Raw genomic sequence first — 72089 nt, 5'->3', positions numbered from 1 at the left:
AGGTAGATCATGAAGGTCTGACTTAAGATACATCTAATAGGTAATAATCAGAGTAACAGATTCATCATTATAATTGTGGATCCAAGTGCCATGGAAATGTTGAATACACAATTAGATACTGAGCTCCTTGAAGGCAAGGGCTATCTTTTGTCCTTCTTTGTATTATCAGCACTTAGTATTATTCCTGAAACATGATAGATACTTAAAAAATATTTATTGACTGACTAAAACAAGAAATGTAGAATTGCTCATGCAAAAACAATGTCTTCTTTTCTAGTTTTGGTAAATTGTGGTTAGACCATGGAAGAAGTTTACCCTGGACTTCAGATACTATCCCTGTAAAGGTGAAAATTAATGGTTGGCTAAAATATACAAAGATTATAAATAATAGTGGTGGTTGCTGATTCAAAGTATTGCTCAAAGTGTATATGACTTTAATAGCTTTTATTTACAAAAGAGGTGGAAAGAGTAAAAGCAGAGAAATACAAAAGGGTAGAGAAGACATTAGCCTGTCTAACTAAATAATGCTCTGGTGCTAAATTCAGACAGGACTTGTTGCCCTTGAGCAGGAATTAACCTTTATCCAGAAGACAGGAAGGGAAAGCCAGCTATCCACTCACCCAAGTTCCCTCCAAGAGCAAGTCAAGACAATGACTTGAGCTGAAGGTGATTCTTGAGGTCAACTTTCTTCCTTGAGCCGATCTTCTTCTTGAAGCAGACTTCTTTCTTGAAGTCCAGTCCCTTCTTGAAGCCCACTTCCCTCTTGAAGTTGACTTCCTTCCCTAGCCCCAGAAATTCAAGGCCTTTTAATAGTGGGTTCTTGTCTCTTCCCCTTTTCACAGGGGCTAATCACAGCTTCCAAATTGTCTAGCATTGTTCAGGGGCAGTGTTTGTGGGAACCAGTTGTCACCTTCTGGAGGGATGAATGCTCATCAAAGGGTTCACAGATTCCTGGCTGATTGAGTTTTTGAGGGTATAAATTCTCTAAGTGGTTTTTGAGCTCCTCCACCTAGTTCAAGCTTTTGTTGATTCAATCAAAAGGTAGACAAAGGAGAGTTAATCCTGTCTTCACAATCTAGTAAGATACTAAGTAAGGTTACTTAAGTTATTGTTAACCAAAGTAAGGAGTGTTAGCTCCAACTAGGCAAAGAGAATCAGGGATTCTCTTTCACAAATGTAAACTCAAAAAGACAACAAATTCCCTTTTACATACCCTGACTTCATCCCCAGTTTTTATGTGTCTGTTCTACTTGGACTCATAGGACATTATGCACAGGTAATGGTGTAGAACCCCAAAGTTATGACACAGAAACTAAACAACCACAAGCAAACACAAGCTAGGAACTCCCCTATCAGGATGGCTCTGAGAAACCTAAAGTTGCTAACAGGTCAGGATGTCTTAGAGAAATCCATGATCACTAACAATAGGGTGTTATTAGGCTCTCAAATGTAGCATAAAAACCCTACATGCTTGGGGAGACAGCCCAAAACCACTAACTACAAAGGCTACTTTAAGAACTACAGGGCACCCCTGAGTCTGCTGATACCTGCCACCTTTCCTGCCACCCCCTAAGTTTCCCACCACCCCAAACATATATAATCTTTACTCTGACTATGCTCCCCTGGAACCTTTGCTGAGCTACCCTAGCGCACACTAGAAATAAAGGCTTCCCTTTGTTTGTATTGCATTTTCTTTGTGTGCTCCTTGGGTGGTAATCCATCTGGACTGTGTGTTTGGAATTCAGGGAGGTGCCATTTAAAAGTATCTTACAAACTTCCTGTGCACATGATGCGGACTTTGAGACTACATTTCCTGTGATCCAATGGGTTTCCAGTTTCTGAGGTGATTACGTCAGAGAACGGGAACCAATGTTGAGCTCAACTTAAATTCGGAGGTCGGGCTTGAGGCGAGCATGCATGCGCATGCACTCACTCTCTCTCTCTCTCTTCCTCTCTCTCTCTCTCTTCCTCTCTCTCTCTCTCTCTCTCTCTCTCTCTCTCTCTCTCTCTCTCTCTCTCTCTGGCAAGCGAGACTAGGAAGATGGGTGAAGATACAGATGGGCGGCATTTTTAAAAATAGTCAGGCGTGGTCATATATATTTTACCAACATGGTCATGGCTCTAATTAAACTAGTAATTTCCCTCATATCTTCAGCCTTTATCATTTTTAATCGTTACAGGACCCTAACAATGGTAAAGATTGAAATGTAGATTGCAATGCTGGATACTGTGGATACTGGATATAGCTGGATAGCTGAATTGGATCTCAAATAACATCTACTTGCAAACATTTTCACAACTTGAGAAAATGCTTATTAAACTAATGGCAGGATTTGGATTGGATGGAGTGAGTGATAACAATTATCTGTACCTGGGGCACATCAAAGTGAATTTGAGATTCCCTAAGGAAAGGTGGTATCAAAAGGACAAAGGTGGATACTGTGGCTCTGGTATGTCCAGACTTTCTAATACTCAGTGGAGTGTCAGCACAGATTGATGGAACTAGTTCTAGACTTTGAAATCCTAACAGAATTTCAACAACCAATTGTGGTACCTATGCACTTTGACCATTCTTGCAGATTGTGCCAAGTCTTAAAGAGGATAATTACAAGGGTTAGTGAAAGTCTTAGGAGCAGTAACTTTTCAACTTTTTCACTGGATCCTGACATATTTGACTTTGTGGACTCCTTATCATTGGAAGAGTAAAAGGAGTGGTAGAAACAGAAGCTCAGTAAGAGGAGAAGCATTTTGTTATTGCATTAATGGAGTATGGGATGTGCTCAGGGCTCTACTCATAGAATCCAGCTCACTCACTGTTAACCATTCAGAGAAAGATCTAGGGAGATTTATTTATCTATAATGAAAGATGTCAAGCTAATTAACAGCATCATCATAGGACCTAGCATTAATAATAATAATAGTGGCACCTAAGAAGAATACAGAGATGTAGATGTGAGGTATGCCTATCTAATTTAATTATTTTTTAAGTTGTAGACAAAGGAGATGATGTTAATATTCATAATCAGCATATTTCTTTATTTAGGAAAAAGTCCAGAGAAGCTTCCTTTGTAAAGGGAACCCCTTCCTCCTAGGGTTGTGAACTTTCTGCTCATCTGAGTCAGCCCATTAGTGTGGCTGGAACATTCCAAACAGAAGTCACAGATTAAAAGCCCTAGGAACATGACCTGGAACTAAGGGTTATGGGTTTGAGTCAGAGAGACTTTGATTGGTCCTGAGATGTGATAGACCAGCACACAGGGAAAGGAAGTGATGTGGAGAAAGAGGACTATAAAAATGAGACCATAAAGGAGATCAGGTTCTTCTCTGGAGGTCTTTGGCTGGGAGTCTTTCTGAGATTCAGCTTTGGTGTCTCGGGTGGAAGACCCTCTTGTGGACTGTTAAGATTAGGGTGGTAGGTTAGGAAACATTTTCTATTTCCTTACCTCCTTATTTCTTTCTTAGACTATATTTATATTAAAATTAAATTGTTAAAAGCTATTATCATCCTTGTGATCTAAGGATTAATTATTTTATAAATGGTGACCACAACAATGTTTTTTTTAAAACTAATATGATAGTCCCCAACCAATTTTTAAATATTACATTTAGCACATTACATTTGGCATAATATTAATTTTCAGTATTACACTACTAAATACCCATAGCTTAAACTCAGAAGAGAAGGGACAAACAAAATGTGATATACAATGATGGGCAAACTACTGCCTGAGGACCCAATGCACCCCCCTGAAATGTTCTATCCAGCCCACTCGACATTATTCCTAATCTGATGATTACAATGAGTAGGATACAATACAATGAAACTTAGAAATACACTGACAGAAGAGCATTTCCTTTCCTTTGGCCCCCTCTTGAAAAAGTTTGTCTATCACTGTGATATAACGTTAGTCTATGTCAGGGATCGGCAACCTTTTTGGCCGTGAGAGCCATAACGCCACATTTTTTAAAATGTAATTTCGTGAGAGCCATACAGTGCTCACAGTGCACGCTCCTGTAACAGCGCCTGAAAAAAAATTCACGTTATGGCTCCTGCAGAAAGATCCATACATTGCTGACCCCTGGTCTATGTCATCAAGAATTTCAACAAAGACAAAATTGGGACATTAATGCATTGCTGGTGGAGTTGTGAACTGATCCAACCATTCTGGATGGCAATTTGGAACTATGCTCAAAGGGATATAAAAGAATGTCTGCCCTTTGATCCAGCCAAACCATTGTTGGGTTTGTACCCCAAAGAGATCATAGATAAGCAGACTTGTAGGAAAATATTTATAGCTGCGCTTTTTGTGGTGGCAAAAAACTGGAAAAGGAGGGTATGTCCTTCAATTGGGGAATAGCTGAATAAATTGTGGTATATGCTGGTGATGGAATACTATTGTGCTCAAGGGAATAATAAACTAGAGGAATTCCATGTGTACTGGAAAGGCCTCCAGGAATTGATGCAGAGCGAAAGGAGCAGAGCCAGAAGAACATTGTACACAGAGACCAATACACTGTGGTAAAATAGAATGTAATGGACTTCTGTACTAGCAGCAATGCAATGACCCAGGACAATTCTGAGGGACTTATGAAAAAGAATGCTACCCACATTCAGAGGAAGAAGAATTACAGGAGTGGAAACACAGAAGAAAAGCAGCTGCTTGAACACATGGGTTGAGGCAGACATGATTAGGGATGACCACACCAATGCAACTATCAACAATTTGGAAATAGGTCTTGATCAATGACATATGTTAAAACCAGTGGAAACACATCAGCCATGGGGTGGGGGGAGCTCGGTGGGTGAAGGGGAAAGTAGGAGCATGAATCATGTAACCATGTTAACTTTTCTAAAAAACAAATATTAATAAATGTTTAAAAAATAAAGGTACAATAAAAGAATTTCAACAAAGAAACAAGGCTCTATTAAAAACGTTGACATTTAAGGGATCACAAATTATTTGACTGATGGAAAGCTAACAAAGTTGTTAAGAGACTAGGCAACCTCCTTGCTTACAAAATAGTATCAGAATTGGATGACACCTTAACAAGACTATTCATCACAACACCCATTACCTGTAGGAGAGTTAGATAAATATTACAATGAATAGGTGATGAGAAATTATGGAAAATCACCTTATCAAATAATTCTTTAAAAAAAAAAACAACTATCTACCAGTTGTACCAAGACTGTCTGATTCAAATATAGATGATGAAAGAAATGTTTCCAGTGAAGGACACTATGCAAATTATTACAGGATAAGAGGACTAAACTCCTTGGGAACTTCTTTCTTGTATAGAAATGCTACAGAGACTCAGGGTACATACACAAGTCACACAGCACAATCATACTGATAGCCAATTGATTGTTAGCCTTAATGTAGAGAAACCAGCCAGTGATGATCCTGGTTGCAATATCTAAATACATCATCAGGTTGCACTCAACACAAGCTATTAGGCCAGATCTTGCAAAGTACTCTTTCTGGTCCAAGATCAGCATTGGTGAAGATTTTCAAGTTCAAGTGCCCAAACTACAACTTCAACCTGCCTGTGAGCCCTCAGCATCAACCCAGAGAGTGCAGGGAGGAAGTGCTCACTTTGAGTGACTGGACAGAGGGGTGGGGCATGCTAAAAAATGTCCTCAGGTGCTGGACAAGGAATAACAGAACATTTCCCTGAGTGCTGGCTTGGCATGTATGCCAATACTTTGCCAGCACTGCCCTAGTTTGTCATTTCCTAAGAGGCTGCATTATCTCATCTGGTTCTCAGAGATACTCAGCCTACAAACACCTAAGTTCCAGTCTTCTCAGTGGCTGTGGTGGGAAAAAAATAGCTTTATTAATCCTTCGTGAGCCATATTTTAATTCAGACTAGGGAAGAGTTTTGGCTCCTGATATTAAAATAGCAGATGAAATCTTATAAAAATTCAATATGTATATTCTGTAGTATTTTCATTCAGAAGACACCACACGTCTTTAAGCTCTATCTTCTCCAACAATTTGTTCAATTCTATATTTTCACTCTTGTTGATCTTTCTCTTAGATTTGTCCAATTCTGAGAGAATCATGAAAGTCTCCTATTATTATTACTATCTCTGTCTTTTTGCAAATTAGGTAATGCTTTTCTTTTAATTTAGATGCTATACAATTTATAATGTGTAAGTTTAATATTGATATTAGTTTATTGTCCATGATTCCCTTCAGCATAAAGTAATTTCCTTGTTTATCTCATTCTATATTGTGAATTTTTTTTAATTTTATCCAGTGACATGACTTCAAATCCTGCTTCCTAGTATTCAACTGATACATAGTTAATGTTGTAGCTTCTCATTTTTATTCCATGTACATTTATTTGCTTTATAGATGTATCTTATAAGCAAAAGATTGTAGGGTTTTGTTTTCTTACATAATGACTCTTTAATAAAATTTCTTTTTATTAGATAGTATAATTTATCCCTTCTAAAGTTGTAAAAGTTAGGTTTATCTTTTCCTCCTTTTGTGTCTCCAGTATTTTTTTATTTAGAACATTTTTTCTCCTACTTTTTAAAGACAACATTTCCCCGCCTCCAATTAGTTTGTCAGTCTTATTATTACAGGTTCTCTTCCCCTCACCCTTAATCCCCCACCCCCACCTCATTACCCTGTTTGTCAAAATCCATCAAGAGATCTGGCCCAGGATTCTCAAAACCTAATAACCCATGCTCCAGACCCCACATGATATCCAGCCCTGCATCAGGGATATACCCCCCCAGGCTCCAACACCTGTGCTCTGTCATTAAGTCACCTACCACCAGAACCCAGTGCCTTATGCCCCCTTCTGGATCTCGGTGGCTGTGTACATCCATGCCTAGCCACTAGTATCACCCGAGGGGAGATGTGTCTCATTGTTTCAGTCTTACCCCGAGTTATTTTCTACCCTAAGGACACCCTCTATCACTTTTCGGATCCCTGAACCTTGCCTAGCTCTAAGTTGGAAAAGAGAGAATCTATTGTCCATCACCCTAGCCACCCTTTTTGGCCTCACTGGGGTAGGCACTGGTACCGCCTCCCTTCCTTTACACCACCAAGGGCTCTTGGCTTGGAGAGCAACAGTGGATGAGGACCTGGAATGATCACACACCTAGAAGAGTCTCTCTCCTCCCTTTCGGAAGTAGCGCTACAGAACCAACAAGGCTTAGACCTTTTGTTTTTACAGCAGGGTGGGTTATGTGCCACCCTGGGGGAGGAGTGTTGCTTATCGCTGATCATACAGGGGTTGTCTGGGAATCCATGGCCAAGCTCTGGGACAGTTTGTCAGTCAGAAATAAAGAGCAGGAAGCACAAGAAAACTGGTTTGAAAACCTCTTCAATCACTCCCCATGGCTAATGTAACATGGAGATGGCAGGGTGGAATTCCTGCAAGATACAGGGTCAAGCCTCAACCCAGAATTCCAGGGGACCCTTCCCTAGAGAACTCGGGGTGAGAGGGCAGTTTGGAGCAGTTAGAGGCAGTTGATTCCTAGGGGTTGAAGTGAGCAGGTCACTCTGTTTGCTGATCCCAGATCTTGGGGCTCTTGAGGGCTGTCAACCTTGCNAGGTCACTCTGTTTGCTGATCCCAGATCTTGGGGCTCTTGAGGGCTGTCAACCTTGCTTTAGCCTAAATAGGCCTACAATCAACCTCACTAATATTTCAAATTAGTTATTTAGACCTTAGGAGAAGATTATCTGTTAGGTTAGAGAGCTAAATAGCTAACCAAGTTACCTTTCCCCTCTGGGAAAGGGGCTGCTTGGACCTAATAGTTTAGGGCTTCCCAGACCTGATTTTACCTTCGACAAAACCTCTCCCTCTTCCCTTCCTCATTTATCAGTAAACCTTCATCTTTTGGGAGCAGTGCCTGGCTATTATTTGGGGAATACTCACAACCTCCTTCAAGCTTAGTTCCTTCAGCTGTGTGGCCCATACAAGTCAGATGCACCTTCTGTCCCTGATAATTTCATGACATCAAGCTTCTACTATTATCCCTTAGTCAAACCTATGGGGAAATAAATTAAGAAAGTCAGCTTCTTTAGGGGATTAGACTGGCCTAGCCTTGCCAGAAGACATCAGTTCAACCACCATTTCCAACTGATTTCTAACTGCTTGTTGGGAGGGGGGAGAAAGGAGCACTGAGCTAGACTGTGCCCCTCCCTTTTCACTCAAGCCTGTCAGTGAGGGAGGAGTGAGTCTAGCAGGTTACTGATCACTGGCATAACTACACCTTCCCACAAATATCACTGTTAAAGCCAATGTAACACTAACTACCCTCATTTCCACTTTTTTAGGCCCCCTTTGCATCATAGTTCTCCTCCTTACTTATGATAGGTCCTTGCATAATTAACCGGCTGGTCACTTTTGTGAAAGACCACATTAATACTGTCTAGCTCATGGTCCTGTGACAACAATATCAATTTCCCCCTTAGAATAAGTTGAAACCGGTCCTTGAGAAGGCTCCAAGGATCCATCAGAAAAGGTTGGGAATATAGGACCCCAAAGTTATAAAGTAGGAACCAAGCAACCACAAAAAACACAAGCTAGGGACTCTCCAGTTAGGACTTCTTAGAGAAACCCATGGTTACTAACAATAGGAGGTTCATTATGACATAACTAGGATCCTATAATGCCGTGTATACTCTATAACCTGTATAAAAATCTGTGCTTCCCTCCCAATGGGGTTAGTTTTAGTGTCCTGGACCCTAACTCTGAGTTAGCAATAAAGTTCCTTTTGTCCTTACATTGTGGGTGTGAACTTATCCTTGCAATCTGACTGAAACTGGGCATAACAGGGAAAGGAAGGAAGGCTACAAGGGATTCCATCCCTAATTGAATGGTTGATCATCTGTCCATATACACTTATGATGCTTTTGCCTGTGTGTATCAAGCCATTCTAATTCATTCCAGTGTTCCTACCTGTCCCTCAACAATATTCTATCCTAAATTCACATGATATAATTAAATGTAACTTACCAAAACAAAAACATTGGCTAATCTTGACATTTTTATCTCATTGAGCACCTCTAACCTTTTGTCTCTCTGCCAAGATACAAGAAAATGCTTCATCAGACTTCTTATTCATCTCTTAATGTGTGTCATGTACTCTTCCAGGTTACAGGGTGTGGTAGGACAATAGTTTCCTAATGCAGCTTTCCTAACCTTTATATACCTTTATTCCTCTATCCAACTTGATTAGCCCCTACTCCCCTTATGCAGTTTCCTAATCTGTGGTCATCAAAGGTCCCAATGTCGTGTAGTTGCTACCACTCAGATTTGGTAGTGCCTGAGACCACTATGTCAAGTTGCTAATAACTAGATGACTGACTGATATTTCCAAATTGAGACAATGGTGGCTACATCCAGAGAAACCAGGTGTCATCTCTGTATCTTTGTTGCATATCTTTGTGTATTAGGGTAAATTAAATCTTTGCCTTTGTTAAATGTTCAGTAACTTGCAAGTGCCTCACTTCATCTCATCTTAGAATATGAACTAATAGAGTTCTGGCTTTAGAGCTATACCTACAACACGTAGCTACAAAAACAAAAATTAAATAGTTCTTGTGCTCAAGAAATTTACTGTCATATTGAATGGGTCTTTTAAAACCACAGAGAGATGACTTCTTTGGGCACATCAGGCTACACTACATAGGAGTCACACCATGGAGAGAAGGGACCCATGGAAAATGATCTTGTGGTGTGCTGTGCAGAGATCAATTTGCTTGTTGGATAGGAGTTCATCTCTCAATCTTTTGGATGTCTGGGAGTCAGAAATGTCAGCTACTGGGACACTGGAGTCATCAGGGAGATGCTCTCTAGGCAAAATAGAAAAGAAATGTTGAAAGACCTCTTCAGGATGCTGGAAAAGAGGTGATGGGTGTAAGGGAGAAATAGGCGTTTTATGGGTTCATTATATTGAAAGGTGGTCACCAGGGGAAATTTCTCCAGTTAAGGAATAATCTCAAGTCAAAATTGACTTTTATGGTGATTATTTATTTACAGTTAGGAAGGTTGAAGGTAGGGAAATTGAGAGAGAGAAACTGGCCCAGACCAGAGGCTCAGACCTGGTAAAAATTTAGAGGCCCAGCAGTTGGGGCACAAAGGTTAATTAAACAAGGCTTCTAGCCACAAGGCCTTTTACAATTAGAGAGGCAAGAGAGGCCTCCCTGAGGGTAGACCCTCCAGAAACACCAAGGGAAGAGAAAGAGAGTCAGTCTAACTTACCCACATGGAACAGTCTCCGTCACAAACCAGCAAAGCTCCCTCAGGTCCCCTTCACCAAACCAGCTTCAGCCTCACTCACTCCCCCTCCTCTTTCGAAGGGGTCATATATATATATATCACTTCCAGTGCCTTCCCTTAGCCTGTCCAATCACAATAGATGCTTTCTCATAGAAAACATAGAGGGTGGTGCATTGATTCTGATTTGTTACTCACTCTAGCACACGTGGATTAGGACCTCCCAGAATTGGAAGGTGCTCTCACCTTTGGTGATTAAATCTAAAGATGGGCAGTGTAGACTTAATCCAATTATCACATGGGGAATATGGCAAACAGCCATCCCTTTGAGAAGAGTTCTCAATCTTTAATACTCTGATAAGCCATTTAGCAAGGCACTCAGGTTACGGAGAAAAATTGTCATCTTCTATCTCATTATGACAATCATGTCTTTTAGTGTGTGTGTGTGTGTGTGTGTGTGTGTGTGTGTGTGTGTTTGGGGGAACCAAGAAGCAAGATAACAGAAGAAAGGCAGTAAACCTCCTGAGGTCTCACAGATTCTTCTCCAAACAACTTTAAAATAATGCTTCAAAAAGAATTTTGGAGTAGCAACTCCCACAAAAGATGGAGTGAAAAAAAATTCCACCCAATACAAGCTAGATGGTTGACAAGAAAGATTTTTCACACATGGGTAGGAGTAGAGCACAGTGCAGCAGAGGCAGTACCCCAGAAAGACCTCAACTGGCTACACCTCAGCAAGTCCATAGGCTTTGAGGGTAGCTGAATGGGTAACAACAGTTTTCAGAGTTTTCAGACAGTAAGGGATTCAAACAACTGGTCAGAAACAGATTACAGGGGTCCTATTACTAGCCATAGGTGAAGGAGTCTATTTGCATTGCCCACAGGCAGATCAAACTCCTGGATATAGTCACAAGGCAAGGAGGATCAATAGCACTCCAGAGCTAGTAGCCCCTGGGGAAAGGGGACCTAGGTCATAGTTCTAGATAGAAAAGAGTACTTGTGGTCACTCACATGAAAGGATAGGAGGACTTGGAATATGATATTCTGAAGAGCAAAGGAGCTAGGATTACGACCAAGAATCACCTACCCAGCAAAACTGAGTATTAATTTTAATGAATTTCAATTAATTTCAAATTAATTTCAGGGGAAAAATATATATTCACTGAAACAGAGGACTTTCAAGCAGTCCTGATTAAAAGAACTGATCTAAATAGAAAATTTGACTATTACATACAAGACTCAATAAAAATGTAAAAAAGTAAACAAGAAAGAAAAGTCATAAGGGATTCAATAAGATTAAATTATTTACATTCCTACATAGGAAGTTCTATTTGTAACTCCTAAGAACTTTATCATTATTAGGGAAGCTAGAAAGCATATATGTAGAAAGAAGAAAAAGAGTGTTATTTGAGGGATGAAATTTTAAAATAAATAAAGAAATGAGAAAGATGAATGCAATGGGAGAAGGGTGAAGAGAGAGGAAGAATGGGATACAAAGGGGGATTATAAAATGGAGAGGACTGACACAAGGGATAGAGGGAAGATTGAGGGAAGCAGTAGTTAGCAAAACACTTTTGAGAATGCACAAGGTAAAAGGAGAGAATAATATAAACAGGAATTAGGGAAAGGAGGGAGAGAAATACCCAATTAGTAATCATAAATGTGGGGAAAAATTTACATAAAGCTTCTCTGATAAAGGCCTCATTTCTTAAATATTTAGAGAATTGAGTCAAATTTATAAGAATATGTCATTCCCCAATTGACAAATAGTCATAGGATATGAAGAGGCAGTATTCAGACAAAGTAATCAAAGCTATCTATAGTCACATGAAGAATCTAAATCACTTTTGGTTAGAGAAATGTAAATAAAAACAACTCTGAAGTATTACACTATACCTATCAGATAGACTATTTTGATACAAAAGGAAAATGACAAATTTTGGAAAACTGAGGCATTAATGCACTGTTGGTGGAATTGTAAACCCCAATTCAACCCTTCTAGAGAGAAATTTAGAACTCTGCCCAAAAGGCTATAAAACTATGTATATCCTTTGATCCAACAATACCAGTACCAGGTATCTATCCAAAAGAGTTAAAAAGAAAAAAAAGGAAAAGGATCTATATGTACAAAATTATTTATATTGGCTTTTTTGTGGTGGCAAAGAAATGGAAATGGAGGGAAAGCCCATCATTTGCAGAATGACTAAATAAATTGTAGTATATGATTATATAGGAATACTGTTGTGCTACAATAAAAGTTGAGCAGGATTCCACTTTCAGAAAAGCCTTGAAAAGACTTATAAAAACAGATGCAAAGTGAAGTAAGCAGAACTAGAAGATCATTGCACACAGTAACTGCAATATTGTAAGGATGATCAACTGCAAATGACAACTATTCTTAAAAATACAATGATCCAAGACAATCCCAAAAGATTTATAATGAAAAATGCTATCCACCTCCAGAGAAGGAATAGATGCAGTCTGAATGCAGATCAAGGTGGACCACTCCTCACTTTATTTTCTTCATGTGTGTATATGTTTGTTTTCTTCTACAACGCATCAAATATGGAAATGTTCTATGACAGTGCATGTATAAGCAGTATCTAATTGCTTACTATCTCAGGGAGAGGAGTGGGGCAGAAGGGAGGAAGAGAATGTGGAACTCAAAATGTTAGAAAATGAATTCCAAAAATGTAAGTAGGAAAAATAAAATATTCCTGAAGTCCAGAAGAAAGAAAGGAAGGAAGAAAGAAAGGAAGATCCCAACTACTTCCAGAAAAAGAACTGATGGAGTCCAAATGCAAATTAAAGCTTTTTTTTTAACTTTATTTTTCTTGAGGTATTTTTTTAGTTTGTGTTTTCTTTCACAGCATGACTAATGTGGAAATATATTTTGCATAACCACACCTGTATACCCATATCAAATTGCTTGCCTCCTCAAGGATGGGGAGGGGAGAGAGGGAGAGAAGTTGGAACTCAAAATTAAAAAAAAAACTGTTAACAATCATTTTAACATGTAATTGAGAAAAAATATCATAAAGGTAAGTGTGGGAGGAAGTGAAGCTCTCTTTATTAAGTGAAAGGTGAAATTATGATCCAAAGTAGATCTTGATGAGACCTTGCTAGAAACCAGAGGAAGCTCAGTGTATGGGAGTTTCAATATCATTTTAATTCTTCTATCATAATCACTAAGAAGGCACCATTCAGCTAAAGCAAAGGGCTAGCAACTTGCACCAACTCTTGTCTGTACTTAACATTGAGGTTTCCTTCCCTGAGGTTCATTTCTGGGGAAGTCTGACTTCTCAATGGAGGAAATTGATTTCTCTATTCTCATATTCAAGTATAGAGCAGGCAATTTTATTCCCCCACAAAAAGTAACAACAAGCATGACAGTCACCGCATAGACAAATAGAATGATTTAAACAGAATTCAGAACTTAACCTATAGCCAGGCTTTGATCTGCTGAAAGTCTGGTAGTAAGCCTCAAGCCAAAAGCTGGGTGACTTGGCTAAATAGACATTTCATATTTCATCTGAGTCCAGCTAATCAAACATACATAGAATTCTTTTCTGACAGTCTTCTCTCTCCAATGCCAACTCTTTCCTAAATGCCAGTCTAATCATTCACTGACTAGAAGTTGCAGAGTGGGGAGACTCCTTTGTCCCCTATTAGTATTATCATCTGTGTATTTCAGGTAATAAAGGTATATTAAAATAGAAAACAATAGGAAAAATATTAAAGGGAAATGAGTCAGGAGCTCCATTTAGGGGAAAAAGAGATCCCCAAGGAGAATAGACTCAATGGAGATGGGCAGGGACTTCTGCATTCAGAAACTTCTTGAGCTGCATCAGTCCTTTGATTATGGCTCCTTCCACATGTACCACAAGGTACCTAACCAATTCCCCTTGTTTTGTATTTGGGGACAAGGTCACCTGGCCCTTGAGGCATCCCTCCAATTTTACAGTTGAGATCTATTCTACACTTTATAGGCAGGGATCCAATTAACTTTACAGAAAAAAAGTTAAAAAAAAAAGGTTAGAGGGGATCTTGGCTGATTCTGGCAGCTCAGCTTTGGCTATGTGTCTATCTGTGCATGCCTCTGCATGTTTATAGGAAGAAGAAAGATTGTGAGTAAGGAGGCAGGTAGTATGCTTCTGTGGCTCTCATCTGGAAGCAGTTGCATCTAAGAGGGCATGAATACTCCTGAACCCTGAGGGAGGATGGGGGAAAGACTGTGAGTGGTCAAAGCTATAAGGGACAGGGATGGGTGTCCTGGATTTTTGTTTGAGGTGATTGTTTGAAATGGGATGGCAGTGTTTGATGAGGTCTTTGTTAAGATTGTCATGTTACTAGTGGGTAGGGGAATGGATGTCTAGAGGGAAAGGGGTGGATTTACATCTGGGTGGGGCTGGTGCCTGTGTATACTGTGTTGGGGATGTGAAAGGAGTGAAGATTGGGAAAATAGAGTTGGGGTGGAGTTCTGGGAATGTCTCAAAAGTTACTAAAAGGGTGGGTGGGAGGAGTCTTGACTGACTAAAGAGAGTGGGTGAGGTGTTTGTGGGTGCTATTGCAATCACCTGGGTCTCACCCTGTTATGTGATAGGGGCAGGGCAAATGATCAAGTTGACAGGAAGGTGTAAAAGGGACTTGGAGTTTCGGACTAATTCTAAGTTCCTCGGAGCCTCTGCAGAATCTGACCAAACTTCATCCAACCTTACCAGCACATCTGTTCCTGAAGCCTCTTCTCTCTTCTTCTCTGACCTCTACATAACACACCTGTGCAGATGGTCCCTAAGAAGCCCTCTGTTCCCCCACCTTTTGTGTTATCCCATAATATTTCTTTAGTTGGTCTCCTCTGCCCTCCAAGTTCAGGTTTCACCATACCCAGAGCCATCAACCATTAGACTCCCTCATCACCACCAGCAGCCCCAAAGAATATTGAGATCCTTCCCTGAGATCCATCCCTGAGATTGTCCTATGCCTCACTCCTCCTCAATCTGCCAGGGCCCACGCACTTCCAAAACACTCACCTAGTTATTCCTTGTTACCACTCCCTTTGCCTCAATCCTCCTACCCCTCCCATCTAGGTTCTTTCATCACTTTTATCCCGCAGCCCCAACTTTACAGTCCTCCTGGAGCATCCTCTGACTGGAGGACAAGGAGAGGTGCCTATTTTACTACGCCTTTTTTCCAGGGGGAATCATCTTTCTGCTTCATAAATTTAAGCTACTGGAGGTTGACTTGGCCTAGGCAAACTCTGGTGTTGCAGCATCAGGTAAGTGAGAACTAAAACTCCTACTTCTGTGTGTATTTGTGTGTGTGTGATTGTGTATATAGGGGATCCTATTGAAGGAAAGACCCTTCACAGACCCAACTTTACCCCTGCCCCAAGCAGGAACAGAAAGAGAAGCAGGCTAGACATGTATAGCCCGAGGGGCTGGTGAGGGAAATGCCAATTGTACAGGTATGGATGCTAGTTGGGGAATGCCCTTTAAGGAAGAGAAATGATTACCCTGCAGTCCAAGGGGATAGGGGAAGGATAGTGGACACTTATCTGATCTCCTATTCTTTTAAGAATAAAACTAGGTCTTTGAGATTTTGTGGTGTACTCTAATGACTAGTAAAAGTTAGCAAAGTGGAATCATCTAGAAGTAAATAGTAAAGGCTGGCTTTTAAAAAAGCTCAATTAAGAAAAGTTATCACTTTGAAGGATCGAGTTAGAGATGCATCCTATGATTTTTATTGGTCTATAGAACTCTGGGATAAGGAAATGCCTTTTACCAAAGTAGTTTACCCCCTCTGAAACTTACAACCAAGAAGTTGGGTGAATTTCTTATTCAGGATCACTCAGCTAGTAAGTTCCAGAGGTGGGCTTTGAACCAGGTCTTTTGAACTCAGAGACTAGATCTCTTATTTCACTATACCACCATCCCCTTCATTTCCACTTTGAAGAGAGTGAATGTTTACTCTTTAGAAGTACAGTAATGGGGGGCAGCTGGGTAGCTCAGTGGATTGAGAGCCAGGCCTAGAGACAGGAGGTCCTAGGTTCAAATCTGACCTCAGACACTTCCCAGCTGTGTGACCCTGGGCAAGTCACTTGACCCCCATTGCCTACCCTTACCACTCTTCTGCCTTGGAGCCAATACACAGTATTGACTTCAAGACAGAAGGTAAGGGTTTAAAAAAAAAAAGAAGTACAGTAATTGGGTCAGCTAGGTAGTGCAAGTGATAAGAGTACCAGACCTGAGAGACATTTCTTAGTTGTGTGACCCAGGGCAAGTCACTTAACCTGAATTGTCTAGCCCTTTTATTCCTCTTCTGGCTTAGAATGAATACTTAGTATGCTTAGTATCAATTCTAAAACAGAAGTCAAGGGTTTAAAAAAAAAGTCTGGTAATAGATATCCTACAGACTGAAAAGCGCTGATCATTTAATTATTATTTGTATTTATCATAATCTGCCTCTTAACTTCAGAGGGAGCCTGGAATCTCCTGCTGGAGCTGTTGTGAGAATTAGGTTTTTTTTAATTAATTAATTTGTTTGTTATATTCAAGTTCCCAGGTATCTCCCTCTTCATACAACCCCCCCAAACTAGAAATGGCATCATTTGACAAAAAAAAGGGTATACAAAGTATCTTGCTTATTTCTATTTATCAGTTCTTTCTCAGGAGGTAGGCACACACATTTTGTTCTTCAAACAATATTTCTGTTGCTGTGCATCATGTTCTCTTCACTCTGCTTGTTCCACTTTTTTTTATTTCACATAGGTCTTTCCATGTCTTTTTTTAAAGAATTAACCTGTTTGTCATTTCTCACAGTGCAATAGTTTTCAAGAATTCGTTTTCTCAACGTTTTATATACCACCCACTTTTCTTTAGCTTCAAATGTCACCAAAGCCCTAAACTAATCTGAGGGGGAAAATGGCAGAACAAGAGAGAAGACAGAGGTAGTCAATAGTAGTGATCAGAAAAGTAAGGCTATGAAAAAGATCTAGAAGCTATGGGCTTCTGAAATGGACCTTGCATTTATCTGCTTCAAACCCCTCATTTCACAGATGAAGAAAAGCAGAATTAGAAATCAGATTCTTTGAGCTGATCAAATGAGAGAATATTCCTAAATCACTTAACACAGTTCCTGACACTTATCACAGTTCCTGGAAGAGATTAAAAAAAAAAAACATTCATTTCCTTCCCCCTTCGAGACTAAATTCAGAACATTTTCCATTGCAGAATCAAGTTGGAAGTTGGCTCAAAGGTGGTTCATCCCAACACAGTTCCTCCATGATCATACAATATCCCTTGTGCAGCTTTTGCTTAACAACCTCCAATGAGTGGGGAAAGGGAAACACTACCTCCCCAAGCAGCCCATTCCCCTTTGGACCAGTCCTAATTGTTTGAAGTTCCTCCTAACATCAACCCAAAATTTGCCACATTGCAACTTCTACCTATCCCTCCTAGTTCTGTCCTCTAGGACCAAGCAGAAATGATTGTTTGATAATTTCCTTAAGGAGACATTATGCAAAGAACTACATACAAACAAGATGTAGACAGGATAAATTAGAGATAATTAATAAAGGGAAAGCACTAGAATTAAGGAGAAAAGGGGAATGAAGGTATCTATCTCCCCTACCCCATGCCCACTACCTATGTCATTCCTCTCCACTTCCCCTAAAGGAATGTAAAAGTCCTGAGGTCAGAGGTTGGGTCATATTTTTTCTCTCTTCAGCCACAGCAAGAACTCTGAGTAAATGAAGATTGGATAGGAAAGATCGAAAATAATAATGATAGTTCCTTTTTTTAAAAATATTTTTATCAATTACTCTCATGAAGTAGGGAGTTCAAGTAGAATTGTAAAAAAGGTAACCAGAGAATGGATGTTATTTACTTATGGTCCCATAGCTAAGCAAGAAGGTAGTCAGGTTTGGAACCCAGGATACACTGCACTATACCATGTGCTCTTATATTCTAGGCTGGTAGGATGTCCCAAAGTCAGCTGCAGGTGTAGGTCTTCCCCCAAGCACCCTTCAGATCACAATCTTACCCCTGCCATCTTCTACTTTCTCAACCACTAAACTAAGGAAGGTCCACTAGGCTGGCCCACAAGACTGTGAGTGAGTCAAGAAAGGCTGAGAACTCATGAACGGGTCAAGAAATAGTATAAGACTATAGCCTGTGACATGAAAATAAATTGACAAAAGATTAGGGAGATTCTATTGAATAGTGCCTGGTGCACAATATGCCCTTAAAAAATGCTGGGTTGTTTGCAATATTAGAAATGTTCCTAAAGAGACTTCTTGCCTCTATGTAGGAAAGATCCTTGCTCTATGTACATCAATGACAATCCAGTATGAAAGAGCCTTGACTGGTGCAACTAGGTGGTTCAGTGGATAGAGTCAGGTCTAGAGATGGATGGTCCTAGGTTCAAATCAAGCCTCAGACACTTGCTAGCAGTGTGACCTTGGGCAAGTCACAATCTCAGTTGTCTAGCCTTTATCCCTCTTTTGCCTTAGAAACAATATTTAATATTGATTTTAAGATGGAGAATAAGGGTTTTTTTTAGTTTAAAATTGAAAGAAAGACCTTGACCATTTGTGAATCTAGCTGCTAGGTTGTCCCAGGCTTCCCAGAAAGGAACTTTCTTGACAAAAATTATAATGCTAGAGATGAAACTAATATGATGGGGATTTTCTTAGGTTGCAGAGTTGTTTGGCTCATAGGTACCATGTGGTAAGTGATTATTACTTTTCATTTTGTAAATGAAGAAAGATTGATTGAAAGAGATTGAATTACTTGCCCATTCACAAGCTAGTGTCTGAGGTAGGATCTGAAGCTAGGTATTCCTGACTCTAATCTCAGTCCTCTTGCTTACATGTTGAACACGCTCAGGAGAGAAAAGTTCAGATAAAGTTGGGCTTCTGGGAGAATGGAAAGGGACAGAGATCAGCAGCAGAAGAAATGGTGATAACAGGACATGGAATTTAAAGCTGGGAAGATCCATAAAGTGATACAGCCTAGACTTCAATCCAAGTTCTTTCATTCCAAATCTGGTTCTCCTCCCATTCTGGAAAATTAGACCTGAAGGGACGAGGGCTCTTTGCAAAGCGAAGGTAGTATTAGGATTAGAATAGTCAAGGCAGTGGGAGCACAGGTGGGACCATGCAGGGAGTAGGTCCATGTGGTTTCCAGGTGACTTGGAGAAGCAGAATGGAAAGGGTTCAGAAGTCCTGGGCTTACTTCCTGCAAGAACATCTGCTGACTGTGATCTTCATCTGTATAAGCACCCTGGGGAAGGGAACAAGCATTTATTAAGTACTTATTATGTGTCAGGCACTGTGCTAGACATTTTTCAAGTATTATCTTCTTTAATAAACAATGATCTTTGGAGATAGTTGCTACTGTCAGACCTGGCTGACAGGGGATCTGACCCAAGAAGAATGAGATAAAGTGAAATAACAGTAGAGCTTCATTAGAGGAAAAGAGAGGGTAAAGGGAAATGGGAGGCTGATGGAAGTAGAAGTGGCAGTGGAGGGGCAAGGCAGAGAAGAAAGGGAGAGTGAGGGGAGAGTCCAAAACCTGTGGATGGCTAGGGGTCTCCACCTGGGTGGAAAAAGGGGCAATCTCTTATAGGGTGGTTGTCTGGGATGAGGTAATCTGTGTTGCCTCTATTGGTCAAAGTTGGGGCACTTGGGTTCAGTTTATTGGATGGTCCTAAAGAGGTTGTGATTCTCAGTCTCTGGAGATAGAAAGTTCTCAGGGAGATGGTCAGTTAGGGGAAGGTGAGGGTCATTTGTCTAAGCCTGACAGAGAAATCCTACCAGATGCTGCTGGGGCTATGTCTCATGGTTTGGACCAGTGCTGGGGTGGAAGTGGGGGGCCATTGGTCTCAGCAGGGACTGAGGAAAGGGGTGTGTGCTTTGGTCCCAAGATCTTTCAGCTAGTAGGATGACTTTCCCTTGTTCTCAGTTGTAAGAGGTTTTTTGAATTTTATATTTTTTCAAACACCAAAAATTGATGTTCTTTCCGCCCTATTTTTCCTGGTTATGTTCATTTTACAACACATTAGTTCACAGAACTCTCCCCAGGTTTCTCTGAAACTATCTCCATCATTTCTTACAACACCACTGAATTCCATCACATTAATATGTCATACTGTTCAGCCATTCCATAATTGATTTGCATCCCCTTAGTTCCAGTTTTTTGCCACTTCAAAAAGAGTTGTGTGTATGTGTTTATAGTAGCCTTATATATGTATATATGTAATCCTTATACATAAGTATATCAATTATCATTCAATTAATAAGCCTCAATACTGCAGTGTATATATAGCCATAAAATAAGAGGTTTATATCCAAAATAGATACATAGGTATAGATTCCTTAATTGAGTTTGTTTTGCTTAGGAACAATCCCTCCCTTAATCTAATCTCCCACTAATTTAACCTTCTCCCTTTTCCTTTTTTTCTTCTTACTTCCTTGTTGAATGAAGTATACATCTATATGCAATTCTTTGTGTAAGTATGTGTACTGTGTGTATATATGTATTCTTTCCTCCTTTGAACAGTTCAGATGAGAGTGAGTTTCAAGTGTAAGCCTTTCTATCACTCCATTCCTCCTTATTAGTATAGGTTTCTACTTATACACCCCAATTTTATGAAATAATTTCTCCTAACCTTCCTCCTTTCCCTTCCACAATGAATTCCTCTTTTCCTCTTTTTCTTTTTTTTAATTTTTAAAATATAACAAAACTACTCCCAGCCTTTCTCTCTACTTAAACTCTCTTTATGACCTCTGATGAAGACAGGGTTCAGAGGAGACATACATATCATATCTCCAAATTAGAATGTAAGCAGTTTATCCTTGGAACAGCCAGGTGGCACAGTGGGCCTAGAGTCAGGAAGACCTGAGCTCAAATCCATCCTTACACACTTACTAGCTATGTGATTTGGAGTAAGTCACTTAATCATGTTTGCCTCAGTTCTTCATCTATAAAATGGGAACACACTGGAGAAGAAAATGGGGAAACTACTCTAGTACCTATGCCAACAAAACCCCATGGACACTGAATCTCTGAACAACAACAACAAAAGTTTATCTTTGTTTAGTCCTTTATACATTTATGTTAACCCTTTTATGTTTTTCTTGATGTCTATGCTTACACTTCAAAGTTTCTTTGTAGCTCTGATATTTTCATCAAGAATACATGGAAGTTCTTTATCTAACTGTAAAGTTCCATTCCCCCTCCACCTCCATTGCCCAATATGATCATACTAAGTTTTGCTAAACAACTCATTTTTAATTGTGAGTCCATATTTCTGGCTTTCTAAAATATAATAATATTCTAAGTTCTCTACTTCTTTATAGTGATGACTACAAAGTCCTCAGTGATCTGTATTGTAGCTCCTCTGCACTTGAATTCTTTTAGATTGCTTGTGTTATATTTTACTTTGATCTGGAAGCTCTAGATTTTACCAATAATGTGCCTGAGAGTGTTTATTTGGGGATTTTTTTCCTAGGAGGTGACCAGTGGATTCTTTCTATTTTTGCTTTGCCATCTAGTCCAAGAGACCTGTGAAATTTGCTTTTCTGATTCTCAAAGTGCAACACTTAGACTCTATTCCTGAACATGTTTTCAAGTAATCCATTCTTAAAATTTATTTTCTTGATCTTTTTTCCAGTTCAATTAATTTTGTTATGATACCTTACTTTTGCTTCTATTTTATTTGTCTTGATTTAAAATTTTTTGTTGTTGTCTGATGGTGAGGCTTTGATTTTATATGGTTTGTAGTAATTTTCCTCTGCTCTTTCTTTTTCTTGTATATCCCTGTCACCATAGTAATTTTTATTTGTTCATTCTTCTACTCTACTTCCTGATTTCAGATTTTAAGTTAGAGCTGAACTCTGTGCTCTTTTGGAAGGAATAACTGAGATATTTATTCTAGATTTGAGGAACAACTCAGACCAAGTATCTAAAAGTTTTCAGTGCTCCCAAAGGGGTCTGATACAGTGATCTGATCCAAGCAAAGTCTGACTGCTGTCTGTTCTGATCTCAGCTGTACAAGTTCCTTATGTGGTTGGGGGTCTGAGCAAAATGCTTGAGGGCTTGCTCTTTTTGGAGTTCCAATAGCTAGACTCAGCCTCTATCAGGCATCAGGGTCTAGTGATTCAAAGTGGCAAAGACAAACACTTCCTTTTGATATGCTTTCTGATATTCCTGCCCTATTTATTTTCCTGCATATTTCAAGAACTAGAAACTGAAACACACAGAGACACATACACACAAATGCAAGCACAAGTATGGTCACACCTTTGATCTTCCTATCATTCATAAGTGCCATATTTCCTTGATAAATATTTTTGAAATTCCTTTATTGCTTCACAACATCCTATCATTTCATCTCTTCTAGTGTTTCACCTTTTTTAAAACCTTCTTTGCACACATATATGATTTCTCCATTCCTCAGTTCTTTTCCAAGCCATCACCCAGGCTTTGGCCACACTTTCTTCTCTTCACCATCTTGACTCCATTGTTGGGGTCTATCCTTTCTTTCCAAGTCTCTGCTCATGCTTTGCTAAGTTTCAACATGAATCACCTTCTGTCTACTCTGTTCCTTTTCCTCTATGAGAATTGATAGCCATTGGATTTGTCATATGGATCAATAGTAACTTTGGGAGAGAGAGATTTTAATGGAATGATAATGATAGAAGCCAGATTATAAGGGGTTAAGGAGAAAGTAAGAGAAGAGAAAGTGGAAACATCATTACATTACCAATTGCCCACTGGATATTTCATTTTATTTTTTCCTGAAAGTATGGTAAACTCACCATGTGCAAAACATAACTTATAATCTTTCTCCTCCCCACCAATCTTTTGAACTCTGTAATTTCTGTTCATCTCTTCCAAGGGCATGATGGTCTTTCCAGTCACCCCATTCTGAAATCTCTAAGTCATCCTCAATTTTTAATACTCCATCAGTCATATATGTAATCAATTGCCAAATCTTGATGATTTTACCTCTACAATAGTTCACATTTGTCTCCTTTATTCACACTACTGCCACCCTAGTTCAATCCTCCATTATCTCTTGGCTTGACTAAAACAATAACCTTCTATTGCCCCCTAGAATCTAATCTCTTCTTTCTCCAATCCACCTTTCACACAGTTGCCAAATTGTTTTCTTAAAACACAAATTTGACCATGTCACTTACATACTCAATAAATTCCAGTGGCTCTCTGTTACCACAAAGTTCAAAAAGAGGTTTCTCTGCCTGGCATTGAAAGCCCTTCACAACCTGCTTCTAATCTCCCTTTCTATCATTATTATATGCATTGCTCCCCTTCACATACTCTACAATGCAGCCAAACTGCATTTCTTGATATTTTTCACTCATGCTACACTATCTTCCACTTCCTTGACTTTGCATAGTATGTCTCCAATGCCTGGAATTCACTCTTTCATCACCTCACTTTAGAATCCTTAGTTTGTTTCCATCAGAGCTGAATTCGAGTGCCACCTTTTACATGGGGACTTTCCTTATGGCTCATAGCTTCCCCACTTCAAGTTATTCTGCATTGATTTGATATAGATCTTGAATTATCTTACATTTGAATATGTTGTCTAGACCACTGTTATAATGTAAGTTCCTTCAGGGAAGGGATAGTACCATTCTCTTACTTGCTTAGTACAATGCCTAGTCACATATTTGGTACTTCAGAAAAGCTTTTTGAAATCTGTTGATTATCTAAAGGACTTGCTCAAGATGATACAAGCAGTAAATGGCAAAGCCAGATACTTTGAGTTACTATCTATTGTTGTTCAATCTTATCTAACTCTTCATAACCTTATTTATGGTTTTCTTAGCAGAGATACTGGAATATTTTGCTATTTCCTTCTCCAGCTCATTTTACAGAAATAGAGTTCAGTGACTTACCCAGAGTCACATAGCCAATAAGTATCTCAAACTTGAATTGAACTCAGGTCTTCTTGATTCCAAAACTGGTACTCTATCCACTTCACCACCTAGTTGCTCCTTAATCCACTACAGCTAGAATACTGCTGCTTCTCAGGTTAGAAGACCTTCTGAAACCATGCGTTCCAAGGGACAGGGACAATATGTTTTCCTTTTTCTCTCCTATACTTTATATACTGTAGGAATCAGTGAATATAGGCATTTAGCAAAGAATGTTGTTAGGGAGCCATCTACCCCAACATGTGAGGATTTCCCAGAAGAATAGGTAGATGTGAGCAAGTTGTTTTAATGTGCCATGAAGGCTGCAACAGCAGGAGCTGTGGAGAGCTTAGAGCTTGGTCAGATATCAGAGACACCAAAGTCATCCGTTGTATCCTGAGGCAGTGCCATTTCATCCTTTAAAAGATAGAGAAAATAACAAAAGGAAAACTTATTCTGCAATGAGGTAGAAATAAAGGGAATATTTTTGGGGGATGGGAGTGCTCAATTCATCTTAGAATTTTTCATTGAGGAGGGGAAAAGTAGGAAAAGTTTGACATGTACCCTTGATTTGGGGAGAATAGACTGCAACAGGTTAAAGGAAAACTAGGTAAGAGAGAAGAGGTGCAACAGTTGAAAGATGACTAGACACAAGGTCTAAGGAAATGGGTTTGAATCCTACCTTGTGTTCCTAAGCGACTTTAAGTGACTTAACCTATGCTTCTTTATCTCAAAAATGAAAGAGTTGCACTAGATAGCTTCTAAGATTCCTTTCAACTATAAATCTTAGTCCAGCAGTAATGGGAAACTTTCAAGAATAAAATTCTCAAACTACAAAACATTCTACAAAGAGAAATCTTTTCAGTGAGGAAGAAAAAGGAAATGAATGTGGATACACAGGGAACTCACTACCTACATTAAGTTTTAAGTAGATATATGCCAAAAAATGAAAGCATGAAGAGATAATGGAAGATAAATACAAATGTGTGACATGTTATATACAATAACTTTTTGCCTTTTTAAAAAAACATTCTTTTGAAAGAAAAGGATAAGAGAATCAAAGAATCAGAGAAGATAAAATCATAATTATTTTGCTTTTCTTTCCTGTGCCAGTTAGAATGTCCTTTGAATTAGAAAGTACTGAATAAAAATGGCTGGTAAGAAGTTGAATGATACCCAAGACAAATGAGGAAATAGTAGTAAAACATCAGTGCTTTTTTTTTCATAAAAGGACAAATTTATTCCAGAAATTAAAGTATAGATATGATCATATCATAATCCCAAATAACTGAGTGGTAGCATGAAAGAGTGGCTAAAGATTTGACCTTGGAGTCAGAGAGATCTGAGTTTAAGTCCTGCCTCTGACACACAATGATTTTGTGTGACCCTGGACAGGTCAGTAAGTATCTTAGTATCCCAAGCTACTATCTAAGACTTTGAATTGCAAAGCAGGTACCAATTTGCATGGGTAGAAAAAGTTTCCTTGACAGAAGTTGCCTATACAATTGAAATTATAAGTCTAGACCCCCCCAAACAAATAAACAAATATTTGACTACTAAAAAGAAACTAGCCTACCCAATATCTTCAGACCATGCTTTGAGGATTGAGATGTTGGTAAATGAGTAGGAAAAATTAACTAGTTACCTCTATGGCCAGAATAAAGGATTTCCATTAAAATACCAAGAAGCCTGATAAAATGGCAAGGAACATCATTAAGGAAAGCAGAGTTCAGTTGCTCAAGAGAATCTAGGTTCAAATTCTGTTCCTCTACTGACCTGGAGCATGGCTTTTCCTTTGATAATATCCATTATGATTTCACTGAGTTTCCATCTTGATGACCATAATCACAAACAAACAAAGGAACAATACTAAAGCAAGTTGTTATTTATTTATATGTTCAGATGCACAATTTCATTGTGGATTAGCAAGTTGTCTGTAAATTACTCCCTAGAGACAGGAGGTCCTAGTTTCAAATCTGGCCTCAGACAATTCCTACCTGTGTAACCCTGGGCAAGTCACTTAACCCCCATTGCCTGGCCCTTACCACTCTTCTGCCTTGGAATCAACACATTATATATATATAATGCTTTCTTGACAGAGAGAAATGGGGGAGGGGAGGGTCAGGACTGTCTCACATCACAACTGCTCCCACCCAGGTGCTTTTGAAGGGTCTGAGTCACAAGATTAAAATGAACTACTTTCTCGGGCACCAAAAAAAATTGAGAGATGTGATTTATGACTTACTGTCAATGACAATATTCTCCCCTTTCCTCCCAACAGAGATCCATCCCTTAGAATGAAAAATTTTAAAAAAGGGGGTGGGGCAAAAATGGGAGCAATTCAGCAAAACTAACCAGAATATCTATCTTCTCTAACACTCTAAATAATGTCCCACATCCAGATATCCCACTTCTAAAAAGAAGGGAGTCACATCCTCATCTCTTGCTGAAGCCAGACTCAATAATTATGATTTCACTGTATTTGATCGTGATTTTTTGTTATGGTTATAAATGCTTTCCATTTACATTGTTGCAATGACTGTATACATTGCTTTCCTGATTCTGCTTATCTCACTGTGTATCAGTTCATAAAATTAATCGTTAATCGCCATCTGCATTCTTTCCAACTTTATGCTACTGTAAAATGTGCTTTTATTAATGTTTTTGTGCATATTAGACTTTCCCTTCTATCTTCCACCTCTGTAGGTAACATATAGGAATTATGATACCTTCTTAGCATAATTCAAAAATGCCTTTCAAAATGGTTACACCAATAGATCTACTAGCTATGCATTAAAGTGCCTATTTTCCACACACATCCTTACATAATTGACTAATCCCATCTTTCCCAATTTTCTGGGTGGGGGTGAAACTTCAGACTGGTTTTGGCTTGCATATGTAATCCTAATTAAATGATTTGGAGCACTTAATAATTTGAAATTTTTGACAACTTTTCCTTTTGATATCCTTGGATAATGTGACTTACTCCTGAAGGCATGTTGGTCCTTTGTGATTACTGCTTCAGTTTCTGGATGTTTACTAACAGTGTTTTAGTTTTTCTAATTTTTTGGACATATTTAGTTTTTAACATCATTTACATTTTCTACTGTAGCTCTCCCCACAATTCTTCCTTGGGAACCTTCTATAGTACTAATTTTTCAAGGGAAAAAGGGAAAATCAACAAAACTAACAAAGAAAAAAGTTAAATGTTTATTTAATATCCCTTACCACTAGTTCTCTATCTCTGCAAAAAAAAAGAAGAAGGAAAAGTATCTTCTCATATCTCTTGTCTTGGAGTCAAGCTTTGTCATTATGATTTTACAGCATTGCCATTACTTGTTTTGTTATTTTTCATGAAAATTTAAGGCAAAAGATATAAGCATGAAGTAGTGCTAGATGGGTTAGAATGGTTTATGGATACTCACAGTTTAGTGTGGCATAGAAGGGTATGAACAGATGAATAGCAATTCAGCCAGGGATAGAATTGAATGTGCCTTCCCTCACCGTCACCATCCCATATGAGGGCATGCTGAGTAGGGCCCTGAGGACCAGTGGAATATGCCTTCTAGTTGAAGGTACAGAGCATGTGGGGTTGAGGGTTTATATAAGATTTTCAAACAAAAGGTCTGCTCTGGCAGCAGTTATATCACCTGGGAGTGATGCAGTCAGGGAACATGGACCTGTAGCAAAAGAGAGGATTTCTAAAAATTAACCAGTTTGACCTGCTAGGGATGAGGAAGGTGGAATTATAATTGTGCTGTATCAGCAAGCTTGCTGGAGAGTTTCATCAGTCAATTTTTACCAGAACTAAGTAAAGTTAATACCTTAAGCAAGCAAGAGTTGTGTAACAAGGGATAGACATCAGAGAATTGGGCCATAGCCTTCTCAGGCTATTCAGGCCATCCTCTGATTCTACTCAGTACATTTCACCATCAACTTTACCTTCCAGGAGATTCAACCTGACCAACTGGACATTTAAATCATTGAGGCAGTGCTTCTTGGATCCATGTCAAGACACATTGGACCAATATTAATACTTTGACAATTAAGATGGGATTAGAAATACCTAATGGTAGACGGTCTCTGATTCTCCCTCCCTAGAACCTTACCCTGAAAAAAGGAAAACAAATACCATGACTCCATCTGCTCAGCCTTAGAGAGGAAGGTAGCCCTATTGCAGACCTGTACCAGGTATCTACTAATATTCTTCATGGATTATTCTACTTTTCCACTGGTCTTCTCCCAAATGTAATGGAAGTATTGGCAAAGGCACAGATGCATCCATTTCTAGCTAGAAAATATTAGTGGCTAAAACCTTCAATGCCAGAGAGTTAAAACTTCTTTCCTGAGTACCTATGGGCATATATGTTTCATTGGCCATAAGGGTTATGGTAGCTCACAAATCGAGGATCATTCACTCTATCCCCTATATCCCTATATGAGGTAAGAAGACCCTGACAAATTTGTTGAACCTACTGTCTTGAGCACCCCCAGAAAGGCTGTCCCTACAGAATCTGTGTAAGTCAATGTATTCAGGATTCAGGGTAGCCTGGTATATGGTAAATAGTCTGATTATCACACTAGAGATAAAGATTAAGGTGTAGGAGGATATACTGTCATTCCAGGAGATGTTTGCCAAGATAAAGAGTTTACATTAACACTAGTTTCAGGTCTGGGGCCAGAGACTGAATATTTATAGAGTTGGAAGAACTTGGTTGCATAATCACAAGAATAAAGGTTAAATTCTGACCCTGATCCTATTTTTCCCTGAGACTGAAGAGGAGGCATGAGTAGGTTAAAAAGTCCACATTTTTCTGTGACATTGCTTAATATTTCAAAGAAGCTTTTTGTACAGCACAATTTATAAAAGTTTCATTCACTGACATTAAAATATCTACTAATCATATAAAATTACTTTCTCTACCCTAGATGAATTGGTTCATCTGACAACAATTAGGTATTGGGGCTGCCATCCCACTGTGTTAGTGGAAATTTGGGGTCTGTCTACATCCATTTTAATCATCACACCACTGGCTTGATTCTTCACTCTGGAGACATAATTTTAAAAAAAGGTGAATTTTCTTTTTGGGAGAGGGGGTTGTAGTATAGTAGAGTACCCTGGGTAGAGTTAAATGGAAAACTTTGGACCTGTACATCAGATATTCCTGGGGTCAGACAGTATCCACAAGGTCACTTGGCATCTATGAGGTTCCTGGCTGGAGCAACAACTTGGGCAGGACTCATTAATATTTATTTTTGTTATTTTGGTAGAGCCTCCAGGAAGCCAGAGTTACCCCCTACCCAAGTGTATTATATTCCTCAATATAGTCCTCATGGTAAAATAAGGATGTGGTCACCATTGTTGAACTACAGATACAATAAATGTGACTAGCAAGAGTAAAAATAGGAGGCAGATGATGGTATCTCAGTCTGTTTCTAGCAGTAATCAGGCACTGTCTGTGCTACCTGTTGGCTAGCAGAAGCAGAGAGAGACACAGACAGGGCTCATTGCTTTCATTCTCAATATTCTTTATATGTCTCTGATATTCAGGGTTGGGTTTTTTCCTTTTCCACTAATCTGGTTATTTCTTTTTTCATTTTCCAAAAGTTGTTGCTTATTTTCTTTACAATAGTAATTCATCTGTCACCTCCTACCTCTTTTCACTGAATCTGCCTCTGAAGTAGAGAAATAAGTATAGAATCTAATGGCCTAATTAGGTGCATGCTTTCTATGGGTTCCCCTCATTGCAGACTGGATGGTTAAGGAAAACTAACTAGATCAGTGGTGGTGAACCTATGGCACAGATGCCAAAGATAGCATTTAGAGCGCTCTCTGTGGTATATTAATTTGAAATTTTGCACCTTTACACTCCATCTCCCAGAATTCTTTCCCCATTCCCAATTTCCTTTTCCCTTTTTGTTTATGTGTGTCCTTATGTTGTTTGTTTATAAGTTTGGTGAGCTCCTCCTTCACTCTCTCTTCCAAGTGAGTGGCCTGTGTGAAATCGCTCTTGACTCTAGCCTTTTAATTTCCCTTTTTACTTCAAGTTAAATTTAATAAATCTTATTAAATATAATACTTGGAGTATTTTTGGATATTAATTTTTTAATCTACAGTGGGTACTTGAGCTACACTCCCCCTAACACCCCGTCTAGTTCTAGTTCTTTTCTAGAAAGGCAGAGAGACTCGGGCAGAGATGCTCCCCTCCTCCTTTCAGTGCCTAATGACATTTTTTTCACATCATCTGCCCCCTGCCCAGTAGCTCAATGGAAATGCTTCTTCCCTCTCCTATCTGAGGTAAGGGGGTGGGGGTGGGGCTGGTACTCCATCTCTAAAAGGTTTGCCATCACTGAACTAGACCCTTAGGGGGAAAATATTATGCATCTTTTTGTAGCCTCAGTACTTGGAACAGTGCCTGGTAAGTAGTAGGTACAATAAACAGTTTATTGATGAATTAGATGCCCATCCTATAAAGGTAACTATAGAAAGGGTATCTAAGTGGATACTGGAATACCCAGTATTTGTGGAGACTATCATAAATAGCCTCCCTTCTTCCCTCATCATTTCTCATGGTTTTTGTAGAAAAAAACAGGGGCCCTGATTACAAGTTTCAGTATTGGTGATATACCAATATCTGGATATTGTTTCTTTCTTGTAATTGCTCTGTTAAGGGTGAAGACTATTCTTGGGAGTCTGTCGATCCAACCTTTCAGATGCTATTTAGATCCTGAGTCTTTATAATTTGCTTGAATCTACTACTCCACTATTCCACAATCCTCATTGCTTGTGAATGATATGGGTCATGGAATGCCCATATGATTCCTTGATATTGTTTCTATTTCTGGATGAGTTCTAATATGAAAATCAAGCCATTGTCATTGGAGATAAAACCAGGGTATCCTAGCTAGAGGAAAATATTTTTTCCCTAAGACTTTCATGGGGACTCACAATTCACTGGTATAAGGGATAAGTAAGGTTTGCTAGACTGACTTCTATGTGACTTCTAGGGAATTTTGTTTCCTTGTGTCTCACTCAAAATGTGTAGAATAGAATATCAAAGCATGGCAGTAGAGTCACAGAATTATCCCCAGGTGGGGACTGTGAAAATTAACAATACCCTTTCTTTGGTACTCCAAGATTAACTTTGATTCTTTTAAAAGGATGAGTTTTTTTTAAAACCCTTAACTTCTGTGTATTAGTTCCTTGGTGGAAGATTGGTAAGGGTAGGCAATGGGGGTCAAGTGACTTGCCCAGGGTCACACAGCTGGGAAGTGTCTGAGGCCAGATTTGAACCTAGGACCTCCTGTCTCTAGGCCTGGCTCTCACTCTACTGAGCTACCCAGCTGCCCCCAAGGATGAATTTTAATATTAAGTTTGAAATTGCAACTTATCTCACCCTCTGACTGAATTAAGATAATGAATAGAGGAAAAATAGTGGGGATAGAGAGGCATGGATATGTGTATTCTGAAGTCATTTTATAGGTCTTGTGACTCCTAGAGTCCAAAAGACCCACCTCTTGCCCAGAATAATGTCTCCCAGGCTCTCAGCTTTTTAGCCTGGGTCACAGAGAAGGCTTACTAAGGGAACAGTCAGTCATATGTCGTTCCAGGCCTTTTCTTTCTGCTTTTAATTATTTAATAAATAATTCTAAATGAAGATACAGTCTCCAGAGAATTTGAACTTAACAGATGTAGTCAGTTATCTGATATACCTTTTTCTCATGGGTGAAGGGCTTCAGGGCCAGGAGCTTTCCCCAACCTTGGCAGGAATGTTCTGCTGGGACCTTGCCCACTGGAACCTGTGAGAGTAAAATTGAATGAATACTTCAAGTATTTTAATTTATAGGATTTAATAATAACAAAGTGAGAAATAAAGGGATTCCTTCAGCCAAGTGAGCAGAGCACAGAGCTAGAGAACCACACCTGCCTCGCTTTACCAAAGCAAAAGCCCAAAAGGACCCCCACATTGGGTTTCAGCAAAATTTATCTCTTAAGAGTAATGGCATAAAGTGAGCATGTAACTTAAAAGGATGCTGGGTAAATGTGAATCAGGTGAAAGAAATTTCTATTTGCACAAACCCCAGAAATTTTACTTGCCAGGCAAAGCCCTGGAGTCTGATCATCTTGATGTGTTTGGTAAACATGACAAGGACAATGTTCACTGTTGCTTCATAAGGTTCTGCCTATATGTTGTAACGTATACAATGGATTGTCCTAAGAGCAGGAAGAAGATTAAAATTTGGCCAGAATCCATCCTACCCACTGGTGGAAAATTATAGTGTCATTCAGTCACTCAATCAATAAGTATTTATTTAACTACCTCTGTGAGAGGACCCATAAAACTGTATTGCATGCCTATCCAGGTAAAAGCAAACTAACTAGTCCTGGCCCTCATCCCAAAAGATAACTCAAAAGAATGTCTAGGTCACTCATCAGTCTTTCTGTAATAGTAACATTATCAAGGACAGACAGAACCACTGGACCAACTTCTTTATTCAAGGCCTGGAAACCTAGAGTCCATCCCCAAGTTCCATTGGCCCTATACACTAGCCATTTGGGGTTGTTGAACCAAGAGATGGTTCACATGAGGACTCTGGTGTCCAGAAATTCCTTTATCAATATACCTCAACTGTAGGCAATATAAAGGGCTGTCAAATATGGAGGGGGTCTTATTCTACAGTGATCTTGATCAACATGGGGGATCGTACACAGCTATCTACCCAAGTATTAAGGTTAGTCTCTAAGCAGTATTGATGGAGCAGAGGGATCCTTGGAACTGAATCAAGATTAAACCAGTTCAATAAGGCAATTCCTATAATGTAGTCATCTGTCTCTGCTGCCAGTTGGAGAGTGACAAAAGTAATATGAGTAGCGACCCAGGCTTCACCCAAGATGGTGCCAGATCCAAACCCAGACAGAGATATGGCAGAGATATGGCAGCCTCACAGATCAAAACTGGCTCTCCTCAAAAATTAGGTAACTCTAGCTTTCATGCCTAAAAGTCACACATAGTGACAAACTCCTCCATGTAAACCATAGGCGCAAGATAGCCTTCTGTCCCCTAGAAGAGATTTGTTTGAGGACCAACTCCATCCTTAGTCTATCTTGGTCCCTTGAAATAGGGTGAGGACAGAGTAGATAGAAGGTGGAGACACTTGTTCTTGTCCTCATCTGAGAGAGGAACAGAGGGCTTGACCAGAGGCAACAGAGTTCTGTCCCTCTGGGTGTGATGGACTAGATCCTCCATGTCAACATTCTCCTCATCAGAGGAATTGCTGAAATTATCAGAATTTTATCTAAGGAACACTATGTTTGTCCCTCCTAAGGATCTCCTCTATGGAATCTTCCTGTATTGTAGGATGCCATTGTCCCTTTCACCTCTGTGAAGCAGTCCCATCCCTCATTTGATCCTACTCCACCCCCCACCCCCAATATAGTGAAAACAAAACTAAAGTTCTATTGACCCTAGCTTCCTCTCACCACCCCCAGATTGTTTCGAGCATTTTCATTCTTGACACTGTTCTTTACAGGACTATATTCTTCTTGTGATCTGTCCTTGTTTCTATCTTCCGTATATTTTTTAAAGATTAAAAGTGATTGCTGAGTTCTCTATGCTTTCAATGAATGAATGAGCCCCTTCATTCAACTTCTATTTTTTCCCCTCACTGGAATTGTTTCTTTGAGGAAAAATTTTCTATTGATGATAGAAAAAGTGAAACGGGCTCCTTTAGGATGTAATAAGTTCTTCGAGATTGGAGATTTTCAAGCAAAACCTGGAAAGACTCTTTATTTCATACGTCGTAGGAGGAATACTATTCATGAATGGATGTGTCTAGTTGGAATAGGACCCCATCCATATTTGACAATCTGTGATTCTGTGACCCCAAGCCTCTGCTGTATCAGAAGCTGACAGGACAGGGGTTTGTTACGATTTCTAATGCTGAATCATTTGGCAGAACTAGAAGCAGCCTCTACTCCCAACCTTCCATATAGTATCCTGAAACCTAGAATTGCTGCTCTGAACATGTTCCAGTGAGGGTTAGTCATCCCTGTTATACTGGGGAAAAGTTTGTGTTTATGGACTTTTGTTCATCAAGTATTTATTAAGATTCTGTTGTGTGATATGCACTGTGCTAGCTGATGGGAATTACAAAGGAAAAAAGGATCTTTTCCTTTAAGAAGTTTTTTTTTCTCTTTGAGGCTATGGCTTCTGGTTCAAAGTTGAGAGAGGGGTACTAAGGAAAGGTCACATAAGGAAAATAAGGATTTCTTTTTGGAAGTTAGATGCTGACTTGACTTCACAGTTGGCAGTCTCAGAATACAAAGTCTTATATACAAGGGCCTCTTATGAAAAGGTAGAATTAAGCAGCAGCCTTCTTTTTGGATGAGGACCATCTAACCTTGTCCTCTCTGTAGCCCTGAGGCAAAAAAGGCAAGTGCCAGAAGAAAGTCCTGAATAAGAGAGTCAAGTGACTTGAATTCTAGACCCAGTTCTGTCATTGACACACTATATGATACTGAACAAATCTCTTTCCCTCTCTGGATCTTAGTTTCCTTATCTGTAAAATGACTTCAAGAGACCATGTAGCTGTAACATTCTCTATTTTTACACTCAGAGATCTATGTATACTTACTCTCAATTTACTACAATATTTTGGTTTTAGCCAGTACATGATATTCCTCACCAATGATGTGTCACCAATTTCTTGGGAGATTTCCAATAAAACTGTATCTCTTGTTTACAGGATGCTGGTCAGCCTATATGACTGGTTTTGGAAGGACCAATATTGGCTCCCTAAACAATACACATGGGCTGATTTGGAAGATACAGATGAGGAAATATACCCTCACCCCAAGGACTTGTTAGCAGTTATTCCATTAATATTTGTCATAATAATTGTCAGATATAGCTTTGAGAGGTAAGTCAACTTTGAGTTTCTCCCTACTCTTAATTTTAAAAAAACTCATTATTTATCTTTAACATTCTTTTCTTTTTAAATTTTGAGTTCCAAATTCTTTCCCTCTCTCTCAACTCCTCCCCTCACTGAAAAGGCAAGCAATATGTTACACATATATTGAAATCATGCAAAATATATTTCCATGTTAGCCATATTTCAAAAAATCCCAAGAAAAATTATACTTCGACTTGCACTCAAAGTTCATCAGTTCTCTCTATGGAAGTGGAAAGCTTTTTTTCATGATGAGTCCTTTAGAATTTTCTTGGATTATCATATTGATTAGAGTAACCAGATCTTTCACAGTTGACCAGAATTACAACATTGTTGGTACTAGACTCAATATTATCCCAGTTCACTATGCCAGTTCATGTAGATATTCCCAAGCACTTTAGTGCTGTGGAAAATTCAGATGGATTCAGATTCCCCTTATCATTTTCCACAGCACTATAGTACTCCATCATAATCATATGTCACAACTTGTTCAGACATTCCTCAATTGATGAGCATTCCCTTGATTTCCAATTCTTTGCCACAAGAAAAAGAGCTGCTACATTTTTGTAGACATAGAATTTTTTCCTATTTTTTTTATGTCTTTGGGACACAAACTTAGTAGTAGTATTTCTAGGTCAAAGGATAGGAACATTTTTTAGCCCTTTGGCCTTAGTTCCAAATTGCTCTCCAAAATGATTGGTCCAGTTCACTACTTCACCAACTATTCGTTGGTGTACCTCTTTTTGCATCACTCTCTTGAGCATTTGTCATTTCCTTTTTTTAAAACTTTACCTTCTCCCTTAGAATAAATACTTTTTATCTTGTTTTTATCTTGTTTTTATCTTGTTCCCTCCTCAAAAGTCCTAACTATTGCCACTCTTAATCTTTCCTCCCTTTTATCATCCATTCTCTTTCTCTCATCTCCTTCTCTTCTTATTTCTGTATTGGATAAGTTGTATTTCTACATACAACAGAGTATGTTGTATGTATGTGTAAATATATATATATATATATATATATATATATATATATATATATATATATATACACACTTTCTCCTTTGAACCAATTCTTATGAGAGTGAGGTTCAAGCTTTGCTTTCTTCCTCCCATTTCCCCCTCTAATATAAAAGCTCTTCCTTGCACATCTTTTTTTATGTGAGAAAAATTTCCCCATTCTACTTCTCCTTCCCCCCTTCTCCTTATGCATCTCTCCTCACCTCTTCATTTTTTTAGAAATCATCCCAACATAAACAATTCACTTCCATACACTTTGTTTATATAAACTTGGTTAAATTTCCCCAATAATGATAAAGTTCTTTGGAATTACATGTATCATCTTCCAACATAGTAATACACACAGTTTAATTTTATTGAATCCCTTCAGGTTTATCTTTTTATACTTCTCTTAAGTCATGTGTTTGAATGTCATATTTTCCATTTGGCTCCATTTTTTTCAAAATCAGGAATGCTCTATTTCATTAAATATCCAAGTTTCACCAGGCCATTCTTGATTGTAATCTTAATGCCTTTGCTCTCCAGAATATCAAATTCCAAGCCCTCCAATCCATTAATGTAGAAGGTGATGAATCTTGAGCTATCCTAACTGAGCCATCCCCAAGATATTTAATTGTTTCTTTCAGGCTGCTTGCTATACTTTCTCCTTGACCTGGGAGATCAGGAATTTGGCTACAATATTGCTGGGAGTTTTCATTTTGGCATCTCTTTCAGATGATGATCAGTGGATTCTCCATTTCTATTTGATCCTCTGGTTCTAGAATATCAGGGCAGTTTTCCTTGATGATTTTCTTGAAATATGATTCCTAGCTTCTTTTTTTTGGTCATGGCTTTTAGGTAACCCAATAATTCTTAAATTCTGTCTCCTATATCTATTTTCCATGTCAGTTATTTTTCCAATTAGATATTTCTTTCATTTTCTTCAGAGAGATTTTTTATCTTTTTTTATTTGACTTATTCTGCTTTTTAACAAGCTCTTTTCTTCAGTGAATTTGTGCCTCTTTTACCATTAGGCCAATTCCATTTTTAAGATATTATTTTCTTTATTTTTTATGCCTCTTTTACCAAATCATTAATTTTCTTTTCATAATTTTCTTGCATCACTCTCATTTCTTTTCCCATTTTTTTCCTCTGTCACTTTTATCTGTCTCTTTAACTCTTCTATGAATGCTTGTTATTTTGGGGTACAGTTAGAATTTTTCTTTGAGGGATTTTTTGCAGCTATTTTTGCATTGTTGTACTTCTGAGTTTATGTCTTGGCCTTCTCTGCTACCCTAGTAACTTTCTCGTCATTTTTAAAAACCCTTACCTTCCATCTTAGATTCAATACTTTATATTGGTTCCAAGGCAGAAGAGTGGCAAGGGTTAGGCAATGGGGGTCAAGTGACTTGTCCAGGATCACACAGCTAGGAAATGTTTGAGGCCAGATTCGAACCCAGGACCTCCTATCTCCAGGCCTGGCAACTAATCCACTGAGCCATCTATGTGTCTCCTTCTTTTAAAATTCTTTTTTAATTGTTCATTTCTCCAGCTGATTTCTTAACTTCCAACTTTACATTAAAGTTAGGCTCTGCTCTTCTTAGGGTAAGCACTGTCTCAAGGCTCAGGGTTTTTTGAGATGCTTTCAAAATGAGTTGTAGGAATCTGCAAGTTTTTTATGCTTCCAAGGTGATGTGATTCTCAGTTTTCTTTGCTTTAGAACTGTAACCAGAACCCCTTCTCCCTCAAGAGACTCAATATGATAGTATAAGCAACATTCTACACCCATTGTCCTCCACTTATCCAAGAAAAGGAGGGGGAAGTAAATTACTTCATCTCTTCTGAAGGTCCAAGATTGGTTATTACAAATGGCAAAGATAGTCAAGGCAACAAATCATATATTGGGCTTTGTTTCTTTTCATATTATTGTGAAAAGCTGGAATTGCAATACTCTTATCAACACAAATTAGAAGTCACAATATCGATAGAAATAAGAAAACTATATTATGTTCACAGGAACCATAGATATTGAAACAATATCAATAGTAAATATATGCCCACCAAATGGTATAGTGTAGAAGGAACAATATCCTAACTTCCTCTACCTTACAAGGTATGCTAATTTTTCCATAATAGATAGTGAGGCCCCATGCAAGTCTTGATTGCATGGTGGGGGTGGAAAGCATTAGGATATTACTCCTATCACACATAACAATTAAATTCATAAGGGAAAAAGTTAACTAATGAACAAAAAGACATAAATAGCAAGGTAATAATAGCATGATAGCTATAATATTCTCTCAGAACTGAATAAAATTTTTTTAATGTAAAAAGGAAAATATAGAATTGAACAAGCTTCAAGAATTTAGAGAGCAAATACTTACAGTGTCTTCTGAATGGGAACATTGAACAACATCCATATTCTCAATACCATACAATCACTTTACAAAAGTAGATCAATCTAGAAAATAGAAAATAAATGTTAAAATAGCTGAAATTTTAAACACATTCTTTGAAGACTGTAATAATAATATAGTAATAAATACAAGGAACACAAGCAAAAGAGACATATATAAATGACGAATTATTAATGAGACTATGAATAATGAGTGGGTCCAAGAATAAAGCACAGAAACAACTAATACCTATGCGAAGGAGAATGATAATGGTGAGACAGCACCTCAAAATTTCTAATATGTAGGGGGCAGCTGGGTGGCTCAGTGAATTGAGAGGTCCTGGGTTCAAATCTGAATCAGACACTTCCTTGCTGTGTGACCGTGGGCAAGTCACTTGACTCCCATTGCCTAGGCCTAACCACTCATGCCTTAGAACCAATACACAGTATTGATTCTAAGACAGAAGGTAAGGCTTTAAAAAAAAATTCTGATATATAGCTAAAGCAGTCCTAAAAAGGAAAATTTATATCCCTAAGAATATACATTAACAGAATTTTAAAAAGTAATGAACTGTATAAACAATTAAAATAAGAAAATCAACAAATGAACAAACCCCAAATAAGCAAAAAAATTAGAAATTTTGAAAATTAGAGTAGAAATATATAAATTGAAAATCAAGAAGAGTGTAGAACTAAAGAATAAAACTAAAATATAATTCTTTTTTTAAAATGACAAAATTGACAAATTTATAGCCAATTTGATTTAAAAAGAGACAGAAAATTAAATTGAAAAATGAACAAGGTGAAATCATAACAAAAATAAAAATTTATCAGTACCTATTATATTATTTTATGATAGCAAAATAGAATTTAAAGAAAAGTGAATATTTTAATGAAAAATATAAAATATTGAAATTAATAGAATATCAAATAGAGATCTTCAGCAATCCAATTTCAGGGAACTAAAATGAACTAAGTGTAAAGGAATTACAAAAGCAGGAAAAGCAGAGTGACTCTGGGATAGATGGTTTTTACAAGAGAATAGTATCAAACTTTTTTTGTAAAGGTATTTTATTTTACCTATTACATGTAATGACAATTTTCCACATAAGTTTTCTGAAGTTATATTATCTAAATTGTCTCCTGCCCTCTTTTACCTCCTCCTTCCCTGAGCTGGTAAGCAATTTGATCTAGGTTATACATGTATTATCATGCAAAACATTTCTACATTGTTCATTTTTATAAGAGAATAATCATATAAAACCAAAAGCCCAAAATAAAAACCCAAATATTCTAAAGTGAAAAAAATTTTGCTTTGATCTGCATCTAACTCCAACAGTTCCTTCTTTGGAGATGGATAGCCTCCTTTGTCATAAATCTCTTAGAACTGTCCTGGATCATCATAGTGCTGAGAGCAGCTAAGTCTTTCACAGTTTCATTCCATAATATTGCTGTGCCTGTGTACATTGTTTTTCTGGTTCTGCTTCTTTCACTCTGCATCAGTTCATTTGGGTCTTTCTAGCTCTTTCTGAAATCTTCTTGCTCATCATTTCTTATAGCACAATAGTATTCCATCACCATCATGTACGATAATTTGTCCATCCATTCCCCTCATCTCCTCAATTTCCAATTCTTTGCCACCACAAAAAGAGCTACTATAAATATTTTTGTACAAGTAGGTACTTTCCCTGTTGTTTTTTTTATCTCTTTGGGATGCAGACCTAGTATTACTGGATCAAAGGGTATGCACTAAAATAGTTTAAATGTATTGAAAGTCTTTTTTATTTCTCTTTCCTGTTTACCTTCTTATGCTTTTTTTGAGTCTTACATTTGTGATTCTAATTTTTCATTCAGCTCTGGTTTTTTTTATCAGGAATGTTTGAAAGTTTTCTATTTCATTCAATGCCCACTTTTTCTACTGAAGGATTATGCTCAGTTTTGCTGCATTGATGATTTCTTGTTAAAGTGCTAGCTCTTTTGCTCTCTGGAATATCATATTCTTAGCCCCGCCCTGTCCTTTAATGTAAAAGTGACTAAGTCCTGTGTTATTCTGCCTATAGCTCCATGGTATTTGAATTCTTTCTTTTTTGGCTGCTTGCAATATTTTCTTCTTGACATGGGAACTCTGGAATTTGTCTATTCATTTTGGGGTCTCTTTCAAGAGGTGATTGATGTATTCTTTCCATTTCTCTTTTATCCTCTGGCTCTAAAATATCAAGGCTGTTTTCTTTGATAATATCTCAAAAAATTATGGCAAAGCTCTTTTTATCATGGCTTTTAGGTAGTCCAAAAACTCTTAAATTATCTCTCCTTGATCTATTTTCCAACTCTGTTGTTTTTTTCCAGTGAGTTATTTCCCAGTTTCTTCCATTTTTTCATTTTTTCCTGTGACCAAAATAACTTTCTATGTTGTTTTGGGTTTTTGTTTGCTCTTTTTTTCTAAGCCTTTTTTATTATATTTTAACTTTAAAAGCTCTCACAGTTGGGCTCTCTTCTTGTGGTGAAGGAAACACCATTCTCACCTTCAGATTCTTTGGGTAGCTGCCTTCAGAGCTAGTTCTGGGAATCTAGAAGTTTTCAGTTCTTCCAAAGTGGTATGATCTAAGAAGAAGTTTGTTTAATATTCTCCTGACTTGTGTTTTGATCTATGAGCACCCACAAGCACTCTTCTCCACCTTGGAACTATAAACAGGGTCCCTTGCTCCTTTGTGGCCTCAAGCACTTGTGTGTGCTAATTCTCTTTCTTGCTCTGGGACCAGGACTCAGGACTGGAACCTGGATCTGTGTATGGTCAATGAAACAGAATCTGGCAGTCAGAGTCAGCAAAGATACCTCATAATCTCCTTCTGAGCAGTTGTTTAACTCCCTTTACTATCTTTATCTGAGATCTCTCGAAACCTTTGCTACTAATTCAGCCATCCCCAAATCCTATGCTGGCTTGCCTTGCCAAAATGAGACCTGTCTCAGTGTTCTGACCTGTACTCCACATACACCCCAATGCAATAATTCTTTTATTCTAGCCTTCTAAGTTTGTTTGGTCTAAAAAAATTATTTCATCTCATCCTTTTGTGGGTTCTGCCACTCCAGAATTAATTTTAAGGTGTCATATCAAAGTTATTTAGAGGAGGGTAGTTTGGTAGAGATCAGATGGATCTGAGGGCCTTCTCCAATTTCTTCTGTGGTTTCATGCAAGAAACTTGCCTTCCAGTGAAACATTCTGGTGTTGTTAATTTGCCTGGAATTTTTTTTGAGACTATTTATCCTATCTCTCCCAGGCTGGAAGTACTGTAGCTACTCATGACTCAGTCTTAATATTGATTTGGACAAAAGCAATGACCTGTTCCATTTTTCCTGTTTGACCTTCCCTAGGAAATTGGTAGCCCTCTGCTCCCAAGGGCTCACAATACTGATTCAAAATTCATTATGGATACCTGATATGCTTTATCTCTACTGTAACTCAGAACTCCCAAGCTGGAATGACCCACCACCCTCAGCCTCCTTTAGCAGCAGGGATTCCATGCATCTAATGAAGTAGTCTTTAAAAGGACCCTTGATCTTTATTATGCCATAGTTTAGGCCTTTCTATATCAGAGCAGTGTGATATATTTAATTATTATGTTTGTAATTTCTTATATTTATTTCTTTGGTATTTTTCCCCTAAAACCATTACCTTCTGTCTTAAAATCAATACTAAGTATTGGCTTCAGTGTAGAGGGGTAAGAGCTAGGCAATGAGGATTAGGTCACTTGCTCAAGGTCATACCACTAAGAAGTTTCTGAAGTCAGATTTGAACCCAGGACCTCCCATTAGGCCTGGCTTTCTATCAACTGAGCCGCTAAGTTGCCCTCTTTGATATTCACTTTTAACCCCTTCCTTTTTTAAGTCAAGACTTTGTCTCTGGGCTTAGTTTGCTTACACCAATTGATGCACAAGCTCTCCCTTCTGAAATCAATAACTATTTGCCTTAGCTCGATCCCCTCATTTTACAAATGTTGAAACTGAGACCCAGTAAGGAAAAGTGACTTGACCAAGATCATGTAGCTATTAAGAAGCAGATTTAGGATTTGAATCCACCCCTGGTTCCCAACCCAGAATTCTTCATTTGACCATGCCATTAAAAATAGGTTTACAGGGGCAGCTGGGTAGCTCAGTGGAGTGAGAGTCAGGCCTAGAGACAGGAGGTCCTAGGTTCAAACCCAGCCTCAGCCACTTCCCAGCTGTGTGACCCTGGGCAAGTCACTTGACCCCCATTGCCCACCCTTACCAATCTTCCACCTATGAGACAATACACCGAAGTACAAGGGTTTAAAAAAATAGGTTTACAAAGTGCTTTTTCTTCATAATAATTATGTGATGTTGGGAAAAAATGAGTGTAATGAAATATTATTAGGCCATAAGAAATGGAAGAGAGATGTATCTCATTATGGATTATGTTACAGCTGAACCAGAGGATATTCTAATTACCAAACACTCACCTTCTTATACTCTCACAGTTCCCTGTGTTTTGATGCTCTGTTTCTCTACTTGTGGAATTATCTTCAACCTTTAAAGACAACTCCAGAAAACCATCCCTGTCTTCCCCTCCCCTCCTCTCCTATGATATTGATAATGGCTTTCCCCCCATGAAAGGTGCCCTTTCTTTTCACCACCCAGATGTACCTTATCATATAATACACGATGCTATGGATATCTATACATGTAAGTTGTTACATTCTAGACTGTTACCTTCCTAAGAGTAGGGAATGTTTTTATCTAAAATCCATCTCCCTATGATTTGGGGATATTGACTCTAAATGATCACCCTAAAGGTGGCCTAGCAGTACCAGATATTAAACTATACTATAAAGCAGTGGTCATCAAAACAATATGGTACTGGCTAAGAGACAGAGAGGAGGATCAATGGAATAGACTTGGGATAAATGACATCAGCAAGACAGTGTATGATAAACCCAAAGAGCCCAACTTTGGGGACAAAAATCCACTATTTGACAAAAACTGCTGGGAAAATTGGAAAACAATATGGGAGAGATTAGGTTTAGATCAACATCTCACACTCTAAATGATCACCCTAGTACAAATATCAATAACATGGAAATAGGTCTTGATCAATGACACATGTAAAACCCAGTGGAATTGGGAGGGAAAGAACACGAATCTTTTGTAACCATGGGAAAATATTCTAAATTAATCAATTAAATAAAAATTTTCAAAATTAAAAAAATCCATCTCCCTTTCTATTACTGAGTATATGACCTTGCACACAATATGTATTTAATAAATGCTCACTGAATTTAACATGAATTTAAAGAAAATGTTTGCTCCTTTGCTTTAACTGAGCATCTCAGAAGTTTCTTCTGATCAGGGACCCATTTCCAAGTATTGTCCTGCCCTCTTCCTGATAACCTTGTGTTCCTTCTCAAGAGGACCCAGGGGATGCTCTTTTTTCTTAGATCCAGCCCCTTGTATGTAGTGCTGTGCCTGCCCCTTCATACAATCTCCTCTCATCCTTGCTTCCAAAATTTAGCTCTACCCTGATGAGATTTCCAGACCTGATCTCTCAAGGTTACCTCTAAGCCTAGATAGGCTAATGTCAAAGTAACTGCCCATTCAACTAAGATCAGGAAACAACAAAGACAAAAGAGGCATCCTGAATCTAGCTTATGCTTACCTAGGCAGGGCATGTACTTTAAATGCCAAGTACTCTTGGCCACATGGAGGCCAGGATGGAGGTTTAGGTAACCCTCATCTTTCCCCAACATCCCTCTCGCTAAATAGTTCAAAAACATTTTATATGATTTATTAATCAGAAAAGAAGAGAAAGATTAAGGGAGGGAAGGTTGTAGGGTTTTTCCCCCCTTTATTACATCCAATGATTCAACAGCTCTTTTGGTTCTTCAGCCAGTTAGGAAAATCTGTCATATCACAATGACACTCAACAGTGAGTCACTTGTGGCTAAAAGCAGGACCTCCAAAGCTTCTATACTCAGAACCAGGAATGATAGTTCTAAACATGCTCCATAAGATGACCCTTGTTACACAGAGAACTCCCAGAAGTCCAGAGTTTCAGAGATAGAAGAATTGCTATGTTTTAACCTCTTCCTATCTCCTCTCATAGGGCTATTGGGTTGCCCCTGAGCAGGTTGATGGGTGTGTATGATGGACGCAGGATCAAGGCTTTCCACAACTCCACCCTGGAGTCATTTTTCTGTACCCAGTGTCAAAATCCAAAAGAGGTGGGTAGAAGACTAATTTGGATACTATTAAAGAACCTGAGTTTTAAGCTCCAATCCCCTTCAGCAGAGAAAACTATTCACTAGTTCCTGAATAGGAAATGGGTCTGTGTGCCTCAAACTGACTTACACACAGGTTTCCTGTAGTGTAAGTCCTGTAGTGGCATCTCTCTCCAGAAGAACAATTCTTGTTCTTAAGCGCCAAGATCTACCAAGCTCTGGCATCAGAATGGATTAGAAGTTCACAACTGGCTTCTAATCTCAACTTTGCTTATGTGTGACCTCTGCCAAGTCATTTCCCTTTCTCTGGGCATCAGTTTCCTCATCTGTTAAATGAGGGGACTGGAACTGATGTACTCTAATGTCATTCCTGGATCTCACTTTCTAAGTTCTGTAGATAGAAGTTTGCAGTCTAGGAATCACCTCCATCTCTTTCCTCTCACTCACAGCCATATCCAATCAGTGGCCAAGTCTTGTTGATTCAACCACCTCAACATTTCTTACATTCATCTCCTTTTGTCCACTCATACCTCCTTAATTCAGCTTCTCTGGACCCCATTACTGAAACTGCCTTCTAACTGGTCTTCCTGCATCCAATGTCTTTCTCCCCCACTCCATCCTCCTCTGAGATGCCAAATAAATCATTTCTAAAATTTAGTTCTGACTAGATTTCTACTCTCCTGTTGAAGAAGCCTCAATGACTTCCTATTGCCACTAAGATAAATACTCCGCTGTTTAAAGCCTCAGTCTATTTTTCTAGGCAGATTACATATTAAGCCCAGTCATTCCCCCTATGTTCCTGCTTTGCTAGCCGACTTGTTATATTTGTCATGCACAACCTTGTGAAGTGGATGCTTTCATTAAAGATAAAGAAACTGAGAGATGAAGAGCCAGGTCATACTACCAATAAGAGTCTCAGGCAGGACTTGAACTCAGTTCTTTATGACTCCAAATCCAAACACTCCATTCATTATAGTACCTAACTGCCTCCTCTTACAGTCAGGGAATGTTTCATTTTTGTCACTATATAATGCCTAGCATGTAATGGGTTTTTTAAAATGATGTTAAATTGAATTGAATTCTGTCCCTCTCATGTTTGGTACTATTAGAGAGATTCCTTCAGTATGCACTTCTTTTTCCCCATCTGGCTTAAGGACAATAAAACTGTGAAGGGGACCAAGGTGTGGCTTAATTAATGTTTTATTTGGAGAACATATATGAATTGGCTCTGGAGGGAAAGGGAGAAGGCAACACCATAGATCCTGCCTTCTTCCTATCAGTCTCTGTGAGTTTTTAAGGTTCCTGGGGCAGAGTGGGAAGTGGGTACTTCCTAAGTGAGATGCAGATATGTTGGGCCTGGGAAAATTTGGGGGAGAGGAAATCTTTCTTGTAGTCTCTGGGAGCTGAGTTCTTCCCTTTCACCATTCCACCTCCAAACTTCTTACTCTCCTGTTGTGCCCAGGCTCAGCTGAATCACCTAGCCACCCAATGCAACCTCTCTATGAGGCAGGTTCAGCGCTGGTTTCGAAACCGGAGAAATCAAGAGCGACCATTACCAAGCAAAAAATTCACTGAAGCTTGGTGAGTTGGGGCCCCTGAGGAAGAATTGGCCCCAAAACCTTCTGGGATAAGAGGATTAGGATACTAGTCCTGACCAAGGAATCAAAGGCCTATTTTATCTTTATCCATGCACCCACCTTAGCAATATCCCTGTCCATTAACCCCATCCTTTTTTCCCCACTTTTGTTTTATATTTTCAGTTGGAAATTTACAGTTTATATTTCTTCTTTCTTTGGTGGCTTATTCATCCTCTATGATGTGAGTATGTCTTATCCCATCATCATTATATGTTCCATCCATCCCCATCTGTCCTCTTGTCTCATCTATCCCTACATTTTATTGCCTTCTGCCTCTATCTTTTCCATCTTCCTCCCCTTCTACTCCTTCGTCTTCTTCATCTCTGTGCTCATTCTTCCACTTGACTCCCAAACTATTTGTCCTATTCCTTATCTTTCCCTTATTTTTGACCCAGTTCCATTTTCTCCATTCTCTTATGTTCTTATTCTTCTTTCACCATCCTTCTCCTTGTGCCTTCTTGACTTCTCCATTCTCATTGTTTTCATCCCTTTCCAACCTCACCTTCATCCTTCTTCTCCTCCACGCCCTGTCTACTCTAATCCCCTCTATCTCCTCCTCATCTCTATCCTCATCCTTTTCATCTCTTTCCCTTTTATTGCCTTCTGCCCCTTTGTCATTTCCCTTTTAGTTCCATCATCTTTATTTCTCCTTGATCCCTTCCTTCCTTCCTTGACTCTCCTATTCATTCTTATCTTTTCCTCTTGTTCACTCCACCCCCTCCTCCAATGTCCCTATGGATATGAGGAGGCATGTCTACCTTCATTCTAGGGGCCCTGAAGCTGGACAGTGTCCAACCTAACAAACAAGAAGTGTGGATTTGAGTAATATATGAACCTAAACACAAATCATGGCATAAAATCATTGAGACCAGAGTTGCAGGAAGAGTACACCTAGGTTGGGGTAAAGAAAGAATGTAGAAAGAGACAGACTGGTTAGATACTCAGTTTTGTATGTGCCTAGGTTGGTAGATGTGCCATTTGGAAATACATTTTGATCAGTATCCTGCTTGGTGGGTGCTCAGTTTGACAAGTCACTCTAGCTCTATTCCCAATTCAGATTGTGTTGGGGCCAACAAAGAGTTAGGGAAGGGTAGGGATGCAGATGACTCAGAGGAAAGGGCTAGAGCAAGAGTCTGGAGCCAAACTTCTCCTTTACCAAGGGCTATTTTGACTGACAGGTTTGACTGTCCTCCTTCCCTGGGAAGGAAAGAGAAAGGGGAAGTTAGGAAAATGATGGGTAATTCTTTAAGGTATGGATGAGATATTTCCTTCTGATTTCTTGGAGTTTCATAGGGAGAGAGTCAATCCAAGCTATGGGATAAAGTCATTTCCTCTGTAGTCTGGCCCTGACAAGGGCAGTTTCTGGGGATTTAACCCTTGTTTATTACAGGAACCATGGTTTTGGGATGCTGAAATGTGCTGGCATGGATTCCCTAAGCAGGTAAACAGTCACACAACAAGGGTGGTTATAAGAGATACCCATTAAAGAGGACCCTAGAAGCTGATACTTGTTCCAAATCCCAGCATCTCACTATTGGGAGAAGCCTTCAGAAGCTATTTCTAAACAGGAATTCCCTCTGTAATATACCTAACAAAAGGGCATCCAGCCTTTGTTGTAAGACCTTGAGCATGGTCCATTATCCTTTAGAAACACATTTGGATGTGCTTCCTTACATTAGCCTTCTCTTAACTCTTTAGCAAATCCACCTATTGCTCTGGTTTTGCCTTGTGAAGTAAAGTTGAAGGTCTTTCACATTTTCAAAGACTTGAGTCATCTTGAGTCCTATCTTCTTCTTTTCCACTCCAAGGTAAATTTTTCCAGGGAAGAGTACAGTGGGAATACCTCCTGCCTAATCCAGAATACCATTCATTTCACAATTCAGCATAATATTGAATTAGGTTTTTCTGGCTTTCAAATCATGCTGCCATCTCCTATAGGGCTAGCTTGCAAGTCATTAAAAAAAACCTAAACATACCATTTTCAGACTAATTGCTGTCAATTCAATTGCTCCCTCACCTTATATCTGGGAAGTTGATTCTTTTGAACCTGTGTAAAACTTTATTTCTATTATATTTAGCTAAATATTTTGTCCATCTGGTCAAGAACCTTTTGGATCCATTTGTTGATAGTCATCCATACCTCCTAACTTGGTGTCATATATAAATTTGACAAGCTTGCTAACTCTGCCTCTTTTATTTAAGTAATTGATAAAAAATGCTAAAATTTTCAGGGCTAAACACTGATCCTTGAGCACTTCATTAGGGATTTCCTTTCAAGCTGGTATTGAGCCCATTCAATTAAGTCCAAAGTTAACTGGCTATTTTATGTTAGCTGCTATTTTCCATCTTTTCTATAAGAATAGCATCTGACTTCATGGTTGATTTGACCCTCAGATTCTGAAACCTTCCATATATTGGTGGTATCTCCTGGAGTTTGGCTTTTATATATCCCTGCTGTTCACCTTACCCTTTGATGTAAAAAGAAAGGTGAGTGTTCTGAGAGCCCAGGCTTTGGAGAAAGTTTCAAGAGGAAAGAAAGGGAGGTCAGCTTCCAATCCCTGTCCTAAGAAAAAGTGTGAATTTAGACCTGGTTCTAAAGGACTATCCCTGAAATCCTGGGAGTGATCAAAAGGGACTTGTCCCACTGAAGCAACAAGAACTGACTTGGTCAACTTGAGATCGAAGTGCTCTTCCAGTGACTAGACAAAGAAGCTTTTAACTCAGAGGCCAGTTCAGTAAAGGTCAATTCAACAACCAGTACATGCTCCTTGGAATGCTTCTCTCCAAATATGTAGCTGAGCAGGTCTCTAGTTCTCCATTCATGTTGTCTCTCTTCCCCCTGCTCCACTTAATCTCTCATGCCTACTCATCTTATTTCACTTCTCCATGTGTTTCTCCTAAAGTATGTTGGGCTCCCCTTGATAGTCCCAGGCCTCCCTGCAGAGGATGTTCATAAGGTTAGGATGGAACTAATAGGTGATGTAGCATTTGAAAACTCTGTGTGGATCAAAGTTTTCTAATCCTGAGCAAAAGAATGGCAAGCTTCATTTCCTGGGAAATCCCAGAGAACTAGACTCATGGATACCCTCCTCTTCCCAGGACTTTGTAGAGCAGGTCATCCACCACTTTTCTGCCATCATCTTGATCTACTTCTCTTATTGTGCCAACTACATACGCATTGGGACCCTGGTGATAGTGATACATGATGTGTCTGATATCTTCTTGGAGGTAAGTGAGCCAGGTCAGGATCTCTCATCTAGAAAAATGGAGCTGGAATTAGCCTGAGTGCCTAGAAGCCTCATTTTTGCTACAGGGCCAGAGAAGGACACAAAGCTGACCCCAGATATTTCTGTACTCACTGCAGTCCACTTAACAGGCCAGCTTCTGCACTCTTGCAGTTATAATCTGCAAGTTTGTCTTAAAACTTCTTCCAGTCCAACATTTTGTGATAGTCTGTGGTCAGAACTTAGCAAGTGATGGAGGAAGGGGGTTATCTTTAAAAATAGCTAGTAGATAGAGATGGATGAAGGGAAGTCATGAAGGTTGGATGGGACTAACCCTGTAACTTAATTAAAGAAATAATTGTCAGACCCAACAATGAGGGGTCTAAGGATACCAAAGAGACAGACAATAAGCATTTATCATAGGCCTACTATGGACCAGGCACTGTGCCAAGCACTGGGGATACAAAGAAAGGCAAAAGACAGTCTTTTCTATTGAGGGACTCACCACCTAATGGGGAGAGAACAAGCAAACAAATATGTACAAATAAGCTACAATCAGAATGATGATTGGTGGGTGATGATGATGATAGCATTTACATCATGCCTTAACATTTGTGAAGGACTTTATATATTATTTTGATTATTTTGTTTGATTCTCTCAACTTATAAGTGAGATACTATCATTATCCCCATTTTAAACATAAGAAAACTGAGACTGAGTGATCCATCTATGGGCATACAACTAGTAAGTGTCTGGGACCAAATTCAAACACAAGCCTTCTTGATTCTACATCCAACGTTCTATCTACTACAGCCTCCAAAGATATGAACCAGTGAGGGAGATGAGTCAAGTCAAGTTCTGTAATTGAGATTTTTTAAAAATCAACTTACAAGTCCACTGTGGAGAGTTGTGATTAGACAACACTTTTTATGAAAAAGCTGTGGACAACAGGCCTATTGTGAATCTATGAGATGACATACTCTAGTGAGATCTTGGGCTGCATTCAGAGACTCAATGTCCAATACAAGGGAGATGATAGTCCCTCTGGGCTCTGTCTGGGTCAGACCACATATGGAGTACTCTGTATATCTCTAGACCCTACATTTGGGAAATATTTATAGAAGGAGGCGAACCCTCAGGCAGACATTTTAGGCACTAATGAACTGGAGAACTTCCAGAGGAAGATAACTGAGATATAGGATTGTAAAGTTTATTCCAAGCATAGATCAGCTGATAGAACTGGGGAGGTTTGACTCAGAGAAAACTCAGGGGTAGGAGATTATAGCATAAAAATTTAATTCAAGTGTTTATAGGGCTGTCACTTTAAATTGTTTTGTCTGTCCCAAAAGGGCAAAAGTGGGAACTGGGTGGAAACAGAGTTGAGGTTACAGAATCAGTTTTAGGCTGAACCTAAGGAAAATCTTCCCTGTAGTCTAAAAATATAATAGACTACCTCTGAAAAGGAATGAAATCTCCTTTGCTGAATGTAATCATGTAAAGAAAGACTAGATGACCACTGGTAGAGAAGTAAAAGTATGGAATGGACAAGATGCCATCAGGGGCCCCTCTCATCTCAACTCATGTAATTTTAAGATTCTTTCTCTCCTCCCCTCCAAGGCAGGCAAGGTTCTTCATTACGCACAAAGGAAGCATGCGTGTGATAAGATCTTCATCATCTTTACTATGACATTCTTCATTACACGACTCATTGTCTTCCCTTCCAAGTGAGCCTGATCCTAGAAGATGGGAAAGGTTGTTGGCAGTGATTATGAGACCTGGGGGCCTTCATGCCCCCAAGATCCCTCTTCTTTGAAGTCTTCTGCTAATAAGAGATGCCCCTTAAAAGAAGAATGAGATTCCTATTTGACCAGACTTAACTTTGTTTGAGAAAGTTGGGTTGGGTTCCTGTTCAGGTTAAGAGGGTCTATGGATCTCTTTAAGATGTGGTTCCCCCATACTTGGGATGTTTTTACTAAGCCCTACCCCTAGAGAAGGAAATCTCATGTGTGACCACAGAGTATTTAGAGGCAATGCCCCTACAATATTTTGGTGGTCTAGCTATCGCCATGACCTGAATCCCTCTCTTTCCTACAGAGTCCTCTACACTACTTACTATAGTTCCATGGTCAACCATGAGCCCTTCTTTGGATACTACTTCACGAATGCCCTCCTGATGACTCTTCAGGCTCTCCATGTTTTCTGGTCATACCTCATTCTTTGCATGTTGTTAAGATTTGTTCAGTTTGGCAAGGTATGTACAAAGGCTGTCACTGGCTTTGACTCCTGGTTCTTCTATCACCTGGTGAGCCTGCTAGCCTGTTATCTCAGAGGCTACTTTAGCAATTGAAGGGCAAGTGAATAAGAATCCTAGAGGGAAGGGACTATGGAGCTGTAATATGCTATTAGTTGGGATAGGGAATAGGGAATAAGAACTCAGGCATGACATTCTAGTGCCAGTAGTCACCAGGCAATACTGGCTTAGTTGGGGGATGAAGGTGGGGAGGAGAGTAAAGTCTCACCCAAAGCCCTTTCCTCTTAGCCTCTTAGTTCTCATTTTCCCCTTTCTCTGCCTCCTTCTGCCTTCTGTCTCCATCTCTCTGTTTCTCCTTTCTTTCTGCCTTCTTGATCTTCTCCTTATCTCATTTTCTCCTATCCACTTGTTTCTTTTTTGCTCCCCCCACTCCCTGTCTCTTTTTGTACATTTTCTTCTCCATGAGATATTTGTAAAGTGCTTAGCACCATACCTGGCACAAAGTAAGCATTTAAGTCAAATTGACTCTTTCCCCATCTATCTTTCTCTCTCTTGTTCCCCATCTTTTCTATCCCCCTCTATTTCTCCTGGCTCCTATATTTTGTTCCTTATCTCTCTGTCTGCCCCAACTTTCTTATTCTGGTTCTCAGTTGGAGCAGGATGTGAGAAGTGATGTAGAAGAACAAGACACCAGTGATGAGCAGTCCAATACAGAAGAACAAAAGAGCAAGAGGCTCCAGTCCAGTGATGTCCCAGACACTTACAACCTTCCTCGGGCCCGGGGTGCCAGGAGGACTGGTCCCAACTAAATGGCATTGGCCAGTTCCAGCAACATATCTTGGTCTAACACAGAGCCATCAGATAGTCTAAATCAAGAATAAATCATGTATGATTGGTCTTCTGATTGCTTGGAATTAAGTCATATGAAAAATCTTCCAGATTCTGATTTAGTGTACACTTCATAGAACAAAACACAAGCTGGCCCAGAGCCCTTTACTTCTATTTCTCACTGTTCACTCTACCTCTATTGGAGCTGAAGAAAGTGGGGCCAAGTTGGGATTTCTGCATAGGATATTAGGATGGGTTTAATGATCTTTCCCTTAAATAGTCTTTTCCCTGAGCTAATGTCCCTGAACTTATTACTAAAACCCACCCTATCCCTCAGAACAGAGGCCAACAATGAATTTAATTCTCTGGAGCCTGTATTTTTTATTTTAAAATATTAATGTATTAATTAATGCTAAATATTTCTAACTAGTCTGTAGACTCTCTGCACAGTCTAAATGGATGCCAAAAACTTCAGAACAGCCCCCATAAAGAGCTTGAGTAACAAGGCAGCTAGGCTAGGTCAGAGAGAGAATAGAGGCTTACGTGCGAGCAAATAAGCAGTTGGACTGGGCAAGGAGAAAGAAAGACAGCATGGTCAGAAGATAGGGACAAAAGAGCAAGCAACTGAGTGGCTAGGCTGGGCAAGTAAAAAATAAAAATAAAACAAAACAGGCATAAGCGTGAGCAGCTAGGCATCTAGGAAGAAGAGCTGGACCAGAGAGATGAGCAAAAAGAACCTGACTTCCTCTCCCGCATGCTTTATATACCCTTTGTGACAACATCATCCAGTCCCTTCCCAGGATATCCTACAGTTTTTAACTGAAAAACAGACACAGTAGGGGATGGAATCAGAGACCAGAATCCCTTCATCACAGGAAGGCAAGTGTTCCAAAGATGCCAAGAGACTTTCCATGTGGTTGCCAGGATGACTACACAGTGCAGGCTTCCCAAGATGGTGGCTGCCTAGGTGATTTCATTACTTAAGAGATTTCCTGCCCACAGACAAGGAGCAAGTCTCCTAAAAGATCTAGTCAAAAGAAGGGAGGACTCAACCCAGTTTCATAGCCTGGGGAGAAAAGACATTTTAAAATCAATGTCATTTTAAAATCAAAACCTTCATCCTGACCCCAAGAAGATGGACAAAGGGAGAAAATAATTTTTTCATAATATATCAATTCAGAATGGCAAACAGATTAATTAGGAGTGGTCAGGTTATCATATGATTCTCTCTTTCTCTCACTTTTATTAGTAAATAATTATCAATTAAAAAATAATAATATCTCAATTCAATATTAATTTTCCACAGGTCCCCAAACTTTTAAAATCACACATCCCATCGTTATAACATTTTCGATCATGTACTCATAATATGTGTTGACTGATTTATTTCTAAATCATATATGTGTGATCCTAAACTAAAATATTACTTATACAGTATATTGCAGTGGTGGAGAACCTTTTAGAGACGGAGTGCTGAGCACCACCCCCTTGTCCTCCCACCCCAACTTCCCTATCTTACCTCAGACAGGAAAGGGAGGAAGTACTCCCCCTGGTCAGAGGGGCAGGTGAAGTGAGGAATGTCCCCAGGCACATGGAGAGAGGGAGAGGAATAGCCAATCCTTCTGGTTTTCTAATAAAAACAAATAAACAAGCAAAACAACTGCAGGCATGCCCACAGAGAGGGCTGTGTGTGCCCTTTTTTGGCATGTGTTCCATAAGTTCACCATCATGGGTATATGCAAAAATAGAAGTTAAAATGGGTTGAGATAAAGATGAAATAATGTTACATATTAACCATATGCAAGCCTTCAAAAATTTTTATATTTTTGTTGAAGAAACATAGTTGACTGCTTCATTATTTTGTATTTATTTGTTTGTTTATTTGTCTATTTATTTGTTTGTTGTAAACCCTTACCTAGCTCCTTATAATTAATACTGTGTATTGGTCCTAAAGCAGAAGAGTGGTAAGGACCAGGCAATGGGGGTGAAGTGACTTGCCCAGGGTCACACAGCTAGTAAGTGTCTGAGGCTAGATTTGAACCTAGGACCTCATGTCTCTAGGCCCGCTTTATTATTTTTTAAAATCTCAGCTTAACTCCTTGTAACACAGAATCAAAATCCTGGTTTTCAAGTTCAGTTCAGTAGTTAACTATTTATTTTTTATGGCTGCCATAGCTGTAGAATATACTTCCAAAGATACAGAGATCCAAATGGAGAAAGTGAATCATTGGTCTTGCTTAATCATGATACTCATTTTGCAATCCTATCCACCAATTTTGCAAAAGGTTTTGTTTTTGTTTTTGTTATTGTTTTCTGGAAATTCAGCCAGTAGATTTCCCTCGTTCCTAATTGGAAGGGGTGAGGATATGTAGAGGGGTGGGACATGATTTCTTTTTTTTTTTAACATTTAATATTTTTTTTTTAGAAAAGTTAACATGGTTACATGATTCATGCTCTTACTTTCCCCTTCATGTTTTAACATGGTTTTAACATGTGTCCTTGATCAAGACCTTTTTCCATATTATTGATAGTTGCACTGGGGTGGTCCTTAGAGTCTACATCCCCAATCATGTCTGCCTCAACCCATGTGTTAAAGCAGTTGCCCCTCTTCTGTGTTTCTACTCCTGCAGTTCTTCCCTGAATGTTGGTAGCGTTCTTTACCATAAATCCCTCAGAATTGTCCTGGATCATTGCATTGCTGCCAGTACAGAAGTCCATTACATTGTATTTTATCATAGTGTATCAGTCTCTGTGTACAGTGTTCTTCTGGCTCTGCTCCTTTCATTCTGCATCAATTCCTGGAGGTCTTTCCAGTTCACATGGAATTCCTCCAATTTATTATTCCTTTTAGCACAATAGTATTCCATCACCAACATATACCACAATTTGTTCAGTCATTCCCCAATTGAAGGGCATACCCTCATTTTCTAGTTTTTTTCCCCACCACAAAAAGTGCAGCTATAAATATTTTTGTATGAGTCTGTTTATCTATGATCCCTTTGGGGTACAAACCCAACAATGGTATGGTTGGATCAAAGGGCAGGCATTCTTTTATAGCCCTTTGAGCATAGTTCCAAATTGCCATTCAGAATGATTGGATCAGTTCACAACTCCACCAGCAATGTATTAATATGGGACATGATTTCTGAAGCTCAGGTAAGGAGAAAGAGGTGGTAACAGGGCAGTTGGCAACATAATTGGCTCCTCCCTGGTTTCCCATCAGTAAGTGGCTATCTTCATTCATTCATCAAGTGTTCAATGGGTTGTAGAGGGAGTTTGGGGGGAAGGGGTTTTAGGAGCAGGATTGCAGATCTAAGAGTTATATGCTGGATCACTCAACTCCCAAACCCACTAACAACCGTGAGCACATATGCCTCTAAGCCCTTGCTAACTGGTTGGACCTACATTGACTGCTGCTGAGACTGAGCTTGAATTCTCCTCCCTTCTAGTCTAAGGGAGCTTCTTTTGTTGATGGTGGGGGAAAGAAAAGCCAATAAGGAATTTACATCTTCAGGAAGTTTTTCCTCTCTCCTTGGCCAGCCTGTTACTGTAGCATTTGGGGCTCCCAAGGACTGAGCAGCATGTCCTTCTTTCTCCCCCTAGGGGTAGAATTGGTGTAAAGGGAAATATACATTCTATCCAGACCTCATCTTCCTTCAGTCACCATAAGTCCTAAAAAAGCACCTCTTTGGGGGAAGGAAGATTCTGCCTGTTAATGTGGAAGCCTGAGCTCTACAGAGGTCCAGGTAGTCTGAGCTCTCTCAGTCCTAAGTGGATCGAGGTGCCTTGGAACCATTCAGTCCCGTCTATTCTGATGATCATGTGGATTGATGTCTATCAATTGTCAGATCATTCTCCCTTCTGTCAGTTAGTTAATTAATATTAATGAAGTGCCTACTACATATTAAGTACCTATTTTGTTCTACTATGTGCTAAGAGCTAGACACACAAATATGAAAAAGACTGTTCAAGGAGCTTACAATAAAATGGGAGGAAGACAATACACAAAATTAAATGGAAAGAGGAAAGGGAAGGTACCCACTTGTGGGTGTGATAGAGAAATCTGAAAAAGTCCAGAAGGGGGCAAATAAAGAAATGTCTAGTCTGAGCTTCCTTATATGGATGTTCACTTTCTCAAAATGTATAGTACTTGACTTACTATCTTTCTCTGCCTCCCTATGTTGAGTCTCATACTAGGGGATTTCTAGAGTTCTCTTCTCCTGAACAGGCACCCAAGGCAACATTTGTCTGTATTTCCAAGAGCCCATACATAGAAAAAACACAGAAGTTATAGTTGAAAATCTGGTGACTCAAAACTTTCTCTAGGGTTCACATAATCCCCATCCCATACTATTCCCTACCAGATTTGCAAAACCACACTGTAATTTAGACTCTACCCTGAAGATAAACACATTTGAGAACTGCTAAGTAAACTTCCATTTCTATTGGAGCTTCACTCATTTGAAGAGCAAAAGGTAGCAATGCCCAGATCTCTTGTCTACCATTGAACTCTGAGAGCTTAAACCCTCAGGGTTCCTTTAAGCCCTCAAAGATCCTATGACTGCAAAGCTTCTCTCTAAAATATTAGAACTCTAAGCTCTGGAGTTTAAAGGAGATAAATCAAGAGATAAATCATCTCCCTAAGTTCCTAAGGTTGATCAGAAAATTTCCCTTCTCTGGCTAGAAGTCTCAATTCTGGCATCAAGCTCACTGTCAAAAAACCAAAACCTCTGGATGATGGTCAGGCGCAAAGTCCTCTCTCAAGAACTTTTCTCTTATGTCACTTGGGCAAACATATGTCTGTCTCTATCATGAACTTCTGTAGGAACTTTCCCCAGCTGCTAGTCTGGAAAACTCCTTCATAGGGATCTTTTTGTTTTGTTTTAGCTCATGTTGGCAAGAAAATATATAATTCCCTTGTGTTTCCATCCCTAGGCAATCATAAGTTAGTTTCTTGTAGAAATTGTACATATGGGGATAGCTGGGTGGCTCAGTGGATTAAGAGCCAGGCCCAGAGATGGGAGGTTCAAATCTGGCCCCAGACACTGTGTGACCGTGGGCAAGTCACTTGACCCCCATTGCCTAGCCCTTATCATTCTTCTGCCTTGGAACCAATACACAGTATTGATTCCAAGATGGAAGGTAAGGTTAAAAAAAATTGTACATATATGTGGGCTTCCAATCTGTCTCCCCATACACACACACTCCAACTTTCTTACACACACACACACACACACATATGTAGTGTAGCCAGAAATCAGGAACTCATAGCCTAACAGTGCCACGCTTTACTGAGCAAGGTAACCTTAACCACAAACCAAGTTTCCACAGTGCCAGGATTCTCAGAAATGACCCAAGGTATCAACACCCCTCACCAAGCAACGTCCTGTTTTAGTAACACTCGGTTCCCCAGCACCCACAGCCTAACACCGAACTCAAAACATATACATTGCCTCACCTAACTGCACCGCCCTGGGATTCTCTTGCTGAATTCCCCCAGCACACACTGGCAATAAAGCTTTCTCCTGCTTTGATTGCATTGTCTCGTGTGATCCTTTGGTGGCCACCCATTTGGACCCTAACACACACACACACACACACACACACACACACACACACACACACACCCCTTTGGAGATCCCAACTATATTCTGCTGGGTACTGGTCTGTTGTCTTAGTCGGGGAAACAAGTAAAAAAGAACTAAATGATTGGGCAGGTCTGTTGGCTCAGCTTTATAGATCTCACAAAGGGTGGCTTTTCTAAGGATGATAGTCCATCCTCCCAAGTCATCATAGTCACTGGAAATTAATTAGAGTGTGACTTTCTCTTCCTAACAAGGTGGTCTACATGATTGGAAGAACTATTCTGACTCGTCCCTTTCTATACACACCATTCTGGAGAGGAACTATTGTATTTGAATTGTGGATAGGACACTGTTGTGGGATGCAGAGATGAACCCCTGGGATTCGGGAAGGATACCTTTTGCAAGAATACAAGACTCCAAATCTTAGCTTAAAAGTAAAAAGAGAAATTTATTAATTTGGAAAGTAATGCTGAGAATGGCCAGGAGGATAGCAAGGTGGAACAGCAAGATGGGGAATTGTTCCTTGGGAGATCAGCATGGATGGAAAAGCCGTCCCCCAGAGGACATCAGTTCTGGGGTTTTTCTACTCTTTACTACAGTGAGGATGTGACTCTAGAGTAGTAAGCACTGAAGCAAGGAGTGGGGGGAGGTTTGCCTAAAGGCATGGGGGTGGTTCTGGTGATTTGGAGGACAGATGAATAAAGTGTGTCTCTTTGTCCATCTCAAATCAAAGGAGGGTAGATGTTTTGGGTTGGGAGTCACAAGGGTGTAAGGGAGCCAAGGAATTTTCCCTGAGAAGAGTTTGCTTGAGTTTCTGGGGGTACAATGCCCATGCCAGACACAACAATAAAAGACTACAGCAATATCAGGAAATTAAACAGGAAAAGCAGAGGAGACTCATGGAAAAGCTTTGGCGGATCCAAATCTGATATTATACATGGTTAGAAAGCAGAGAATTTGATATCATACCTGTCCAGAAATCAAAGAATTATCAGATCATTACTTGGGAATGCTTCTGTGGCCCTGCTCGTCCCTCGTGGAGTCCTGTGGTTGTATGTATGGGTCTAGGATTTCTTTCCTTAAAGCTTTAGACAGAAAGCTTGCCATTTGTGTTCATTATTCTGCAAGGGCTTTCAATTAATTGGGTGCAATATTCCAATTGACTCTCAGGTGGCGCTCTATTCAACCACTGGCAAAGGGCTGGTAATTCTGGTTTCCTAAAAGGGTGCATTACCTTGTCTGGACACCAGATGATGCTAAGCTTCCAGACATGGTCCCAGCATCACATGTCTAAGTCCACCTCAAGAGCCGTGATTGCCCAAAGTTTTCATTACTGCTTTCACAGGCTACATTTGTATTCAATTCTAGGGCACAAAATGGTATATGACTGAAGATATTAAAATATGGAATATGCAGTGTCCCTGTCTCAGAGCCCTTACTCCATAGTAGACTCCACTTTCTCAAGGCATATCCCAATATTTTCATAGATTCTAAGAATTAGCAATAACAACAAGAAGCACTTATTCAGTGCTTACTAGGTGCCCAGCACTGAAATTACAAATGCAAGCAGGAAGAAAGACAATTCTTGCCCTTAAGAAGTTTACATTCTGATAAGGGAGGTAACATAAGGGGTGCAAGGAAGGAAACAAACATACATTAAGTACCTATTATGTGCCAGGTACTGTGCTAAGTATTTAATAAACGTTTCCTCATTTGATCTCCACAATAATCCCTGACAGTAGATTTAGTATTTAGTATTGCACTCAGAAAAAGAAAACCAGTACAAACACATAGATTTGCAGATATTCCTGTCCAGCCCCTTTTCTTAGCAGTGATTCCATTTCCCTCCTACATCTTGTTTTTCCTTGAATAGGACAGTCCACCTCCTAACTCTATGCCTTTTCGTCAGCTACACCCATATCTGAACTGTTTCTTCTCCTCTCCTTCCTCCTGTCTTTCTTGGCTTCCTTTAAGATTAAGCTGAAATTGCACCTTCAGCAAGAAACCTCTCTTGGTCCTCCTCTTCCCCTATTAATTATGTCTCACTTCCATTTACCTAGTAATTTATATGTTGTCTCTTCTATAGAAAATGGCACAACTTGACTCTACTATGGAGTGCCACAACTTTCCCTAGTGATGTGATACACTGAGAAATAGATTAACTGAAAGGTCTCTGATAATTCTATTCTTTGGTTGCCTCCTCTCTACCCTCTCACTTTACTTAGGTCCTAGTGAGCTCTTGTTTACAGAAGAGCAAAACCCACAAGACAGGCTAAAAGAATACAACTGATATTGTGGGTGTTTTCTTGTCATTTTCTGCTTTTCTTTTGCTCTCTTATATTTCCAAATCCTGGAAGAAGGAAGGCAGAGTGAACCAGGATGATACCAGGCTGACTGCTGCTAGGATCTCTGCTGCTGCTACTAAAGATGCAGTAATCAAACAAGGAACAACAAAGACACTTTGACCCATGCTGGCCTGGAACTAGAGCATCATGAGGACACAGGGGCTGAAAGAGACCTCTTGTCCAGACTGGGACATACCCTTAAGTAGCAGAGGCAGACACTGGGAAAACTAGTGTAGCAGCACTCAAGGAAAATACTCCATAACATTCATACAACACAACTTGTATACCCATTACCCAACAGATGGGCACATACTTTATTTCTAATTCTTTTCTATTACAATTTGCATCACAATGAATATTATAGCATCAATGTGATTTTCTATCTGTGATCTAATTAGGGGCATACGCCTAGTATTGGGAGATTAATTACAGTATGTAATACAGGATTGCTGCAAGAATCTCTTGCATTTGCAAAACCACCAGAAGCAGTCTTGGCAATTATGGAAACAGAATGTTGACCCAGCCTGGCCCTGGTCTCATGGCAAAACCGTTGGAGCTGGGACTATAAATATCCCTGGAGAACCAACTATGGGGTTTTGATTTCCTTGACCTGACCCAGACATCCTGCTATCCCCTAGATCTCCCCCTTGGACCCTGGGAGGAGGGAACTTGGTGGGAGGAGAACATGGGAAATTAGTTTACTTAGGCAGACAGGAAAACCCTTAAACCAAGCCTTTACTCTCATTTGTTAACCTGCTAGACCTTTCTACATCAGGGTGGTGGAATTCATCTCTGGCTGAAGGGCTGGTTCCCTCAGCCTGACCCTACCATCTGAGACCCTCTACTAGCACTGACCTTCACCCTTTAACATGAGTTTCCCAGACCTTAACCCTCTTCCCTCAGCTTACCCTTGCATTTAATAAGCCCCCTTGGCCTTTATTCAAAGAGCTTCTGTTGATTCATTTATACCATCAGCTGGAGCTAGGGCTGAAGAGGGAAAGATAGCTATCCCTTGTTTCCTGAGGGGCTAAACCAGGCATCCATCTTGCTTGGGAAGTTAACCAAGTTCACTTCCTGTTGGCTTTCAGTTTCCATCAGGAGGGGAGGGGCTACTCATTCCTTACCTCAAGGAGCTTAGAGACAACAGGGAAACTGACTGAAACATCTCAGCCCAGGCTCACACAACCCTGGCTGACCCAAATCAACCTATACTAAAGTTATAGTCTCCCTGCCTGGAAGACTCAGCTGGTTTTACCCTGCCCTCTCATATAAGCCTCATTAGCCCCTATTATTTCTTTATTACAAGTAGAAACTTAGAAGGGACCTTCAGGATGATCTTATTTTATAAATAAGGAAAGTGAGGCTCAGAGAACTTTAATGACTTGTTTAAGGTCACTTAATAAATAACAGAACAAGGATTTCACCCTAGCCCTTCTGACTCCTGTCAACCTGGAAAAACACAGAACCATTAAAGTAGTCAGCAAAACCAAATCTTTAATTAGGAAAGAGAAAAGGTCCATTATAATGCTCCACTATACAGAGCCAAACACCAAATACTACACAGAGTCAAAACCCTGGGGGTCTGGGGACAATATCTCTGAGAGGCTCACCAAGCTAGATAATTCTCTAAAGAATAATAGAACATAGGGATCTTATATACCTTTGGGGGAATTAAGTACAGCAAAGAAACACTAATAGTTTACTAGCAGGCTTGGGAAAGAGGTTGTAACCAGAGGCTGGGATATCAGGGAATGGTCTACTTACAATGGGTACAAAAAGGATGGTTCCTGCACAGGTGTTGGTCTTCTTGGGAATGGATCTCTGATGATACAATGGGGGAAACTTCTAGGACAAAAAGGGTACTTAACAGTTGATTATGTATTACTAGTCCCACCTAAACCAGGATCATTAAGTACTTTAAGGTCTATTGTTCAGTCTGAAATGGGGTCAATTTGGGACTTCCCTTGGAGTGAGTTTTCAGGGGACAGTGGAAAACTTGGGGTTTTCAAAAACCCAGTTGACATTCCAGATAGCTATTCTTTCCATTACACTAGACTGCCACTTGTCAACCAATAAACATTTACAATGCACCTACTATTTGTTAGGTACTGCTAAGCACAGGTGATATAAAAGGAGGCAAAAGGTGGTCCTTTCCCTCAAGAAACTCACAATCTAATGGCCTATCCTGAAGGTATACATGATACAGTTTATTAAAAACAGAACTAGATTTGAAACTCAGGTCTTCAAACTCAATCTAGGGTTCTTTTCATTCCTTCCCATTGACTCTCCCTTGTTTCCACTGTCTTCTCCCCTAATGATCCCCTGGGATTAAACTAACTTCTTACCCACTGACCTCTGTTAACTAGAAAAAACACAGAACTACTAAAGTAGTCAGAAAAAACCAAGCCTTTAATCAGGAAAGAGATAGGTCCAATAATTAGCTGGTATCACAGATCCAAGCCCCCAAAACTCCACAGAGTCAACACTCTGGGGTTCTGGGAACAGTATCTCTTGGGAGGATCAACACAGTAGAAGATTCTCCAAAGAACAATAGAACTCAGGGATGTTTTATACCTTTTGGCAAACTCAGGACAATAAACCTATATGGACAGGTTGTAAGCAGGCTTGGGAAAGAGACCTGTAGCCAGAAGCTGGGGTATTACAAGGGACTCTAAAAGGATGTTCTCTGCACAAGTCTTGGGAACTGATCTCTGATACAATGGGGGAAACTTCTAAGACTAAAAGGATACTTAACATTATGATTAGGTCTATAGTCCCACCTAGACTGTCCATTGTTCAGTCTGAAAGGGTTAAGTCTAGGACTTCCCTCAGGGTGAGTTCTCTGGGGACAGGAGCAGAATCGGGGTCTCCAGATTTCAACTTGACATTATTACCTATTCTTCTTTCACTTACAGATCCTATAGCAGAAAATCATAGCTTCTCAATCTGGCATTCAAAGTCCTAACCAAACTAGATGCCGTCCAATTAGGTTGCTCCTCTCTGCCCTTAGGTCAGAAACTTCTGGCTTTTTCCTTTGTACTGAACATATCACATGTCCTCTCTTTTCTTAATTATAATTTTTTTGTTCTGAATTTGACAAAAACCAATGTATATGTGCATTTCGATATACAAAGAAGAATGAGATGATTAAATTGTCTTTGAAACCATGAATCCTCATCAAATGTAGCTTGATTTTTAAGTGTATGATATATTTAGCATCTTAATTCCAAAATTGAATATATTTCCGAAGAGATTTCTTTCTGAATCTCCCTCTGTTCTCTTCTCTACATTTAAAAAATACTGTGCCATTAATGCTCTTATAATGTTTTTCTTTTCATTTGGTATCTATCATTCTTCCCTTTCCCCCTCCAGTATTGCCTTCCAAAACATTTTTTTAAATTTCCTTTATAATAAACAAGCAAGCAAAACAATCCACATATTGCCCATTTCCACAAATGTAATTCTCATTTTACATATCTCTTGCAAGAAGTGGAGAATATGTTTCATTATTAGTATTCTGAAGTCAAGGTTGGTCATTGCATTCATTGGTCAAAATTCTTAAATGTTACAAATTTTTTTTCTTTACAATTTTAATCATTGTTTAAATTGATCTCTTGGTTCTACTCACTTTATTTATATAATTTCATACAAATCTTCCCAAATTTCTCTGAATCAATGCCATTCCTAATTTAATACAGAACAATATTATTTCATTAGAATCATAAGCCATATGAATCTTCCATCTCTTTCTGATATGTGCCTGGAAATGGTATTTCTAGGTCAAAGGTATTTATAGTTTAGTAATCTTCGGAATAAAAGACTAAAATGTTTTCCAGAATAGTTATACCCATTCACAGCTCTACCAGCCCTACATTTGTGTCCCTGTTTTCCAAAATGCCCTTAATAATTACTGTTTTTCCTTTCTTGAAATCTTTGCCAATCTGATAGGTGTGAAGCATAAAGTTTAAATTATTTTAATTTATACTTTTTGTTATTAGATCTTGATGCATTTTTTCATATAGCTGTTGATCCATACCCTTTAAACCTTTGCCTATTATACAGTGGTCTTTCTCAAATATTTGAATCACTCGGTCAACTAGAATTTATTAAACACTTACAATGGACCAGGCACTATACTAATTACTAGGAATACAAAAAAAAACTCAAGGGGCTAACAAGTCTAATAGGGGTTAGGGGGAACAACATGCAAATAACAAATAAGATATATATAACTGTTAAACTGGAAAAAAACATAGAACTATTAAATAGAAAAACCACTCTTTAATTATGGAGAGGGGTTCGGCATAATTCCTCTCAGATCTCCACACAGAACTGCAGGCTACAAACCCACACAGAGCCCCAAGATTCTGGTTGCTCTGGTCACCAACTCCTGGGAACTTGCCAACCATGTTAGATTGATAGTTCCAAATAATAAAAGAAATTGAGGAGCTTATATACTCTTTTGGGACAGGGAAATATGATTAATTGACATTACCATAGCTATAAGGAAATGGGAGTGTTCAAATTATACTGACAGGAATACAGTAAGGATTGGGCAAGAAACCATAGCCAGAGGCTAGGGAGTAAGGCAACCATAGGCAACCTTTTTGGCCATGAGAGTCATAAACACCTTCGTTTGGGAGGAGGAGGATGGAGGTGGAAGACACTGGAATATGGGGGTGGGGCTGAAGGGCCCCCTGAGGCACATTCTGGGGCTCTGTCCCCACTGCCAGGTTGGGAGGTGGAGCCATATATGGCTCAAGAGAGCCATAGTTGCTGTGGTTGCAGACCTCTGGTGTAAGGGAATGAACTACTTACAATGGATACTAAAAGTATGTTTCCCTGCCCAGGGATTGGTCTTCATGGGAAGGATCTCTGATACAATGGGAAAAACTACTTAAGACAAGAAGAATACTTAGCATTTGCTTAGCACCACCTAACTAGGATTATCATTTACTTTAGGGTCTTTTATTCAGTCTGAAACTGCTACTCTGAGATTCCCTTCAGGGTGGATTCTCATGGGAACAAAGGGGAAGCTTTGGGGTCACCATCTTTCAAGCTGACTAAACTTGGGGTTCTCTTGGATTCCACATCAACATACTTTAAACTGGAGATAATCTTAGAAGGAAGTCATTAAGATTAAGGAAGACTAGGAAAGACTTTCAGCACAGGGTGTAAAAAATAAAATGGATATATATATATAAAAATATTAGGGTTTTATTGAAAGCCATATTGATAATTAAAGCCACATGTCTGATAAGAGCTCATTCAAATGCTGCGCCATGCCTTCCACCTGGCTTCTTCAGCAAGAAAGAGAAAGTAACCAATTCTATCATGAGTCTTTATACCTTTGTTTATGTAATTTATACTTCTTGCCCACCTGTATTACACAAAAGGAATCATGGGAAATGTAGTTTGTAAGAGATCTAAATGTCCACAAGAAGTTTAGACCATGGAAATCAAAATTACTTCAAGCACCCCCAAATTTCCAATATCATAAGGATGAGACTTTAGCTAAGATTAAAGAAAGCAAGGAGGGTAAAATGAGGAAGAATTGTGTTCTAGGCATGGGTGCCAGACACTGGAAATGTCCAAAGAATATAACTTATCCAGCAAAATTGATTAAAATACTATAGGGAGGAAATGGACCTTTAATATAATAAATGAATTATAAGCATTCTTGATTAAAATATCTCAGCTGTGGAGAAACACTGAAATTCAAACAGAGGAGTGAAGAGAAACATTAAAAAAACAAACCATAAATGAATACTAATAAAGGACTAAGCAGGAATAAACTACTTAAATTAAAATATAGGGAGATAATATATGCCCTCTCAGAACCCTATCATCAAGATTCATAGAAGGAGTCTTAATTACACAGAGGGCCTGAGAGTAGTTCTATTGTGATATTCTTTTTTTTTTTTTTTTAAACCCTTGTACTTCGGTGTATTGTCTCATAGGTGGAAGATTGGTAAGGGTGGGCAATGGGGGTCAAGTGACTTGCCCAGGGTCACACAGCTGGGAAGTGGCTGAGGCCGGGTTTGAACCTAGGACCTCCCGTCTCTAGGCCTGACTCTCACTCCACTGAGCTACCCAGCTGCCCCTATTGTGATATTCTTAAGAAAAGAACCAAGAAGAGATCAACAGGAAGAGGAAAACACTAAGGTGGGGGAGGGTAAGGAAAAGAAAAACTAAAGGAAATTAACATTATCAGGGTCCACAATTAGACATCTATACAATCAAGGGGGAGTGGACGGGGCAGCAACTAACATTTGAACCTCACTCATCTGAAATGGTTAAAAAAAAAAAAAAAGGAAGGATATCTACATATACAGGATTGTGTACAGAAACATATTCCACTCAACAAGGAAACAAGGAAAAAGAACAGAAAAGTAGAAGGGAAAGAGATGAATTAGAGGGAGTGTAGAATGAGAAAGTAAGTCCTAAGCAAAATAAACTGCAAGTACATACAAAAATATGTATGACTCTTTTTGAGATGGCAAAGATGGGAATCTGAGACAGTACCAGTAAATTGGAGGATAAATAAGTAAAATGATGTATATAAATGTGATAAAATAGTATTGTGTTAAACTCTTATCAGAGTAAAAACCAGTCAGACAACTAATAATGAAACATGCTACCCATCTCCTGATGGAGAGGTGAAAGACTCAGAATGCAGAATGAGAAAAAAAGTTTGGATATGGCCAATGTGAAAATTTATTTTGATTGAATACATATTTGTAATGTAGTTTTTCTTGTGTTCTCAGTTGGTATATGTGGATAGAATTGCAGTGGGAGATCTTGGCTGATTAAAACAAATAAAATATTAAAAAATAAAATAAAACAACTCACACTACTTCACATTCATCAGGTTGGCTATTGAACCAATATGCAGTTGTGATTCTAAGATGGTAAGTAAGGGTTGAACACATACAAAGGGAATGAGCAGAACCAGAAATACAATTTCTATAACAGAACAATAATATAATGACTTTTGAAAGACTAATAACTCTGATTTATGCCATCTCCAACACAATTCCAAAGAACCCCAGATGAATTATGCTATCCATCTCCAAATGGACATATTTTTAAAAATATTTTTACAGGTTACATGTAGATACAATTTTAATAATTGTTTTCTGATATTTTGCCACCCATCTCCTCTCCCTCCTTCCTATCTTTCCCTCTTCCCAGAGATAGCAGGTAATATAATGTAAGTTATACATGTGCTATCATCCAATATATATGTCCATGTTTGTTATGTTTTTGAAAGAAGTCACATATCACTTATACTTGAGAAAAATTCACGAAGGAAATAAAGTGAAGAATGGTATACTTCAATCTGCATTAAGATTCCGTCAGTGCCTTCTATTACAGTGGATAACCTTTTTTATCATGAGTCCTTGACATTATCTCAGATCCTTAGATTGCTGATAATGGTTAACCATTCATAGTTAATCATCATACATTATTGCTATTATTGTGTACAATATTCTCCTGGTTCTGATCACTTCACTTTTTATCACTTTATTTAAGAGAAATAGACAAAAAAAAAAAAAAAACCCACAATCCCAGGCCTGCCCAGGAAGCTTGCAGGGAAGTAGACAAAAAACTATATTCCCAAGCCTGCAGCTTCCTCAGGGAACTATAAAAGCTCCCATTTCAGCCTATGGTTAAATTTATGACAGTAGGAAATGCCTGCACTGATAACAATGAAATGCACCCCATCCTACAATAACACTAAAAGCATGAAAATCTACTTCTGTAAGATATCACATGCTTCCTTTTGCTCAACCCTATAAGAAAATATACATATATAAATTTGTTTGAATCTACCAATTCCATCCTTTGGCACATGCACCAATGGAAGATGTCTTGTCCATTTGTACTTCTATAAGCTATGTAGCTACCCATTGTTCAGGGCGATTCTCATTAGGAGACACCCTGGCCAGTAATAATAATAAAGATTCCACTAATTCAAACTTCTGGGTGGCTGTATGTTGTTGCAAGATGTGCTACAGTTCATTGTGGAGGCCCCAGTGAGATAGATAGTCCAACACGGGCCTGGGGAGGGACCTGGGAGAGGGATATTGGTAGAAGTTGGGGGATCTGTAAGGAGAGGACTCTGGGGGCTGCAGTGTATGGTTTTCCAGCTGGTTGAATAACCCCAATTTTACTGGGGCAGCCTATTACGAAACTGGGACCCCATAAAGAAGCCTCAAATCCAGTCTGATTCTTTGATTCCCTTTGGGGGTGTGAGTTGAGTGTGGGCCAGGGGAGTATGCAGCTCCTACTGTCTGTGAGGATATAGGTCGGAAACCCTGGGAAGCAAGTGGTGCCCTCTCTAAGGACTGTCCCTAGCCCTCATGATGGAAATCTCGGACAAAATTCTAATCAGTTTTGGAACCATCTCTTCTGGTAAGTCTGTCTATTCTGTTCTGGAAATCCTGGATCCAGAGGAGTATGTTGGATTGCTGGACACAGCATTATTTCCACAGCCCAGGCAGTGCCATGTTAAGATGTTAAGATGTCTTTCCAGTTCACATGGAATTCCTCCAGTTTATTATTCCTTTGAGCACAATAGTATTCCATCACCGGCATATACCACAATTTGTTCAGCCATTCCCCAGTTGAAGGGCATACTCTCATTTCCTAGGTTTTTGTCACCACAAAAAGCACGGTTATAAATATTTTCGTACAAGTCTGTTTATCTATAATCTCTTTGGGGTACAAACCCAACAATGGTATGGCTGGATCAAAGGGCAGGCAATCTTTTATAGCCCTTTGAGCATAGTTCCAAATTTAGTTCTGGCAGCTTTAGCTGATGGGAGGAATAGCCAGCCTAGCAGGGTGAGGGATAGAAGGGAAGGAAAAGATGGAGAAAGAAGGGACAAAGGGAGGGGAAGTGGCAGAAAAGCTTTCAGGCTGCAAGGAGATCAATGTGCATATTATAAAGAAATTGGAAGAATGAATGTCTGAGGTGGCTGGTGAATAGGGAAGTCACCCCCCAACTGCTGGGATGATGGGCCCAGAGGTCAGCAAGCCCCAGAGAGCCCATGGTTAAGCTAAAGGTATGGGGCAAAATGGTGGATTTCCTAGTCAATACAGGGGCCACCTATTCAACCTTGCACTCCGAACCTGGTCTATACTCCTCCCAAAGCACTTTTATTCAAGGTGCCAATGGTCACATTGAATCCTACCCCTGGACTACATCATGCACTCTGGACCTAGGGACAGGAACTGTGACACACTCCTTCCTGGTAATGCCTAACTGCCCCTACCCACTTTAGGGCCAGGACCTGCTTCACAAACTGAAAGCTGCTGAATCCTTATACTGTTAAGTCAGCTTCCACTTGAACATACCAACTACACTGTCCTGGATCTCAAAGATGCATTTTTCTCAATCATCTTAGCCCCTGTCAGTTAACCAATTTTTGCCTTTGAAGACCCAAGGGAAGGGAGGAGATGATCTGGTCAAGAATTCCCCAAGGGTTCAAAAATTCACTCAGCCTCTTTGGGGAAGCCCTAGGGAGGGAATTGTCAGCATTCCAGGAAAGCCATCCAGATGTCACTTTGCTCCAGTATGTAGATGACTTGTTCCTGGCTGGCCCCAGCACCGAGGCCTGCAAAACAGCCACTCTCCAGCTGCTTGAATCACTGAGCAATTTCAGATATAAGGTCTTGGCCAAGAAAGTGCAGCTCTGTACAACTTCTGTTACTTATTTGGGCTACGAATTGGAAAGGGGAGTGAGAAAACTCCCCTGGGGCCAGGATTCAAGCAATCCTTAACATCTCAGTACCCCCAAACTAAGAGGGAGGTGTGGGAATTCTTGGGCACTGTAGGATATTGTAGATTCTGGATTCCAGGATTCACCAAGATCATTAAGCCCCTGTAATTGGCCACGGCTGGCAATTCAGAGGACCTGGAGTGGACAGCAGAATGTGAGAAGGCCTTTGACCACCTGAAATCATCCTTGGTGAGTGTCCCCACCCTTGGGCTCCTGGACCTGTCTAAGCCCTTTCACCTTTTTGTAGACAGACATTGAGGAATGGCCAAAGGAGTCCTCACCCAATCCATTGGACCAAGGTGAAGCCTACTCCTCCAGGAAACTGGACTATGTGGTGGCCAGGTGGCCTAACTGCCTCTGGGAAGTGGTGGCCACAGCCAGTCTGGTCAAGGAGGCTTTTAAGCTTACATTTGGCTAAGACCTGGTCATGACAGCACCACACTTGTGGTGTCCTTGCTCTGGAGTCCCCCAGAGAGATGGCTCTCAAATGCCTACATCACTCAATATCAGGTTCTCCTGCTCAACACTTGGTGACTTTTTCTAAGACTGAAGCTCTCAATCTGGCTACATTCCTCCCAGAGATGGGTGGGGTAGCAGAGTATGATTACTTACAGATTCTTGACTCCCTAACTGGACTGCTGCCAGATCTGACTAATATTCCAATTCCTAATGTGGCCCACACCCTTTTCATTGATGGTTTGTCCAGAATGGGTGCAGTAAGTAGTAGAGCTTCCTGCTTTTGTATGGGTACAGTCCTTAGGACATGGGACCTCTGCCCAACATGTAGAATTGATTGCATTAACACAAGCCTTGCGGTTGGGAGCAAGGGAGTCTATCAACGTCTATACAGACAGCAGGTATGCATTCGTCACAGCCCATGTTCACAGGGCTCTGTACCAGGAACGTGGATTTCTCACCTCTGGTGGCAAAGACATTAAGAATGGCCCTGAAATTCTTGCCCTAGTGGAGGCTGTGTGGCTTCCATCCCAGTTGCCATCATCCACTGCAAGGGCCATCAGATGGGTAACTCCCCCAAAGCTGTAGAAACTGACTGGCTGATGAAGCAGCATGAGCTGTTGCCTTGCAGCCCGTGTCACCTATCCAAGTCTTACCAATGGGGGTGCTGTGTGATTCACTGATCCTCCATTATTCTCCTGATGATTCTGACCAGGGTAGGAGGCTGGGCGCAGCCCCTACTCCAGAGGAATGGCTGGTCCTCTTACCAGAAACAGTGGGGAGACAATTGGCAAAAAGAATACATGAGACCAACATATGGGGGGCATGAAATTGAGAACGCTGCTTGACAGAGACTTTTATTTCCACAATATACACCAAACCTGCAAAGACATCACCTCTAGATGTGATGCATGTGTGCAAGTTTAATCAAAAGGGGGGACCAAAGGAACCAAGGGGTACCAGACTAAGAGGACTGGAGCCAGAGGAACAATGGGAGATAAATTTCTCAGAGATTAAAACAGGAAAGTATGGGTACAAGTATCTTTAGTCCTGGTACACACCTATTCAGGTTGGATGGAAACATATCTGGCGAGACATGAGATTGCTTCAGTGGTGGTAAAAAAGTTGATGTTGAAGATCATTCCTAGATTTGAGCTTCCCCTCAGAATAGGATCAGACAATGGACCTGCCTTCACAGCAAGGGTGACTCAGC

General features: G+C 39.5%; 1 protein-coding gene across 1 annotated transcript; it reads left to right on the top strand.

Annotated features, from left to right (window-relative positions):
* Window positions 1–25077: 25077 nt before the first annotated feature.
* Window positions 25078–52683, top strand: LOC123244259 (ceramide synthase 4-like). The gene is made up of 12 exons (XM_044672631.1): window positions 25078–25112; window positions 28690–28692; window positions 34938–35111; window positions 44647–44764; window positions 46224–46342; window positions 46522–46579; window positions 47789–47839; window positions 48793–48885; window positions 49498–49626; window positions 51241–51347; window positions 51718–51874; window positions 52525–52683. The coding sequence occupies exons 1-12, from the start codon at window positions 25078–25080 to the stop codon at window positions 52681–52683; spliced, it is 1203 nt and encodes a 400-aa protein (XP_044528566.1).
* Window positions 52684–72089: the final 19406 nt, after the last annotated feature.

Source organism: Gracilinanus agilis, chromosome 1, assembly GCF_016433145.1.
Source record: "Gracilinanus agilis isolate LMUSP501 chromosome 1, AgileGrace, whole genome shotgun sequence".
NCBI lineage: Eukaryota > Metazoa > Chordata > Mammalia > Didelphimorphia > Didelphidae > Gracilinanus > Gracilinanus agilis.
This window is presented reverse-complemented; position numbering and strand designations above follow the sequence as displayed.

Coding starts and splice junctions, on each gene's coding strand:
- LOC123244259 (XM_044672631.1), top strand. CDS start 25,078: ATGTGGATACACAGGGAACTCACTACCTACATTAA. Junction 35,112..44,646: donor GTCAGATATAGCTTTGAGAG/GTAAGTCAACTT, acceptor CTCCTCTCATAG/GGCTATTGGGTTGCCCCTGA. Junction 51,875..52,524: donor GATTTGTTCAGTTTGGCAAG/GTATGTACAAAG, acceptor TCTGGTTCTCAG/TTGGAGCAGGATGTGAGAAG.